Source organism: Suricata suricatta, chromosome 8 (genome assembly GCF_006229205.1).
Source record: "Suricata suricatta isolate VVHF042 chromosome 8, meerkat_22Aug2017_6uvM2_HiC, whole genome shotgun sequence".
NCBI lineage: Eukaryota > Metazoa > Chordata > Mammalia > Carnivora > Herpestidae > Suricata > Suricata suricatta.
Window position 1 is genome coordinate 106,074,876 of NC_043707.1, and position 70,063 is coordinate 106,144,938.

Genomic DNA, 70,063 nt, shown 5'->3' on the forward strand with positions numbered 1-70,063 from the left:
TCTGTGTCCCCTTCTCTCTCTGCCCCTCCCCCTTTCATGCTCTGTCTCTCTCTCTCTATCAAAAATAAATAAAACATTAAAGAAAATTAAAAAAAAAGAAATGTCCCCTGTAAAATTTCAGCTTTGCTGTGTTTGTAATTTTAATGAGCTGTTTGAAAATATCAGATTACATACAACAAATGCAATCCCACCATTTTTAAAGGTATTTGTGAGATTATATATCCCCATGATATGATTTCTAAGTCAGAAATGGCTGGGAAATGCTGGCCATCCCTGTAGCTAGGATAACATATTGCAAGAGCTTCTTGGTTCAAGTGGCCCTTTGCCCCACTTTTGCAAACATAATCCTTCAGATTCTCAGAAGCTCCACTGCCATATTTTCATCTATGAAGCTTTCTGCAATCTTGCTGGGTATACTGAATATCAATTACTTCTGAAGCACAAGGTACTCATTTTTGCCACAGTCCACTTTCTATCCATATATAACTATTTGCATATAGTCTTTTTCATATGCAACCAGAGGTTGCAAACTAGTGAGCCAAAGCCAGCTCACAGATGTGTTTCATTTGGCCTAATGCTTTTAAAAACTTATTTGTCTACTTTTAAAAATTGGGAGAATGGGGTGGGAAAAAATAAATAAAAATAAAAATTGGGAGAGTTAACATAAAACTTGGATTTCTGGCTCCTTACCAAGTGGTCTGGCAACACTGGATGCGTATTCCCTCACAGCAACAGCTTATAGTTGGAGCAGCAGTTTTCCAATGTCTACAGTGCCTGCTTCCCTCAGCATTCAGGTGGTGCAATTTGCAACGCCTAGACTTCTGCTGTTCAATATGGTACCCACTAGCCACATGTGGCAATTTGAACATAAATTAATTCAAATTTAATTATAACTAAGTAAATTTGGGGGCAACTAGGTGGCTTAGCTGGTTAAGTGTCTGATTTCAGCTCAGGTCATGATCTCACGGTTCGCGGATTCGAGCCCCGCATCGGGCTCTGGGCTGACAGCTAGCTCAGAGCCTGGAGCCTGCTTTGGATTCTGTGTCTCCCTCTCAGTTCTTCCTCTGCTCCTGCTCTCTCTCTCAAAAATAAATATTAAAAAGAAATTTAAAAAATAATAATTAAATAAATTTTAAGATCTCAATACCTCAACCACATTTCAAGTGTTCAGTAGCCATGTGTGGCTAGCAGCTACCATGCTGGACAATACAGTATAGAACTTCGCCATCATTGCAGAATGTTCTGTTGGACATTGCTGACCTAGTCTGTCTCCCTAGTTGGAACAATGTTTTCCCTATCCTGAGTAAGATAAGTAACTAGCAGTACTGTGGAGGGGAGTACTGTTTTTATGGGAAAATAGGCCAAACTCTAAAACTAGACATGGGCTTGTGGACCACTCACAACACTAGCTCTTAAGTCTCTTCTGCACATTTGGAACTTACTGAAGTTTTTTTCATAATTTCAAACTTTTACATTGATAGGTCATTGCCATCTAATGTTCAGACTCCATCTAAGTCATATTGCCCCAATAATGTCCTTAATAACAAAAGGATCCAGTTTGGAATCACATGTTGCATTCAGTTGTCTCTTTAGTCTCCTTCTATCTGGAGTAGTTCTTTCTTCAGTCTTTCGTTGACTTTTTTTTTTAGTCTTTTCCTTGACACAAGTGAGGATTACTTCATGTGATGTCCAGTTTTATACAATGTCCCTCAGTTCTTTTATCTGGTTAGATTCAGTTTTTTTTTTTTTGGAGGAATCACAGTGATGCTGTGTTCTTTTCACTGCTGCCTATAGCCATGCGTCTCCTTAGTGGGGATGCCAGCTTTCATTTAAGCTACTGTATATACATTCTCCTTTTGTAATAGGTATCACCTTCCTCACCTTTTTTTTGTTGTTGTTCATTTTGAAAGAGCACACACATGCAAATCAGGGAAGGGCAGAGAATCCCAGGCAGGCTGTTTGGCTCATGGCCTGAGCCAAAGTCACTTAACTGTCTGAGCCACCCAAATGCCCCTTTCACCAAACCTTTAATTGATTTATTTATATTAGTATGGATTCATTATTTTATTCAATGAGTTGCAGTCCAGTACTATCATATATTTTGATGCTTGAATTGTTCCAGATTTGGCTAGTTGTTTTTGTGTACTTCTGACATGTCCCGATCATTCTTTGAGCATTCCCTTCTTTCTGGAACAAACAACAAAATGTCCCAGGGTTATCTTGTACTTTCCCAGCTCTGGAGTCACCCATTCCTCCGAAGAACCCTGGTTCCTTTCATCAGAAAATGAAGCCCTCTTTGTGGGCTGAGCTAAAGAAATATATATTCCCTACATATATAGACACAGGCATCTGTATTTACTTACATTGAAATCTGTATTTATTTAGATCATAAATACCTCAACACTGCTCAGTTCCCTTCTGATTTTTTCCTATTTGTAACTCCATTTTCTGCTAGTACTTATTACCTTCAATATACTTACTAGATGTCTTCCCCCCATATGTATGTAACCAATCTTCCATTGCCTACTACCCAGGTGCTCTTCTTAGAATCCAGTACCCCTCCCCTCACAAACCTATTATCTCCTCACTCCTTTCCTAAATATGTATATATGTATGTTCTTTTTAAAAAAAATTTTAACATTTATTTATATTTTTGATAGACACAGAATGTGAGTGGGGGAGGGGCAAAGAGAGAGGGAGACACAGAATCTGAAGCAGGCTCCAAGTTGTCAGCACAGAGCCCAACGCGGGGCTTCAACCCACGAACTGTGAGATCATGACATGAGTCCGCCACCCAACTGACTGAGCCACCCAGGCGCCCCTGTATGTTGTTTCTAAGTAGGCTCCATGTTCCGTGTGAAGCCCAATGCAGGCCTTGAACTCACAATCCTGAGATCAAGACCACAGTTGAGATCAAGAATTGGATGCCTAACTAAGCCACCCAGGTACCCCAAAAATATGTCTATTTTTAAAAAGCAACTTGCTGGACATTAAGACCAAAAACTGTCAAAAGATGCTTTTGAGAGAAGAGAAACTTTCATATGGATTTGGCATTCAATGAAATTAAGCCATCCTTGTTCATTTTAACTGTGTTAATTAATGGCATCAAGGTAAATTTTGTATCATTAAGAGATGCATACTTGCTAGGTGATGAGTACACAGGAGTTGGTTATTGTTCTACCTAGTCTTATGTTTGAAATTTTCAAATTAAATAAATAAATAAATAAAGGACAGAGGCAGGTCTGCAGATCAGTGGCCTTTATTAAGAGGAATCATTGCTAATCACATAGAAGCTACCTGCCTAGCTAAAATCCATGAGGTTCACATTAACTCACAGTTACACAAATAAACAAATGGCATGGTCAAAATCATAAGGAAATATCCTGATGCCCAGGTGATGAAGGCTGGGGTGAAGTCTGCACATTTATTTCAAGCTGTTAAAGAGTTTGTGGGCCACCTATAGGGGGAAAGAAAATGTTATCATCAACTGGCAGCTTTAATATCATGGCTTACAAGGTCCTTCATGACCCGGAACAGTACTGCCTCTTGCCTCTCCACAGTATTCCATACACCCTTACCCTTCTTGAGCCCTAGTTACTTGAATACTATCTCCCTTCTACCTGGAATTCTTTCCCACTTTTTTCATCCTTTATTTTTCCTTTAGAACTTAAGTTTACATGTCTTTTCTTGTAGGCCTTCTCTAAACAAACTCCTATCCCCACACAAATGTGTCTCTCCTGTCTTCCCCACAGACACTTATACCTCCCATATCACAGTGTTTACTAACTCAACAAATATTTACACAATGTCTGCTATACACCAGGTATTGTTCTAGGTGCTGAGTAAGCTACAATGGTAAACCAGGTAATACCTCTGTCTCTTAAGAAACTTACAGAATGACAGAATTATACAATACACATAAGGTTAACTTCTGACAGTGATGAATCCTCTGAGGAAAATAAAAGAGAGGGCTAGCAGCTTTAAACAGGAGGGTCAGTAAAGGCCATCCTGAGAAGGCTACACTCAAGAGTTTGTTACTCTACTTGTGTTCTATGCTGGCTCAATTCAGTGAAGGAAAGGACCATGCCTATCTCATCCCTAGATCTCAACCCAGTGCTTGGCTCATAAAAGCATTTATATAACATAAAATTTACCATTTTAACTATTTTTTAAAAAGTAAGCTCTCTGACAAACATGGGGCTTGAAATCACAACCCCGAGATCAAGAGTTGCACACTCCACTGAGCCAGCCAAGCACCCCCATTTTAACGATTTTTAACTCTACATTTCTGTGGCGTTAAGTAATTTACTGTCTAGCAATTATTAATCTCCAGAATCTTTTTTAACTTCCCAAACTGACAACCACCATTCTACTTTCTATGAATTTGACTATTCTAGGTACCTCGTAAATGGAATAATTTGTGATTTGTCTTTTTGTGATAGGTTTATTTTACTTAGCATGTCTTCAAGGCTCATACATGTGGTAGTTTGTCAGTTTCTTTCCTTTTTAAGACTGAACAACATTTCATTATATGTATATACTACAATGGACATTTGGGTTGCATCCACCTTTTAGCTATTAATCAGAAGTGGAACTGCTGGATCATATGGTAGAATTTAATTTTTTAAGTACACGATTTTATTGCCAAATAATATCCCATTATGCAGATATATTACATTTTATTTAACCATGTACCAATTGATGCATATTTATGTTGTTTCTACTTTCTGCCTATTATGAATGCTTCTGTAAATACAGGAGTAGAATTACTGAGTCAGTCATATGTTAACTAACTTTCTGAAGAACTGCCAGACTATCTATTTGGCTATACCAATCTACATCCCCATTAGTAGTATATGAGGTTTCCAATTTCTCCACATTTCACCAACACTGATCTGTTTTTTTTTAATGATATGGAGAGTTCTAGATGCATATTTTGTATGTAAATTTTCCTTCTTTCCACTAAAATTATGTTGAAAAAGGAATATAATACCTCTATTCATTTTATATGTAAATGTATCTATGATTCGATTTTTATTTAAAAATGATAGTATATATAAGAAAACATGGTTATCTCTCGCAGTAGGATTTCAGTTAGATTTTTCTATCTTTATACAATACCTTCCTTGATTGTCATAATTGTTTAATGCGGTACATGTGTGCATTTGTGTATTTCCACTATATATGACAGAATTAAAACACATATATTGGGATTGTTGAAGCATAAATAAACTTGGTTGAATGGAGATCATTAACTTTTTTCAAGGGGGAAAATGTCATTTATTTTTTCCTTTTTGACCCCTTCACCCATTTCTTCCTATCTTTTTGATTATAGCGTCTGAGTAGGTATGAACTGGTATCTCATTATGGTTTTGATCTGTATTTCTCTGAGGGTTAAAGGTGTTAAGCACCTTTTTATATGCTTATTAACCAATCAGTTTTAATATAACCAATCATATTAAACTTCTGCCTACTCTGTAATTTATTTAAAATACCTTACTCTTATATGTAAAAGAGTCAAATACAAATTTACTTTAAAAGGGGGGGGGGCACCTAGAAAGCTCAGTCTGTTGAGTGTGCCTGATTCTTGATTTTGGCTCAAATCATGATCTCATGCCTCGCATCAAGTTCAGCACAGAGTGCAGAGCCTGCCTGAGATTCTCTGTTTACCTCTCTCTCTGCCCTTCCCCTTTCTCTCTCTCTCTGAAAATAAATAAACTTAAAAATAAACAAATAAAAAGAAAGAAAACATTTTGGACAAACTGCTATGTAGAAGAGATTTTGAAGGATATAAATTATTATTTTTTAAATGTTTAAATGCTTTTTTAAAGCACGTGCACGGGTGGGGGAGGGGCAAAGAGAGAAAGGGACAGAGAATCGGAAGTAGGCTCTGTGCCAACAGCAGATAGCCCGATGTGGGGCTCAAACTCACAAACCATGAGATCATTACCTGAGCCAAAGTTGGAACACTTAACTGATTGAGTTACCCAGGTGTCCCAAGGATATTATTTCAAAATAGCCTGTTACTTAAAGGTAAAATATCCAACTTTCCCTCTGGATTCCCAGTTCAAGTTGGGACATCATTTCTCTTCTTTAACCCTCAGTTTCTCATCTATCAAATGGAAATGACAACCCCTTATTTCCAGTGAAAATAGTAGAATTAGATAAGACTATTTACGTAAAGTGCTCAGAACTGGACCAGACATATACTGGGCCAATATATAAATGCTTATCGATGGATCTATCCTAGGATGGAAAGGCTGTCAGCACCAAGTCCGCCTGGCCACTCTAAGTTTTCACCTTCCTGACTTTAGGCTGACTTACACAATGGTCCCTTGCATGCAGGAAGTCAAAGAGCTCCTCTGTGCAGTCCTCCTCTGTCTGTGACCTGGAGGATACACGCTGGTCACAGAGCTCTAGCCGCTCCCGAGCCTTTACACATTTCTCCAGCTGCTCGCATTGCTCTCTCACTGTTGTTAGGGGATCCTGAAGGAGAAACATAGAAAACAGCCAAAATGGGGTTATAGGAGGACACCCACAAACCATCTGCTTTGATTAATACAACCACCAAACCAAGGTGCTGCCTCTCAATTACCGTGCAGAAGGCCAGCTGGCAGAGCCACACTGCCGCCAGAAATGGCAGAATGGGGTCTCCCATTCAATTCTGATGCTAAGTAGTAGGGGAAAGTTTCACATTCCTGCCTTCCAAGGTTGCCAGTATGCACTGAAAGCCTCAGTCCTATCTGAAAAACAAGGTGGTAAAGGAAACCTAGCCAAACCTTGAAGTAGATCTACAGGAGGCCTTACTTGTTAACACAGCATTCTGGGATATGTAATGTCTGTGAATTTGAATTCTCCTCATCTGATAGCCAGGCCTATGCACCTCAGCTGTCCAGCTAGAAAGGCAATGTTAACATGGAGAAGGACTTTATAAGAAAGGTTCCTTCCCGAATTCTTTATTAAACCACTAATAGCAGATAATTAAGTATCAGGTCCTCAAGATGCTGCTCTGCTCCCTGACACCATGATCAAAGAAGCCTCAAACCCAGAAAAGACTCAGCTTCCCAGGCCCACACCCCCAAACACTCCACAGCACAGGAAGGAAGTATTAAATGTCTTTCCCAATTCCATTGTTTTCCAAGGTGTCAAGTAAAGACTCCTTAAAATGCCCTTAAGAGTTTCACGAAGCTCAAACTTCCTTTTACTGAGATGGTCCCAAATCTGAGACGGCTCTTACCACTAATTCCTCCTCCTCCTCTTCCTCCTAAAAAAGGAAAACAAAATTAATGTCAGCAGGAATTTAGAAAATATATATTCCCAATCATACTGATGTTGTAATTACTGAAGATCAGCATTGTAGTCATCGTGGTTCTTTTTAAAATTTTCTGTATTTTATGATGCTTTGACATTTTAGGACATTTGTTAATCCAGGAGAGAAAGCCCCAGCTAGGGCTGGCTATTTTCTAGAGCTGGGCAACAACTTGCCCGGGAACACAATCTTCCATATGTAAACCAACCAATCCCAAACCCTTATCACCAACCACCTCCTTTATCTAACTCTCCTACACTAAACCATTATTAGGGCCAAGTACCAAACAACTGGAGACCACCTCGATAGCCCAGAACCCACAGAAATTATTCAAACTACCCAATCCTAAACTTGCCAGAGCTTGCCTATCCTGCCTCACTCATTCTTTCCCTCAGAAACCAAGAGTCTGGTTTCCCTTGCTCTCTCAGCTGGTCCAGGCATTTTCACATGTGGCCCAGGGTGGTGTGGCCTTCCCTCCTTCTCTTGGAACCCGTATGTAATGAACTCTTCTTTCAAAAACATTGTCTCCATGCCTGTAACCTTACCGTACCTAATTAAAACGTACCTAATTAAAACAAACCGTGAGTACACTGCAACAAGGACACACTATCTCACTTTCATTAGCAACAACCTAAAATGTGTAGGACACTCTAAAGTTTACAAAGTATTTATCTGTAATTTATTTAATCACAACAGCCCCTGTAAGGGGTCCCAGTTTAAAATAACAAACACTAATTAGACATTTTTTTTAAGAGAGCTCGACACCCAGTGGGGCTTGAACTCACCACCCGAAGATAAAAAAAATTCACACGCTCTACAGACTGAACTAGTCAGGCACCCCTAATTAGACATTTTCTGCTATAGATTCAAGCTGATGTTCACATGGAACATATATAACTTAAGGTATTTTGTTTGAAATTCTGGTAGGTCCTACTATTACCAGAAATAGCTTAATTTCGTCCTTACATCCCAAATGAAATTAGGAGAAAAACTGACTTTTTTCTAGACACTGAACTTGAACTGGGAATATGAAAATGGGCAAACCTAAACTATTCTTTAGCCAGTGCTTTCCAGTTACTGCATTTGGCTTGCTGAACCCTCAGGACTCTAAGTAAACTCTCAGTGTTCAGTGCATCAAAAGTCTAGGGTAGTCCATTCACAAACTTGGAACCATACCCTACCTATTCACTTCTGATTCAGAAGTAAACCTCAAACTTAGTGTCCTTTCTTCTAAGGAGAAGAGTGTAAAAGATTCCCTGTGAGAGCATCAGCATAGGCCTAAATCTCAGGCAAGGCAGAGTCTGATCAGTGTCTCAACCTGTCAAAAGTAAGGTGTTTGCCTTCCTGTGCACGCACATGTCCACATTTGGGGAAGGGAAAGAAAAAGTATATATAGGGCGAGGGGCGGGGAGGGAGAAAAAACTAGCTCCGCAATCCCTCATTATGTTTTCAAACTTCCAACACAATCTACTTCATCCTCATGAAAGCTGGGACAGGTAAGGCAGGTTCAACCCCGGCTATTTATTCTCACAATTAGCAAAGGTCTCTCCTAAACATAAAGATGATTTTTAGGATGTCAAATTCCAGGTTTTCATTAAGGTTTCTTAATCTTGCTCTTTAAAACAAACAAACAAAAAAACCTCATACTGAAAAAATATTTCAGGGGCACCTGGGTGACTCAGTAGGTTGAGTGTCCAACTCTTGGTTTCAGCTTAGGTCGTGACCTCACTGTTCCTGACTGAGCCTCATGACAGGCTCTGTGCTGACAGTACAGAGCCTGCTTGCGATTTTCTTTCTTCCTCTTTCTCTGCCCCTGCCCAGCTCACTCGCTCTCTCTCAAAACAAAAACAAAAAAATAAAAAAAAATTATCCCCCCAAAATTGAAATCCTAACCTGCCCAAGTTAAAACCTGAAATTTGTATCCTAGAAGCAAAATCTTTGTATCTTTTCCCTATGGGAAAGCTACTACATTGATCATTTTGATAATTTTGTGTCAAAAGTATCACTGCATGTTTTGGAAAAACAAATCCAAATACAAGTCTGAAAATGGACTACTTCATGTAAAATTTCCAGTCAATGACAAAAACCAAGGTCACACTAAATAAAAAGATTTAATGTCCAAAATGTATAGGTTCTTTACAAAAGACCTCAGTGTTCTAGATTTTAAAAAACTGACTACTGTCTTTTTCTCATCTGCTGCTGTGGTGAGCCCTACTGAACTTTCTGGTATACTTCTGCTGAACTTCCTGAGGCTGGCTCCATTTCATTCTAGTCCTCTTTCTGAAAATAAGACTAGGAAAAATCATGGAATCAACTAGTTTCCAACTACTCTGAACCCATAAACCAGAACAGCTGCCCAGAAGTGACCACAGTACAAAGGATAGGAAATGTGATTGGAAACCAAAGTCAGGTGACTTCTCTAAAGCTGTGTAGCACTGCTGCTAAGTCTTGGCTCCAGAACCATACCGCATGGGTTCAATTCCTCGCTCCATGATTTCTTAGGTGCGGTCCTGAGAAAAGATATTTAACCCCTCTATGCTAGTTTCCTCATCTGTAAAATGACAACAGTAATAGTACCTAATACTCATCTCATAGGGCTCTGGTGCGGCTTAAATGAATTAGTACATATAACGAACTTGGAAAAGTAAGCAGTCAATACATTATTATTATATTGGATTTCCTCCTTAGGGAAAGAGCTCCCTCTTCCATTCTCACAATTATATTGCATATCCCTACACGGTCCCCAAATATACCTGCCACCCCCACCAGAGAAAAAGAAATCACTTCTTTACAGAAACGGGTATAAGGCCAGATCTCCGGAACCTCAAGAGAAGATGTGGCCGGATTCCTGAGCCACATCCCTCCGAGTGGAGGGAAGCACTAGGGTTGGTCTGCTTGCTTCCTGCACCTGTCAAACCAGGATCTCAGAACACCTGATTTACGAAGAATACAGATCCTATAGTTTAGGACTCACAGCATTTTCACTCTCGTTAAACTGTCACCGCATTCACAGAACGGGGAAACCAAGTCCCAGAGAAAACCTAGTCATTTACGTGCCAAGATGAATCAACGAATTCAGGGATGGGTCGAGGGAACCAGTAATCCAGACCGTGCAAACCCCTAGGGGCGAATCCAAGGCGAACAGGGCCCCGCGTGTATTTTGGCGGGCTTGGTCTTGAACCTCAAGGCAGTGAAGAGGGCCGACTGGGCCGCCTTGCCTTACCTCTTTGGGATCTCCGGAGTCAGTCAGCATCTTTTGCTCGTCCTCCAGCCCCATGTTTCGCTACGGTTCTGAATTCAACACCAGGAGCAACAGCGGCACCTATTCCACTTCAGAATCAAGAAGGACTTGTAAGGGTCACTCAGCGGATATCCGGCGATCTGGCCGGAAGTGCGGCAGACTCGTCGTAGTCGCGAACACACGCTCGGATTGGCATATACTACCGTCCACAGGCAGGAGACAGGGGGAGCTGGTATTCGTGCCTAAAGAGGATTTGTTAAGAAATATCCCCTTAATCACGCCAAAGCCAAATACATTGATATAATGATTTATTTAAAATATTGGCTCCTAAGAAACTTGGGAAGAATGCGGATTTATTCGATGTTCCTTTAGTGTAATTCTAAGTCTTCCCCACATCGCTGATGAAACCGTCCTAACTGCTGACCTCTTCAAGATGGCGGCCCGAGGATGCCACTCTCGGGCTCGCGCACCTCCCCAAGATGGCGGCGCCCGAGGCCTGGCGCGCCCGGAGTTGCTGGTTCTGTGAGGTAGCGGCGGCAACGACCATGGAGGCCACGTCCCGGGAGGCGGCGCCAGCGAAGAGCTCGGCCTCGGGCCCCAGCGCTCCCCCCGCCCTGTTCGAGCTGTGCGGGCGGGCGGTGAGCGCCCATATGGGGGTTCTGGAGAGCGGGGTGTGGGGTAAGTCGCGGGGTGAGGGGCTACCTCTGGCAACGAGCGGAGGCGGCCCAGCGGCCGGGGGGCGCGGGGGGCGAGGCCGGGAGGCCTGGGGCAAGGCCCAGCCCGCGGCACTGGAAGCCGCACCGTCGGGTCGGAACATGAATTCCGTGACTGACGGATTGGGCAGAGTAAAGGCAGGAACCAAATCGGCAGGTGGACCTGCACCGCGGCCTGGCTTGGGGGGCGCGGGGGGCAAGGCCAGGAGGCCCGGTCTGGGGCCAAGCAAGCAGGGCCCCGACGACAGAGGCTGGAGTGACGGGCCGGCCGTGGGCACCGAACTGACGCTCGAGCCGGGCCGGGCTGGGGAGCCTCGGATGTCGAACCGATGGGCAGGGATGGCTCTGCCGCTTGGGGGCGGGGGCCGAAGTTGGGAGGCCCGGCCTAAGGCAAGGAGGCCAGGCCTGGGGCCACTTAACCTGACTGACGCGCGGGGCCTCCGGTATCTGCTTGACAGACCTGGGGTGCCGAGACTCCGGAGGCCAGGCTGATGGGCGAGGGCAGCGCAGTGGATTGGAGAGCGAGGGGCTGGGGGCGAGGCCGAAGGCTTGTGGCGCCGAGGCCTGTCCGACGACCCGGGGCTGAGGGGAGCGCACTGACGACCGCAGCCCCGGGTGCCAAATTGCTTGAGCGCAGGACTGACTGACGGGCAGGGCTGGGAACGCCGGAGGCCACTCGGATTGGCCTGAGCGGAGGAAGGGCCCGAGCGGGTGAAGGGAGGCCGGAGCGGGTCAGCAATCGAGGGAGGCTCGAATGACTGACCGGCGGGAAGGGCCAGCGAGGCCCCAGGCGGCGCGACGGCCCGGGGATCCAGGCTGGGAGGGGGCGCATCGCAGCTAGGAGGCCTTGGGCTGAGTTGGAGCCAAAGGAGGCACAGGGCCGCCCAGGCTGAGCGGCAAAGGCGGGCGGCCCGCGGCCCTGGGCCAGGGGGCCAGGGAGGGCAAGCCGACAGGCCAAGCTGGTGGGCCTGGGAGTAGGGCGGCCCGGCGCGGGCCAGGTAACGCAGGAGAGGAGGCCCGCAGCCGGATGCGCACGCAGAGGCCGGGCTTTGGGGTGGGCCCCGCCGGCCCCAGCCTGGCAGCTGGTGAGACACACTCGGGTCGGCGTGATGAACAGTGATGGTGAGAGTTCTAGAGAACAGCGTGAGGGCTGTGGGGGGTAGGCCTGGCCGCACAGGGTATGAGGGAGGCCTGGGGCCTGACTGGTAGTGTGAGGGGGTGGGGTCCAGAGGACAGGCCGAAGCTGGGTGAAGCGATACAGGCCAGGCCCAGGGCCCTGGGAACCGAGAGGGAGTGGCAGGAGAGGAGGCCCCCCGGCCTTGAGGGGCTGGGGGTGGGGGTGGGGGTGGGGGGGGGTTCTCCAGAAGGCCTCCGGAGAGGTGGTAGTGTCTTTGCCAGGAGGAAGGCCCTGGTAAGGTCAGAAGTGAAGGCTTGAGGCCCTGGGATTCCGGGTTTGAGCTCTACTTTGTGGAGGTGGCTGTAAAGAAAAGAGCCCTGGAGTTTGCCGGATTGGGCCTCCAGGAATAAGGCCCAAGGCTGTGGAGAGTGGTTAAAGAAGGGCCAGGGATGTGGGAAGGCCTTTGGTGAGGTGGGGGTGGGGCACTGAAGAGGCCCAAGTGTCTTCCTGTAGTGGGGAAGACTGTTAGAGTCCTCAAGCTGGTGGGGGGAGGCGTTGTGGAGGCCCTGTGCCAACATCTGAGAGGAGAGGGGTCAGGCTGACCCATGGGGAATCGGTGAAGTCTCAGTGGAGCTGGGCAGGGGGCTCAGAAAAGTCCTGGGGAATGTGAAAGAAGCCAGAGAGAGGATTGGCTGTATCAGCCTGGAGCTTCTAAAATGCTAAACTTGGCTATGAGGGAACAGGGCTGGGTGTAGAGGCCCAGGGTTGGGAAGAGGAAGCATTAAAGGTATAGGCTGGAAAGAAGCAAGGAAGAGCCTGGCTTAAGAAGAATGGAGAAAGGAAGAGAGAAGTTTGTGGATATAGGGGGATGAGAATCCCCCTGGCTGTGAGAGGGGATGGCTAAACAGAGCAGATTGGAGAGATAGAGGAAGAAGAGCTCCTATGGGCCTAGCCTAGGTAAACAGCACAGAAAAAGCTGAATCAGGTTAGGCCTCTTAGGAGGGCCAAGTAAGAGGCCTGTGAAGAAGTACTGCTTGGAGGAAGATCTCAATATGGGCTAACAGCCAAAAAAGGCTTCCCAGAGGCAGCGTCGTTACTTTGTGTAGGGGAGAGAGAAGGGGTAACTGAGTAGAGGCAGCAGGAAAGGATACATAGAATAGGTATGTTATGCCTTGAATGCCAGGATATGGAGCTTGAATCCAATAGAGAACCTACATTAATGTAATAGCTTAGGAAATTAATACTTTCATTCAGCAAGTAGATGGAGTACTATGTACAAAGAATTATCCTAGACTTGTAGACATCAGGATTCATTTATTTCACAAGTAAAGATAAAGGGCTATCCTAGAAGTTTTGAAAGATTTTACTTGAGATATGGTATACTCTAAGATCTTAGACTGTTCTTGGCAGGACAGAGATGGTATTGACATCTGATAAGAATAATAATAGACAACATTTAGTGAGCTTATTATGGCCAGGCATGATCTTAAAAAGATTACAGGTATGATCTTCTTTAATTTTTATAGCAATATAATGAGGTAGTTATTATTACTTACATTTTAAAATTGAGAAAACTGAGTCTTCAAGATGTTAATTTGTCCAAGGATTCATAACTAAGTAATGGAATCAGAATTTCATTCAATTTTGTCCGATTCTAGAGACTACACCATTTAGCCACAATATTATAAGACCTCTTGGATCTAGACATCAGTAAGAGCAAGTTTTGTTCTTATGATGTGTTGAATTTAGAGTTAGGGCCTAATTTTTTCTATTTTTCATAGGAAAGTACTAGTTGAGAGTATAGTAAGAGCCCAAAGGATAGGAATCACCAACCTGGAAGAGTGGAAGAAAATTCAGGAAAGGCTTGATAAAGGGCACATAGTACTTGGAAGATGAGTAGTTGATATGGTGAAAATGGCAAGGACATTCTTAGTAGAGAGCAGGATAACAAAGGCACAGAGACAGAAAACCGTGTAACATGTTAAGTAAATGTAAAAGTAGTTTAGTGTGGCCAAATTATAGGAGGCAAAGCAGGGAGCTGGATAAGTTAGCACAGCCCAGATTATGTTGGGCATTTTTATCACACATACTCAATAGGACTTTTTGTTTATTTTTTATTTTTATCTTTTTTAAAAGTTTATTTATTTTGAGAAAGTGAGAGTGGGGGACAGGTGGAGAGAGAGAATCTCAAGCAGGCTCTACACTGTCAGTGCAGAGCCCAATGCAGGGCTCAAACTCACAAACTACCAGATCATGACCTGAGCTGAAATCAAGAGTTGGACACTTAATCGACTGAACCACCCAGGCACCCCTTTTTATCTCTTTCTTTTTTAAGTTATTTATTTATTTTGAGAGAGCAGAGAAGGGGCAGAGAAAGAGGGAGAGAGAATTCCAAGCAGGCCCTGAGCCGCCAGTGCAAAACTCGATGCAAGGCTCGAACCCACAAACTGTGAGATCGTGACCCTCACTGAAATCAGGAGTCAGGTGCCTAACCAACTGAGTCATGCCAGTGCCCCTCAATACGACCTTTTAAATACAGAATGTTTCATCATGCTTGGGCAGAAGTGAGCTGACCAACTCCTAAATGAGTATATCGGCTTGCTTTATTATCTTACCCTTGAAGATGTGCATGTCCCTGAAATTCCAGCTGCTAACTAAGTGGCAGAAGATAAGTGGATTAGAGTTTGAATTAGACTTAGGTTAGCTTCTAGAGGTTCCATTTGCCAAATGAGAAGTCTGCCCTTCTGTTTTCCTTTCCAATAAGACAAATAATGCTTCAAACTCTGGGGGGGGAAAATAAATTTTGTGTTTTGGTTTTTGTAGCTCTCCCAGGCCCAATACTTCAAAGCATCTTACCTCTGCTCAATATATATTACTTGGAGAGGATTGAGGAAACTGCCCTCAAGAAAGGTGAGTGTCTTTCTCTCTCTTGCTCAGTCACTGATTATAAACCAGTCACCATGATATTCTGGTAAATATTATACCTGATACCTGTGTGGAACTCATGCTTTTCAAAAAGTACTGTTAGACCTGCTTTCTTACCTGATTCCTCACAAATGTCCAGTGAAAAACAAAACAAATAAACAATCCCACTTTTATACTAATAAAAGTGAAACCACAGGCACACCACAGTTAATAGCTAAGCCAGACTAAAACCCAGATCTTCCGAATCTTAGGTTTTCTATTTTACCTTGCTGCCTCCCAAACCACTAATTGGACAGATCTGTTAATAGCTAACATTTATCTAATAAATCTTGATGTGCCAAGCACTGTCCTAGGCACTTTACCTGGAGAAACTCACGTAATCTTTTCAACAACTCTATGAAATAACTATTATTAACTATGTTTTACAGATAAGGAAACTGAGGTACAGAAAAATTAAGTAAACTTGCCCAGAGTTACACAGCTAGAGTGTGGTTTGCTGATATTTAAACCCAGGCAGTCTGTCTTTAGAGCCACTGTTCTTTACTAGTCTACCGTGTTGCTCCTGTGAACCCAGAGAAGGACAACATTAAAGGCTGATATACTTCGCTCATGGTGGACAAAGAGCGGCCAAATAAAGGTGATATTTCTCCCCGCAGGCCTCTCCACTCAAGCCATCTGGCGCCGACTATGGGATGAGCTGATGAAGACAAGGCCTTCCAGTTTGGAAGTAAGTTAGCACTAGGTAGAACTCTGGCCTGACTTTGCACAGTGAAAGCAGGAATAGCTTACAAACACAAGCTGGGTGCTGGTAAAGTGCAGACAAGGGTTAGAATGAATTTGGGAGGAGAGCTCAGATGGATTGTCACAAGGTTCTTTCCATTTGGGATTTGTCACTGGCTTGATTGCTCACCATGTTTGCAGGTAACACAAAACAGAGGAAGGTAGTAATCATAATGGATGGCAGAACCCAAATTCATAGAGGGCTTGACAGGGCTGAAACAGTGGTCAAACTTAACAAGATGAAATTTAACAGAATAAACCCAATTCTTCACTTGAGTCTAAAAAAATTCCAGTTGCATGACCTCAGGGCAAGAGGTCGAGGGTTTAGCAGCAACATGTATAAAAAAGATTACGGGAGGTTTGGTCAACAGTGTACTAAAGCCACTCATATAATGACTATACCCTGAGCTGTATGAATTAATGTAATTATAACACATGCTGAAGGACAAGGGGGATAATAGACCTGCCTGGCTTTACAGTGCTCAGGCTACCCCTGGAGTATGGAGAAAGAAGTCAAGACCACATCATGTGAGTCACACTTGAAACTGGAGATGTTTTTCCTGAAAAAGCGAAGACCTGGGAAACATGAGCTGTCTTGAAATATTTGAATGATTGTCACATAAAAGAGAAATTAATAGACTTGTACTGGTAGAAGCTAAAGGAGGATAAATTTTTGCCAAACTGATCATAGAACTTTTAAACCCTTAGCTTATTATAGGTGATGAAACAAGCTAATTCCAGAGGTTATAAGTTTCCCATCACTAAGTGTTCAAATAGAGTCTAGAGAACTACCTGACACAAGGGTATTGTAGAAGGAATTCAGCATTGCACTTCTATTATGTATAACTCACTGGATTTCTCTTTTAAGCAGATTTTCTTTTGCTGCTCCATAACTAGGTGACAGGACAGATTGAGTTGAGTAAACATTTACTAAAACTTCCCACATGCCAGGTCTTATGTTAGATACTGGAAATACAGACACCATCCTTAATCTTAAAGAACTTCACATTTAGCAGGAAAATCTGCAAACAAATACATTATGCATGGTAGGATAAGTGGTGTGATAGTAACAGGAAGGTTGAGGGAGAAGGGAACATGAAAGTCTTTTTTGGGAAGTAGCATTTGAACTGGGCTTTATGGTGGGTGGGGCCAAGTGATAAGAAAACAAGCTTTTATCAGAAATTGGAGATTTAATTTCTGGGGATGCACTGGGTTCAGTAACATTCAGCTCCATATCCTTCAGCTATCCTACTTCCAGATCTGGATGCAACTCCTCAAGTTCAGTGAGATAATGCTAAGGCCCAACAAAATCTTCAGGTACTATGTACAGGAATTAGGCTTATGAGGAGGAGTAGATGCAAGATTAGAAAACAGTAACAGCTTCCTGAAACCTTTAAAGAAGTATGAGAGTCACTGTGGCCTAGTGTTTCCCAAGCAGTATGGTTGACTAGCAGTTGATGGAGATTGTAATATCTTTCACTTAGAATAAGTTTTTCCCAACATTAGCTCAAGCTTCCTGGTAAAGCATGTGTGTTTGTTATCTTTTCTTGTCTCAGAGCATTTCAAAACATTAAGGAAACCCCAGGCTTGGTGGCCTAACAGTCACCTTGACAGAGGTCCTGACTTGGATCATATCCATTCCAAAGCGTGCCTTTTTTTGTTTCCCAGTTTTGCATGACAGTGACCTTAACTTCATAATTCAGAAACACTTAATGAGTGGCTACTCAATTCCAGGCACTATGCTAGGTTCTAAGCATACAGTGGTGAATAAAATAGATATAACCCCTGAGTGCTTATAAAGAAATAGAATTTCAAATTGTATAGTACTTATGTATATGTGTATTAAGAGATCTGATATTCTGGAGACAAAGCAATGGGGAAATGAAGGATTACTTGGTAAATGATTCTCTAGTCATTGGTTAACTATTTGGAAAAAATCAAGTTAGAGCCTCATTTTACAATATACTCAAATAATTTCTATATGGATTAAAGATTAAACTGTAAAAAGTAAAAGCATAAAACAACTAAAAAAAGAATAAAGGTGACTGGTTATCTAATCTCAGGATGGAGAGTGTTAATTATTAAATGGGCAGAACCAAAAAAGAAAGTATGGACATATTTGGCCATATAAAATGCCAATATAATAAACACAATTTAAAAGGTACATAAACTAGAAAAGAATGTTAGCAACAGTATTTGTAAAACAAGAGGAGACAGAGCATGAGACAAAGACAAGATATTCCAGTAGAATACATAAAGATTGGGACAAATCACAAAATATACAAAAATCTCCAATAAAGTGAAAAATACTCAATCTCAATAATAAGAAATGGGAAAATAAACTGATAACTCTTAAATTAGTGAAGCCTTATTTTGGTTTGTTATAAAATGTAATTCCAGGGTTGGGTGGAACTTGCATTTTAATATGGTATTGGTGGGAGCAAAATTGTTATGCAGCTGTCTTGGTGGGCAGTTTGGTGATGATTGTCAAGAGTCTTTATTAATTCTTGGACTAGAAAGTAATTTCATAGAATTTAAAGTACATAAAAATTGAGTTACTCATGAAGATTCAGGATGTTCATTACAGCAACTTAATATCAAAAACTAGAAATAATTTATTCCATAATGCAGGAATTATTAAATACAGTATATCCATATTTTTAAAGTATTAATAAAGTCATATTCTAAAAACATTTAAATACATGGTGGTAAAAAAATGTAATGACACAGTGGTATGTTTAAGAATTCCAGAATTTGAAAATGTTCAGAATTGTCTCAATGCTATAAAAACAATTATAGCTATTCACATTTACATATACACTCCAAAGAGTTGGTTTACAGATTTTGTTTCTCTTTCCACAAATAATATTTCTGTTATCAGAAAAATAGTGGACAATAATTCATGAACATTTGCTGGCTCTGTTTAGCACAAGAAAATATTTAGCCTTCCCTAGTTTGTACACACACTTCTTCCTCCTCAACCAGTGCCTGAGCCACCAGCCTGTGGATGGGCCAAGGATTGTGTTGGTAGGCAAATGTCATTTTACCTCTTTGGTGGTACCTTATTTCTCTTACTCTTGTCAGAAATAAATAAATGTTATTTTTGAGACACAGAGAATCTGAAGCAGGCTCTGTGCTAATAGTGTGAGGCTCAAATTCATAAACTGTGAGATCATGATCTGAGCTGAAACCAAGAGCCTATCACTTCACCTTGACTGTGCTACCTAGGTGCCCCCAAAAGAATGTGTTTAAATCTTTTATTTTTAAATTTATTTTTTTGAGTTTATTTTGAAAGAGAGAACATGAGCAGGGGAGGTGCAGAGAGAGAGAATCCCAAGCAGGCTCCACACCTCAGCCAAATGCAGAGTTCAAATTCATGAACCATGAGATCATGACCTGAGCCATAATCAAGAGTCCCACACTTAACCTACTGAACCAATCAGGCACCTTAATTTTTTTTTTTTTTCTTAATAGACTGTGTGTGCACACTTTCAAGTGGTGGGGAAGTAGGGCAGGGGGAGAGGGAGAAAGAATCTTAAGTAGGCTCCACAACCCGCACAAAACCCAATGCAGGGCTTGATCCCACAACCTTGAGATCATGACCTGAGCTATAACCAAGTGTTGGAAACTTAACCAACTGAGCCACCCAGGCACCCCCAAAAGAATGTGTTTAAATCATTTTGCATTCCCTCAGTGATAGTGTACAAGTCCACAAAATGAATGGCTTGAACTAGACCTCTTAGCTATTTTTCAACTTTGAAATTAAAAATTTTTGTTAATTTGATTTAAAAAAAATTTTTTTTTTAATTTATTTTTAAGAGACAGAGAGAGATAGCATGAGCTGGGGAGGGTCAGAGAGAGAGGGAGACACAGAATCCAAAACAGGCTTCAGGCCCTGAACTAGCTGTCAGCATAGAGCCTGACGCAGGGCTCGAACCCATGAACTGTGAGATCATGACCTGAGCCGAAGCCGGACGCTTAACCAACTGAGCCACCCAGGCGCCCCTGATGTTTATTTTTGAGAGAGAGAGAGAGAGAGAGAAAGAGAGAGAGCACAAGCATGGAGGGGCAGAGAGACAGGGAGACACAGAATCCGAAGCAGGCTCCAGGCTCTGAGCTGTCAGCACAGAGCCCGACTTGGGGCTTGAACTCACAAACCAGGAGATTATGACCTGAGCTGAAGTCAAAGCTTAACTGACTGAGCCACCCAGGCACCCCTTAATGTTTATTTTTGAGAAAGTGAACAGGAGGGGGGGAGAGAGGGAGAGAGAGAGGGAGAGAGAGGGGGAGAGAGAGAGAGAGAGAGAGAGAGAGAGAGAGAGAGAGAGGGAGGGGGGGGGGGGGGGGGAGGGAGAAAGGGAGAGTGAGAGAGAGGGAGAGGGAGAGAGGGAGAGAGAATGAATGAGAATCAAAAGCAGTCTCCAGGCTTTGAGCTGCCATCACAGAGCCCAATGCTGGACTTGAATCTATGAACTATGAGATAGTGACCTGAACTGAAGTCAGATGCTTAACCGACTAAGCCACCCGGGCACCCCTCAGCTTTAAAATTTTGGTAGAGATTCTTCTAAAAGGTGCTGATGGAATAAAATGCAGTGAACTGCTCTCTGCTCGTAATTGAGATAATTGTCATAACTAACTTTACTCATCTAATCCTCACAACTCTATGATGAAAGTAGGCTTAGTTATCTTCTTCACTTTATAGATGATGAAACTGAGTCAGAAAGAGGTGAAGTTACTTGTCTGAGGTTATAGTTAGTGAATGGCAGACCCAGGATTCAAGTTGAGGCAGTTTGGCTCTGGAGCACCTATTCCTGTCATGCTGTTTTCAACAGCAGTCACCACGTGTCTGGTGTGTTCCAGTTTCTCTCCCATTGTCTTCATCAACCAATAAAATGTGTGAGGGGGAAAAAACACTAATATTTAGTTATGAAAACTACATATTCCACATACCTCATGGTCAGAAATAGCCACAATATTTTGGTTCACATTTTTGTCTGCATTTTAGGCCTAGACTCTCTCACTTGTAAGGTTGAAGCCTTGCTAGGTTACCTGCAGGTGTTTTCCAAGGCTATGAGCATGGGCCAGCAAATGTGTAGGAGTTAGTATTCACGAATACCTGCTCTGCTTCTACTCCAGGCTGAGTGATTTGGTTGCCAAGTATTTTTTTTCTCGTCCCATAATACCCCCACATGGGTGCTGATGAGAGAGGTCCTTTCCCCTTGTTGTGCCATGCAGTTAGCTCAAACATGAAGAGTCATTCCCAATTATTACCACAGCAGGCAATGTCATAGGGAATGGCCAGGGCAAAGGTAATGACACTTTTGCCTAAGAATAGGGGCCTAACTCCTGCCAAGAACCCCAGATAGAAGTTGAGGGTCACTGTGGAATGAGCGAATGCATAGAGGCAGGGCAAGTACCAAAGAGAAGTGCCTTTTAGTCTTGGGGAACCTCAGGCCCCTACTACCTTTGCTTCAGGCTAAATAAAAGGACAGCTTACTTAACAGGCTCTGCCTCCATCAAGTTCATTTCACTTTGCCCAACTGGGCTATTATCATTAGCAGTAACAGAAATGACATTTTGTGATTTACAGTTTATAAAGTGCTTTGACTTGCATGGTCTCATTTGATCTTCACAACAAACCTGTGAAGCAAGTGATATTATCTTTTTACAGATGAAGAAATTCAAGAGGTCCAGAGTATAGTGGCAAAGATAACACCTGTATCAGAGTCAGCAGACTTTCTGTTGCACCTTAGGAGAGAATGGGGACTTAAAAAAGGCTACATATCTTTTTAGGGGTGGGAAGGGTAGGTAGCAATAAATGCTAACCTCATATATATCAGAATCATCTGGGGGAGGTTTAAAAAATAAAGATTCATAGGCCTTGGTGGCTCAGTCGGTTAAGCATCTGACTTCAGCTTAGGTCATGATCTCACGGTTTATGAGTCTGAGCCCTGCGTCAGGCTCTGTACTGAGCCTGGAACCTGCTTTGGATTCTGTGTCTCCTTCCCTCTCAAAAATATTTTTTTTTAAATTGTACGGACCTAACCACAGATATAATGTAAGACAATCACCAAGTCTGGGTAGCTGACATGAGATTTTGGAAAAACAAAAGCTCCACAGTAAATTTTGATGTGCACCAAAGGTTGAGAAACACCCGCATTCAGAGATCTTCTAAATGTACCGTAATGGTCTGATAAAATTTCATGTGCATTCGATGGAGTACTACATGGCAATGAGAGGAAATGACATATGGCCCTTTGTAGGAAAGTGGATGGACCTTGAGGGTGTCATGCTGAGTGAAGTAAGCCAGGCAGAAAAGGACAGAAACCATGTTTGCACTCATAGGTCTAGCAGGAAAACAAGAGAGACCTAATGGAGAACCAGGGGGAACGGAGGAGAGAGAGAGTTGGGGAGAGAGAGGGATGCAAAACTTGAGAGACTATTGAATGCTGAGAATGAACTGAGGGTTGAGGGGGAAGGGGGAGGGGGGAAAAGAGGTGGTGGTGATGGTGGAGGGCACTTAAGGGGAAGAGCATTGGGTGTTGTATGGAAAACAATTTGACAATAAAATATTATGGAGAAAAAAATTATTTCATGTGCATTAAAGCCAGGAACTATTGACTTGGAGAAACCAAATCTGAGATTTGGGCCTTGATCTCCAGGAGTTTCTCATCTGGTTGGGATAAAACATGTGAAATGTTGAGACATGAGACAGGTTTACCAACATCTAAGACCTGAGTAGTCAGAGTATCAGAAGAGTCCCACAAGAAAAGCGGGGGGAGGTGTAAAAGGGGGCACACAGAGACACTGAGACAAACAGCCCTAACAAGAGTGAAATACTGTCGCACCTGGGTGGCTCAGTTAAGCATTCGACTTTGGCTCAAGTCATGATCTCATGGTCCTCAGGTTCAAGCCCTGCATTGGGCTCTGCTGACAGCTCAGAGCCTGAAGCCTGCTTCAGCTTCTGTGTCTCCCTCTCTGCCCCTCTCCCACTCACTGTCTCTCAAAAATAAATACTTAAAAACTTATTTTTTAAAAAGAGTGAAATGTTAATAGGTCCTCTCAGGAAACCTATTTGGTCTGGCAATGAAGAGCATTTCTGCCAGATGTAGGAAAAGGACATAGAAAGCGGGTTTGGTCAATGAGGTGATCAGTTTATCCAGAGCAAAGCATTCACCTGAGCAAGATGTAGGAGATAAATCTTCTCCGAGGCCGTATTGTACAGGGCTTTCCCTGCCAGGCCAAGGAACATCAGACTGACTCTCAGCAGTGGAGAGATTGTGAGGGTTTTAAAGCAGAATGTAGTCAGTCATGTTTTAAAAGATGAATCCAGTGGACTTGTGTATAAAAATTTGAGATGGGGGAGAAATCAGGAAGCTGATGGTCAGATGTGAGGTGATAAAGGTCTGAACAAAGGTGGTAGTGGTAATGGAAAGTTGGATCAGGTTCTAGAAATAAACAGAAGAAACCACAGCAGTGAATGTTTCACTTGGATAGCAGGCACTATAAAAAATAATCTCTGGAACCACATTTCCCAGGGTTCAAATCTTGATTCTACAATTTACCTGTGTAACCACAGGGAGTAACAATTTTTGTGCCTTGTTTTTCCTACTTGTAAAATTGGGGTAATATATGTACCTCAAAGATGTGAAGATTAAACGAATTTGCATAAATTTAGAATGTTGCCTTACTCATCAAATAGCTATTGGAATGGAGGAACCTGGGTAATGATGGTTCAGTGGGTAGCCCTTCACATGACAGCTATCTGGCATGTTCTCTGCTTTCAGAGTGTGACCTGTTGGCGAGCCAAGTTTATGGAGGCCTTTTTTTCCCATGTTCTACGTGGGACCATTGATGTATCTTCTGACAGACGTCTCTGTGACCAGCGCTTCTCACCTCTTCTGCATAGCTCCCGCCATGTCCGGCAGCTGACCATCTGCAATATGCTGCAGGGTGCGACTGAGCTGGTGGCTGAGCCCAACCGCAGGGTTCTGGAGACCCTGGCCAGTTCCCTGCACACCCTCAAGTTCCGCCACCTGCTGTTCTCTGATGTGGCTGCTCAGCAGTCACTTAGGCAGCTGTTGCATCAGCTTATTCACCATGGGGCTGTCAGCCAGGTGTCACTGTACTCCTGGCCTGTGCCTGAGTCAGCCCTTTTCATCCTTATTCTCACCATGAGTGCTGGCTTCTGGCAGCCAGGCCCTGGTGGTCCACCTTGTCGCCTCTGTGGAGAGGCCTCCCGAGGCCGGGCCCCATCCCGAGATGAAGGGTCCCTCCTGCTGGGCTCGCGCCGGCCTCGCAGGGATGCTGCTGAGCGATGTGCAGCAGCCCTGATGGCCTCCAGGCGGAAGAGTGAAGCCAAGCAGACGGCCAGAGCTGCACCTGCTACCCGGGTAACACGCCGGAGCACACAGGAGAGCCTGATAGCAGGTGGGACAGACCCTAAGAGGGATCTGCACCCTCCGGCAACCTCCTACGAGGCTCCTGGCACCAACCGGCCGCCCTCTGCTCCAGCCACCACCTCCTCTGCCTCTGCCTCCTCTTCCACATCCTCATCCAAACGGGCTCCAGCTAGTGCAGCCCCACAGCCTAAGCCCCTAAAGCGTTTTAAGCGAGCTGCAGGGAAGAAGGGTGCTCGCACCCGTCAGGGGTCTGGTGCGGAGTCTGAAGACCTGTATGACTTTGTTTTCATTGTGGCTGGTGAGAAAGAGGATGGGGAAGAGATGGAGATTGGGGAAGTGGCTTGTGGAGCTTTGGATGGATCAGATCCCAGCTGCCTGGGGCTTCCAGCACTGGAGGCCTCCCAGCGATTTCGAAGCATTTCCACCTTGGAGCTCTTCACAGTTCCGCTCTCCACAGAGGCAGCTCTGACACTGTGCCACCTGCTGAGCTCCTGGGTGTCTCTGGAGAGCCTCACACTCTCCTATAATGGTGAGTGCCCTGCAGGGGCAGAGATGGGTCACACAGCTGTGTGCCCAGTCCTCCTGAGGGGAATAGGGAGTGCAATCAAGGAGCTGGAGATGCAGCCCTGCCTGCCTCAGAGATGGGCAGAAGGTACACACATGAAACAATGGCAGACTTTTAGTGCCGGGGAAGAACATGAAGTCTATAGGCTTGATTTAGAGTTGGGAGCAGGGGTTTGTGAGAAGCAGTGAGAACCTTAAGAATGGGTTCATCTTAGATATGGTAGGCAATCTACAGCCAGGTGGGAACAGTATAGTATATGCAGGCCCAGCCCGGGCCAAGGTTGGGTCCCACCATTCCTATCAAAGTAGCTATATGGACAAGGTGTAGACCACATTTTTATCAGACCAGCAACCTGCAAAGCAGCCCTCAGTTCTTACCTACCTGGCTGTGCCCAGCTAGCCAAACTTCACCTCCAGGTAAATCCATCAATCTACTTAGGTTGCTGAGCACTGATGGAGAAAATCACACAACTGTGCAGACTGGTGCTACTGTACATTCAGTCATTATCCTATGAATCCTGTGTTTGCAACATTAGCTCCCATTACTTCCAAATCCTCCCTTTTCCTTTCTTAGCAGACGACTTTGCTTCCTACTTTAGAGAAAATAGAAGCCATCACACCTGGACTTCAACTTATTGTTAATCAACCTATAAACTCTCCTGCATCAGCACCCATCCTTTCCTCCTTCACCACAATGGAAGAGATGGCCATCCTATCTAAGGCTAACTCTTTTGCTTGTGCTCTGGATCCATAGCTTCTTGCCAACTTAGGAAAGCTTGTTTTTCAAATGCCTTAGTAATAAGAACTTTTATATATTGCTTAGCATGTATCTGGCATAATTTAAGCATTATTATATGAATTGAATCCTTACAAGAACCCTATGAGGTCAAGCAGCTTGCTCAGGAAAACCTCACTAATATATTGTAGAGCCAGGATCCAAATCCAGGCAACCTGATTACAGAATCCAAGGTTTTCACCAGTCCTTTATGCTGCCTTCCTTTTCCAAGTTCCTCCCTGTTGCTAAGTCCAACACATACGTTTTAGTCCTCCTCTTATATTAATTCTTGGCGGGGTTTGCTGCTCTGAAGTAGTCTTCATCAAAAACTCTTATTTCCACTACCTCAAAGTTTACTTTTCTCCCTCTCTGGATATTCTCCTATCTTTTAACATTCAGAGTTCCTCAGAGCTCTGCCACTTTATACATGCCTCCTGAACAATTCTGTCCATTCTTGCAGTTTGAAAGGCCAGCTCTGCTGAAGATTCCCCAATCTATGACACTGGCCCAGATCCTTCTCCTAAATTCCAGTCTATTCAGCTGGCCAACTACTAAATATCACTTCATAACCCACAAGCCCTGCAACCTGAATGCATCTTCTCCCCTCCATGCTGATCCTCCTCCTCCTGTCCTGTCAGTGACCTCACAGCTGACTCGGCTGCCCAAAAGAAAGCTGGGTTCTTTCTTTTGTACCACATATCTTTGTGATCTCTCAAATCCACTAATTTCTCTATCTCCATACATCTGAGCTACCATTACTTAACCCAGATTCATCATTTCAACAGTTCCTCCTGACTTCATACTCAACATACAATTCACAACAACCCAAGTTTTGTTTTACAAAAAGTCATTCATTTAAAATCCCTTCAAAGGTTTCCTGTCACCATACTTACTACAGGTCATTTGTCTTCTCACTCCTGCTTACCTTCATAGTGGCATCTTGGACATTCCCCCCACATACTTTACACACCAGCCACATTAAATTTTTCAGTTCTTGGAGCCTGCCACTCTTCCTCCTTCAGGCCTTTATATATGCACAGTCCTCCCTGCCAGTCATTCTTGTCCCTCCTTTTAGCCTGTCTCCTTTTTAAGGCTCAACTGTAAAGTTTTTACTGAGGGAAGCTGGGTTGAGTGCTAAGTACCTACCCTTTGTGCTTCTACAATACTCAGCTTCCCCAATTCCCCTCACACACATTTTTGTTGTTAATCAGGCTACAAAGGCAGGAGCAAGATCTGTTGCTGGCTGCTGTCTAGCAAAAAAACATTTTCTAGGTGCTGGGTGAGGTTTAGTTGAAGGAATGCATCAATAGGGGCCTTCTCAGTCCAAGGGGAGACGGGGGCCCAAGAAATTATTTGCTTTGTGGTATTAAGCATCTGCTCTAACCCTTCTGGATCCTGTTCCCTTTTGTGGGATGTGGTTATCCTTTTCTGCTCTATTCCCACCTAATTATCCTTTAAAATCCCCTATTGAGTCATTGCCATTCCCCTGCTTAGATTTCAAATGTTCCACATGACCTATAAGAAAAGTCCAGAGACTTCTGGTGGCCTCTGGGCCCATCATTCAGCTGGCAGCACAATATACCCGACCACATCCTTCTATTTTGTGACTGCCCTAACTGATGCTTGAGGGCATGACCCAGTACAGTAGACATCAGTTTGCTGGTTACCTGAGGGAAAAAGCAAGACAATGGATCAATAGTTGAGACAAATGATTTTAAATAATCTGATCTGAAGCTCAAGGGAATTGATAGTCATCAACAGAAATATCTGGAGTGGTCTCTGAATGTTATTCTTGCTGACACTCCCACATGACTGACCTAACCTCTCTCCTGCCATAGGCCTGGGCTCTAACATCTTCCGCCTGCTGGACAGTCTGCGAGCCCTGTCAGGCCAGGCTGGATGCCGCCTCCGTGCCCTGCATCTCAGTGATCTGTTCTCACCACTGCCCATCCTGGAGCTGACACGTGCCATTGTGCGAGCCCTGCCCCTGCTGCGGGTCCTCTCTATTCGTGTTGACCACCCCAGCCAGAGGGACAACCCTGCCGTGCCAGGGAATGCTGGGCCCCCTACCCACATAATTGGGGAGGAGGAGATACCAGGTGAAGCACTGTGCGTGTGTGCGTGTGTGTGCATATGTTCACACAAGTGTGCAGGTGCATTTGTGTAGAAAAGGTGGGAAGACCCAATCGATGCCTAGCAACACTCATTCCTGGCTTATCTGAAATCCATTCCCTCTTTAGACTTGCTGTTCTTAAAGATAACTATGGGCTGGACAGGGCCCAGACCACTACAAGCCCAATAGAAAGGGACCATGGCAGAAGAGTCTCCAGAAAAGGGGTCAAGGACACTTCTGTATGTCCCCTTGGATCCTGTATGTTTCCTATCTCACCACTCTGCACTCCTATTTGCTTGTCTAGTCTAGTCTTCCTGGACTAAAAGCTCCAGAAGGACAAGGACTAAGTCTCCTAGTGCTCTTTTCTCAGAACCTAGCAGAGTATCTAGTATGTAGCAGGTACTCAGTGACAAGTAGATGAACAAGATTTTTCAGTGAATGTCTAAAGGACAGGATGGGACCTGCTATGAGATGGCCCACTGGAATCTTTTCTCCCTATCATATCCAGAAAACTGCCTGGAACAGCTGGAGATGGGATTTCCACGGGGAGCCCAACCAGCCCCACTGCTCTGCTCTGTACTGAAGGCCTCAGGTTCTCTGCAGCAGCTGTCTCTGGATAGTGCTACCTTTGCCTCTCCCCAAGATTTTGGGCTTGTGTTACAGACACTGAAAGGTAGGACCCAGCTAGAATGGTAAAGGGAGGGTAGGAAACCCTGTTATCATTCTTTGGGAAAGCTAAGGCCTGTGGCCTCCACCCCCATGCAGAGTACAACCTGGCCTTGAAGAGGCTGAGCTTCCATGACATGAACCTAGCTGACTGTCAGAGCGAGGTGCTCTTTTTGCTACAGAATCTGACTCTTCAAGGTAAATTTATCATTCAGAACCTGGGGCATTGATGGGTCCTCATTGTGCCCGTTTTTCTTGGCCTGATATCCTCAACTACAAAATGGCTACAGACCCCGCATGATCTTCCTTCTAAAAGGTTCCAAACTTGACTCCTCCTATACTAAACATGGGAAAATCACTCAAGTTGTTCTTTCAGTGGCTGACAGAAATAATGGTGGTGGGGAAGGATAGAGATGCTGTTGTCAGGTTCCCCTCATAGACTTGTCCCTGATTCCCTCCCCTGCCTAGAGGGCAGGCAGTGGACACAGGGAAAAGAAGTGACTGTAGAGCTGTCCACACAACCTCCCTACGGTGAACCTCTGGGCTGTCTCTTGTTTAAATCTGATTTAGTGCCAGTCTTGCTTGGGGTCTTCGACAAATTCCTTTTTCTTTCTGGGCCTCTATAAAATGTTCATACCCCTTGCTAAGGCCAACTGGGGCAGGGAGGCAGCACTAAGCCTTAATGTTAGCCATCAGAATTTATTCTAATTTCTCTTGACAGAGATTACCTTCTCCTTCTGCCGTCTGTTTGAGAAGCGCCCGGCCCAGTTTCTCCCTGAGATGGTTGCTGCTATGAAGGGCAACTCCACACTGAAGGGCCTCCGGCTGCCAGGGAACCGCCTGGGTGGGGGCAGGGCCCTGGGAAGGGACTGGGGTGAAGGAGCTAGTCCTTTGACCTTGAAACTCAGTGGAGGAAGGCATAGGCCACTCCACTAGGAACATGGGGGTTGGAATATAGTTGTGTGCTGGGGCTTCAGGACGCTGGGCTTCTCCCCACCAGAAAAGGGTTGGAACACCTTTGTTCTCAGGTGATTAGACACTTCTCCCCTTCTCCCCAGGGAATGCTGGCCTGTTGGCCCTGGCAGATGTTTTCTCAGAGGATTCATCCTCCTCTCTGTGTCAGCTGGACATCAGGTATATAGGGAGGAGGAGGGGACAAGGGATGGAGCTGCAGGGATATAGACAGGGAGTTTCCTGGGTGTCTAATCCATCTCACCCCTACCAGTTCCAACTGCATCAAGCCAGATGGTCTTCTGGAGTTCGCCAAGCGGCTGGAGCGCTGGGGCCGTGGAGCCTTTGGTCACCTGCGTCTCTTCCAGAACTGGCTGGACCAGGATGCAGTCACAGCCAGGGAAGCCATTCGGCGGCTCCGGGCCACTTGTCACGTGGTTAGCGACTCGTGGGACTCATCCCAGGCCTTCGCAGATTATGTCAGCACCATGTGATGAGGCTCACGCTTCACAGGCCCATGCTCAGTACCATCAGCTTGCAGGGGCTGAGACATGGGCTGTGACATGGGCTGCCCAGAACTCCCAAACACCCAATTCTGTCTTTCTCTTTCTGCCACCTTTTTTCTCTTTTTCCTTCTTCCCCTTGCACTGAGGTCCTGGAAATCTTGATGGGCTCAGCAAAGGCACTCTCACAACTGGGTTTAGAGCCTTTGGGTCCCTTACCCACTACTCTCAGAACCCTGGGCCAGGTTACAGTGCTCGTCAGTCACTGAGGACAGCCCCCCTGCCCCCCCCCCCCCCCCCCCCCCCCCCCCCCCCCCCCCCCCCCCCCCCCCCCGCCTGAGGTTCCTGCTTTCTCTCAAGCAGGTCCCCAGGCTTTAGAAAAGTATAGGAGTGTCCACTACCAGGCCTCTTCTCTGCTGGGCTCGCCATGCTGTTCCCAGGACTCAGTCCCTTTCATACCTTTATTCCTTTCTTTTTTTTAACCAAAAAAGTTTTTCTTATAAAATAAACTTTGGGCAAACATCATGCAGCCCTCCTTGATGATTTTTGTCCCAGAGAACAAAATTCAGTAGGGTCCTATGCAGCAAGGAACCCCCTTTCCCTGTCTCCTTCCTCCAACAGCTACACCCAGACCAACTGGTTATCAGCGGAGACCCCGCTGCTCCTCATGAGACTGTTGGTGGAAGACGAACGTGATGGCCGTGGAGGCAGCATCCCAGGCAGCCTGGAGTACCTCATCCTTGAGCCCCCGTTTATCAGTGTTATGGTGCCACTGAGCCAGGTCTGAGGTGCAGTCAGAACCATCAGTGGGTGGCCGGACCTGGTGGTTGTTGACACAGCGGCGGCAGCGCAACCTGGGGGCAGAGGACAGAGCTGTGGTAACTAGAAAGCCCATCTCCATGCTGTGCAGGGAGTTCAGAGGTAATGGCCTGCAAGGGCACCCCACCCACCTGTCATGTGTGTCACTGAGGCTAGCCTCGTCCAGGGTAAACAGCTCCTTCAATTCGCCGAGAGAGAAGTGCCGCTCCACATCCTGCTCCTCACCCACCACACAGCTGCTCAGTGCCTTCTTGTGGCTCTGGCGCTGAAAGATCTTCTCCTCAATGGTTCCTGCCTGGGGTGGGGGCGCGCCCAAAGATGTACAGTGAAATCATTCCCAGACATAGCGGGTGGGAAAACCCAGGGGTAGAAACTATGGCCACCCAAGAGAAGGGGAAAGGAATGAAAAGTAAAAGTCCTATAGCAACACATCTGCTCAGCTGAGCCCATTTTCCCAACCTGTCTCTTGTGAACATGACTTGTACATGTCTGCTCACCCAGGATATTTTCTCTACCAATGGAGGGTTTCATGTCCTGGCTAAATTCCCTCAGAGTGAACTGAGGTTTGCAGCAGCTTCACCAGACCTCCACGCCAGGCCCAGGCCTCTCACACTCAATAAATATCATTTAGGTATCCTATGCCAGGCCCTGTGCCAACACTAGGATACAAAGAAGAATCAAATATAATCCTATTTCTGAGCTCCTAAGCTACTGGGAGAGACACATAAACTAATTGGTACAATAACAGAAACCTGTATAGGATTCCCAAAAGCCCACAAGAGGGGTGGTAGAGGGGAAAAGTATTGAAAAGCTTGAAGTAACGATTATCCTTGAGTTGAATCTTAAAAAATGAATAGATGGTTTACAATAGAAGAGAGAAGGGAAAGCTCATGGGCCCCACATAGGAACAAAAGCATAAGCCTGGCCTACTAGATGACTGAGGAGTTGAGCCTGTCTTGAGGATGGTGGAAGTGTAGTAAGAGCTGGGACTGAGTAAGTCAGCAGAGGCCTTACTGGAGAAATGTGGATGCCAGGCTTGGCATATGTCCTGCAAGTGATGAAAAGCAAAATCAGAATTTTTGGAAAGTTCATTCTGGAAGCAATATATGATGAACCGATTAAGACCAAAGGTAAAGCATTAGGAAGCTGCTGTGATATCCAAGTGAAACAGGACTGTGATCTAGCATGAGGCAAAGAGGAAGGTTAGATGAGGAAGTTTTCAGAAGACAGTGATTTGTTGTTACAAGACAGAGAATGGTCCAGCAGGATGATACCTAGATTTGGGTTGGTTGGATAATGGAGCCATTAAATGACATAATTTTGAAAGGAAATGAATTTATTCACCATGCATTTAATGCGTTCATAAGATATACAAGTGGAAATGTAAAATAGGTGATGGAAATATGGGTGTAGAACTCGGGTTAAGAGATCTTGGCTAAACATTTAGAGATTTGTCAGTATAATGAGTTTGTAATCACAGAGGCAGGAAAACCAGAGTGAAATTTCCAAAGAGAATAGAATTTTATTTTTTTAATGCTTACTCATTTTTGCGTGAGAGAGAGAGAGAGAGAGCGTGCGCACGCGTGCGCGTGAGCAAGCAAGCTAGTGCCAGAGGGGCAGAGAGAGAGGGAGACATAGAATCTGAGGCAGGCTCCAGGCTATGAGCTGTTAGCACAGAGCCCATCATGGGGCTCGAACTCACGAACTGCAAGATCATGACCTGAGCCAAAGTCTGTGGTTAACCAACTAAGCCACTCAGGTGCCCCGAGAATAGAATTTTAAAGACTAGTAGTCAACAGTGTCAGATACACAGAAGAAAAACCAAGAGTTTCTTGTTTTGGCAAGTAGAAAGCCAATAGTACATTCAAAAGCAGGTTCAAATGTAGTCATAAGGGACACCTGGGTGGCTCAGTCAGCTGAGTGTCTGACTGCAGCTCAGGTCATGATCTCACCATTCATGGGTTTGAGCCCCGCATCAGGTTCTGTGCTGACAGCTCAGAGCCTGGAACCTGTTTCAGATTCTGTGTCTCCCTCTGTCTCTCTCTGCCCCTTCCTGACTCATGCTCTGTCTCTATCTCAAAAATAAACTATTAAAAAAAAAGTGTTAAAAAAGCAGTCGGATGAGTGAATAGAAGATGAGGAAGTGAAGTTAATCTGTAGGCTTTGGAGAAATGTGACAGTGTGAATGCATGGAAAGTAACCCAAGGTAGTGGCTACAATAGGACAGAGTTAGGGGCGCCTGGGTGGCTCAGTCGGTTAAGCGTCCGGCTTCGGCTCAGGTCGGATCTCACGGTTCGTGGGTTTGAGCCCCGTGTCGGGGGCTCTGTGCCGACAGCTGGCTCAGAGCCTGGAGCCTGTTTCGGATTCTGTGTCTCCCTCTCTCTCTGACCCTCCCCTGCTCCAGCTGTCTCTCTCTGTCTCTCAAAAATAAAATAAAAAGCAATAAAAAAAAATTAAAAAAAAATAGGACAGAGTTAAATTGGTTTAAGGTGAGAGCTTCCTCAGCATGTTTATAGGCTTGGGGAAATTAAGGAGACCTTAATCAACTAAGAAAGAAGGAAAACAATCCAGGGCAGAGCTGGAATGATGAGCCTCAAACAAAGAAGGAAATTATCTTCCTCTGAGATGGGAAGGGAAGAGCAGGTCTAGAGATTTACAAAAAGGTGAGAGAATTCAAGCCTGGTGGCCTATATTTTTTCTGTGAAGCAAAAGATAAGGTCTCCGCAAAAAGAATGACAGACAGGGTTAAGTAAAAACCTTGAGAAAAGTGGTCAAGGCTTGAAGGGGCTACTGAAAGAAACGAGATACAGCCCAGCCCAAATGGAATATGTGAATCTGTGGTAGTGCTGATCTACATCCACAGATTTTATCTGGTGCAGAAGCTGAGAACATCTGTTGTGATCCAAGTGGATTAGGTATTACAGAAAGAGTGGGTAAAACGATGCACAGTAGGAATCAGGCCGAACAAAGGGAAATGAAGCCAGACTAGGGGAAAGGTGAGGTACTACGGAGATTAAGCTAAAGCAGATATAGGAGATCTAAGAAAGCTGAAGGACAGGAAATTGAGAATAGAATGATAGCTGTTAAAGTTTTGGGTGCTGTGTATAGTTTTGGTATTACTAAAGTCCAGAGTGTGGCCCTGGGAGTAATTAAATGGGAAATTGAACTTGTCATTAGAGATGAAGTCAAGGAAACATGGAAGCCGGATGAAGCCTGAAACATGGATGGTGGATAACTAAATGGCCCTTAAAGTCAAGATGATAACTGAATTTGGGGAAGAAATGAAGCTAGGCTGGTATGCAAAGTCATCAATGAATCAGGAAAGTAGCATAGGGTAGATGACAGTAACAAGGAAGAAAAGAGAGTAGTCAAGTCAGAGAATACAGCTTTAAAAGAGAACTATAGGATGGATGGTCTGTATGACTGATCACTCAGAACTTGGAGAATGTCAATTCTACTTATTAGTTCCATGGGACACATGGAGTATGAGAAGATTACAAGGCCAAGTGCATAGAAATCAGGCAGAAATCAGGTACGAGGGAAAGCAGATGCCCTGTGAAGAGATGAGGCCACAGGGGGTTTGTCAACCACTGAACAGGTATCCAGAAGGCGCAGTAAGGTTTGCTAAACCCATAGCTTGGCCAGTGCTAGAGGCAGAGGGAACAAACAGGTACTGAGAAACAACCCAAGATGGTCCTAAAGGTCTTTTTCATGACCCACCCCTACTGTAACCACTGTCCCCATCCTTACAGACAGCAGGCGATAGATATAGCAGGTCTTCTTTTGACCATCACGCCAGACCCGGGCCATGGCTTGGTCATCATTAGCTGGGTTCCAGTCAGGGTCAAACATGACCAGTCGGTTTGCCCCAATGAGATTGAGGCCACAACCCCCAGCTTTGCTGCTCAGCATGAAGACAAAGTCAGGGCTCTGGAAAGAAAGGAAGCAGGGGAAAAGAACCTCTTGCAGCCTAAACTGGAATCCTATTCAGCTCAGCCAACTGTTCTCTCTCATATATCTGTACTCATGCTGTGAGGACCACCAATTTGTCTGCCTACCAATTTCCCAGCCCATCCATCACCAACCAGCCTAACCCCACCACACCCCCAAGCTAAAGCAGAACACCCTTCTAATTTCTCTATCAACTGTTGATTCTGATGTTACTGCATTGGTAGCATGGGAACAAGGGCTGTACATTTACCAAAGGATTGTTGAAGCGCTCTACAACCTTGGCTCGCTTCTTAATGGACATTGTGCCATCCAAGCGGACATACAAGTACCTAAAGGGGAATCCAGACATCAAAACCCAAGAAGGAAGCAGAGGCTCCCTACCGAAGGACTGAACTAACCAGGCTTGAGGCTGTTCATGTACAGCCTGAGGGCCTAAACTCCCAAAGGGAAAGGCAGGGGACTGAGGGCCAGGACTCTGTCCTCTGGAAGTACCTGAAGGACCAGGGGCTATTCTGCTTGGAGACGGAGCTGGGATCATCATAGAAGAGAAGAGGTATTTTCTGGGAAGTACCCCCCTGCACCCACATCTTTTGGCCCATATTCACCAATCAGAACAACTACCACCTACTCTTCCAAGGGGGACAGTAAGGGAGACACTCCTTTGGCAAACTGATTTGGCTCTTCCCTACCTTCGGGCCCGGCAAAGCTTCTCAAAGAGGTCCAATGTCTGAGTGTAATTGGACACCAGCACTACTTTGTCACTGCTTCGGCTTCGGGTCACTGCCAGAATGTAATCAAGGACCAGCATCTTACCTGGGGAAATCATCAACCATTAGCCCCCAGTAGGCCATCCCCATGGCCCAGGATTCTTACTCTTGATATCATGCCTCGAGGCAAGGGTACATCTAGCACAAAGAGACAATTTCCCACCCCTTCTCCCAGAGAAGCACAAAGACTGACTCACCTGACATCTGGGGCTCTAGAGCCTTGGAGCTATAACCAGGAGGGAATATTTCCAAGGCACCTTCAAAGCCACCCTCCTCTTCCACACATTTGTCATAGATTAGAGCTGGATCTGAAAACAACAATAAAAACAAAACCTAAAATGCCAGCTACAATGCTTTCCGAAGTTTCCACTTCAGTGCTCATTGTAACCTCCTCTAGAAGCCTACCCAACAGACCTTCCTCAGCACCAGACTTGCTTGGACCCCAATCCCAGTCTGCAGTCAGTTCCATCTGGGACCACCTTGCTTACTAGTGTGTTCTCCCAACAAGAAGGGAACTATACCACAAAGGGCAAGATTTACTCTTCCTCCTGTCCAACATTTTATATGCACATGTGTGTGCACATATACACAGTCCCATATATCCCAAGCATGGGCTGGGCAAAGGATAAGTAAAATTTTCCAAAGCAAAGGGTCTGGTTTACAGGATATACAATGCAGGGTTCATGCCTTGGGGAGGGCTGCAATCACATGTGGCCTTTATGAGGACTCTAGACAAGTTTTGGTGAAGGCAGTTGGACTTACAGGTGCCCACCCTTCCTTGTTCCCTCTCTCAATGGACCCCAGAACATGGACCTAACTCACGATTACAAAGCTTCTTTAGTGAGGTGATGGAAGAAAGGGAAGACACACTTATCTTGCCCTCACGCAACTCTTCTGTGGGCTTGGCCTGTCTCAGAAACTTCTTGTACAACTCAGTCTGAAGGGGTGTCAGCCTGAAAAAAGGACAGCTGGGTTAGTGGGAAAGGCTGGATGATGCTTCTGCCCTGAGGACACTGAGAGCCCAAGGGCTGAGCTTTTTCACACCCTACACCCCTCAGTTGAGTTCAGTACCTACAACAAACCACCTGCTCAATTTTCACAGGCAGATATTTAGAAAGGATATCAGAGGTCCTCCTTATCAGGCACCTGGGGAGAAAGGATAAAAAGGCAAAAAGCTGGTAAAAACGCCCTGATAATTCTACTAGAATAAAAGCTACCACCCAAGGAACCCAAAAAAATGTCTCTCTTTTGTAGAATCAAATGTCAGAGACACATCAGCCCTACAGCAAAGAAATCTTTATCAGGGCAGGGTCTCAGTCATGGGAACAGAGACCCTTTCAAACAGTCTAGCTTACACTGATACTCTTTCTCTTCCTTTTCAGAAGTTTAGCTGATCTTCTAAAGGCCAAGATCTCCCACTGAGCCTAGTGCTCAGATAGGGAAAGCAAGCTGCAAACCACTAAGTCCTTAGAGGAGTTTCTACTTGCCCAAATACCACATGGCCCAAGGTGCAATGACATTAAGCCCATACCTCCTGGCAGACCAGGAAGGACAGGGATCAGGTACCTAAGGAGCAGCTCCTAAGAATACAGTGACTCTCCTTCTTGCTATCTAAAATTGGGAGAGAGGGAGAGAGAGAGAGAGAGAGAGAGAGAGAGAGAGAGAGAGAGAGCGAGAGCGAGCGAGAGCGAGCGAGCGAGCGAGCGAGCGAGCAGGATGCCAGGATGGAAATCATCAAGTGTATTACTTACAACAAGGAATCTAGAATGTACTTGCTCTCTGGATTATGTGGACCCTATAGAAAAGCCCTCTTAGTCTGGGAGCCACACCCATTTCTACCTGTCAGATCTGAGAAGGGGAGCCTGGTGCTGTTGGTCTAAGATTGACTGACAGGATGCTGAAGTACTAACAATGCTCCAAGGGATATTCTGTTCAGGAAGACCAGCATCAGAGAAGAGCCTCCTCAGCAGGATGCTAAGCAGCCCAAAATCAGACCACAGGGCCCAGGCCAGGAAGAAGGCAGGAACTTGGCTTACATGTAAGACATCTCCATTCATTCAGTGGCTATAGTCAGGGCACAGATCCCATTCCCTTCCCAGCATCCCAGTCCTCATAGGCCAAGGCCCCAAAAGATTGGACTCGGATGATTTAGGAGGCAACTCTGATGACCTCACTTAGGGGAAAATCCCAAAGAAAGGTGCTGCTGAGGCACCTTTGGCTCAGTTGGTTAAGCGTCTGACTCTTGATTTCAACTCAGGTCCTGATCTCACGGTTCATGAGTCTGAGCCCCCCATTGGGCTTTGCACTGACAGTGCAGAGCCTTCCTGGGATTCTGTCTCTCCCTCTCTCTCTCTCAAAATAAACATTAAAAAAAAAGGGGGGGTGCCTGGGTGGCTCAGTCGGTTAAGTGTTGGACTTTCACTGAGGTCATGATCTCACAGTCTGTGAGTTCAAGCCCCATATCAGGCTTTGTGCTGACAATTCAGAGCCCAGAGCCTGCTTCAGATTCTGTGTCTCCCTCTCTATTTGCCCCTCCCCAACCCATACTCTCTCTCAAAAATAAAGATCAAAAAATTAAAAATTAAAAAAAAAAATGCTGCTGCCTAGCCCAGCCCCTGCCCTGCCATTACCGATTCACAATGCTGGTGAGCTCCCGCAGCCGCTCTTCTCCTAGCTGCCTGTCGGCATCACTGGCAGCTGCATCTCGACTCTTCAAAATTGGCAACTCAAAATGCTTCTTGAACTCATGGGCAGTTCCTAAGACAAGAGACAAGGGAAAAATAAAGCATTAAAGAAAGTTAAAAAAAAAAAAAAAAAAAGAGGGGGAGTCTCACTCTTTTCAATCCTCACTTCTAGCCACTTGCTCTTTTGGCCATGTGTTCCCCTGTGCCCCTCCTAGCCATGCCTTACAAAATTGAAGAAATCAAGGACTTTTTACTCACAGCCAAATGAAAGGATGCCAAATTTGTCAAGATCAAGAAACATAAGGGCACCTGGGGGGCTCAGTCGTTAAGCATCTGACTTCAGCTCTAGTCATGATCTCACAGTTTGTGAGTTCGAGGCCCATGTCAAGTGAGCTTGAGCCCCGCTTTGGGTGAGCTCAAGCCCTGCTTCTCCCCTCTCTCTGCCCTTCATGGGATGTTCTTTCTCAAAAAAAAAAAAAAAAAAAAAAAAAAAAAACGGAGGGGGGTACGCCTGGGTGGCTCAGTTGGTTAAGCTTTCAATTTCGTCTCAGGTCATGATCTCATGGTTTGTGGGTTTGAGACCTGCATGGGGCTCTATGCTGACAGCTCAGAGCCTGGAGCCTGCTTTGGATTCTGTGCCTCCCTGTCTCTGCCCCTCTGGCACTCTCTCTCAAAAATTATTTAAAAAAAAACACCTATAAACTTCCTTTTTAAAAAAAAGAAAACATAAGGATAATGTCAAGTTAAAGTTTGATGCAGGTTGGTCATCACAACAAGAAGGCGGAGAAACTGAAGCAATCCCTGCCCCCAGGTCTGGCAATGAAGGAGCTGAAATGAAACTGGCACACTGATTAGAACTGTATTAAAATTTTAATTAAAAAAAAGTAATATAAAAAAAGGAATGATTATCCCACTGCCAATAATGGCAGACTACTTTGTTACAGACCACCTTCCTGCCAAGAACAAAGCTGAACAAATTATAGGCAATTTCTGTTTGAATGGATCAGAGAGCTAACCAAAGGAGTGGAGACTTGAGAGGCCAACAGGTTAAAACTCAAATATATAACTAAGTGCATTATATATAAATGGACCAAATAATCCAATTAAAAGACCATACAATTGTCAGACTGGATTTTTAAAAAACCCATCTAAAGAGATGAAGTAGCATGTATGATACATGCTACATTGTGGCTGAAATATTATACTAAGTAAAAGAAACCAACACAAAAGGTCACATATCATAGGATACCATTTATATGAACTGTCCAGAACAGGCAAATCCATAGGGATAGAAAGAAGATGCCAGAGTTTGCGGGTAAGGAGAGATAGGGAGTAATTACTTAATGGGTATAGGGTTTTCTTTTGGCCAGGAATAAAAAGGGCAGGTATCTCACAGAGGAGGATCTCTTAATGGCAGATAAACATATTAATAGGTATTTAACTTTATTCAACAATAGGTAAACTCAATGAGGTATCACTAAACACCTACCAGAATGACTAAAATTTTAAAAAATTGTTTTTGAAAAAACCCCAAATCTTTAATTTTTCTCCTTGCCTGATGCAGCCCAGGCTCGAGAGACACCTGAGCTTCACAAACAGGAGACAAATGTCAGCCCCCAGGGCCCTCATCAGGTTAAATGCAGGCAGGAGGCCTCTCCCCTCAGAGTGCATCACAGACTGGCCCCCATGTGGCCCTGAAGTTCAGCCCATCAGCGCCCTGACAAGTCCATGGGCTGTTGGGCAGGGAGGGCAGAAAAAAAAAATTTAAGATAAATATTAGTCATGGTATAGAGCAGAGGTCAGCAAACTACAGCCATGGGTCAGCCACATGCTTCTGTAAATAAAGTTTTATTAGAACACAACCAAGCCCATTAATGTATACTTTATGGCTGCTTATATACTACAGTAGCAGAGCTGAGTAGTTAAAACAGAGACAGTATGGCCTACAAACCTAAAATACTATGTATCCCTTTAAGAAAAGTTTGCTGACCCCTGATGTAGAGACACTGCAATTCTCATACACTGCCGGCACAATGACTTTGGAGAACCAGATTATCTACTAGAGCTGAACACATACGTACCCTTGTATGTACTTGTAGGACCGAGAATTACACTTGTAGGACAGAGAATGCATATTTACACGACAGAAATGCATACTATGCTCAGGTAAAGACATATACAAGAATGTTCACGGCATCATTATTCAAAAGAATTTTTTAAAAAAATGGAAACTGTCTATCAACAGAACAGATAAATTCTGGTATATTCATGAAAAGGGAATAGTATATAAACAAGAAAACAAACTACTGTACAAGCAACAACATGGATTAATCTCATAAACATAATAAAAGAAACTAGATGCCAAGGAATATATACTGTATTATTCCATTTACAAAAGTTCAAAAATAGGCAAAAACCAATCTTGAGTGTCAGAAGGGCATTTACTTCTGGGGAAAAAGGTGAGAATAATGATTAGAAGGGGTTGCTGCTGAGATGGTGGCAGTAATTGATTTGACAGTGGTTACACAAATGTGTTCACTCCATGAAAACCTTACTGCTTAGTTGGTTCTTGCCTAAAGCCATCTTCCTGAGCACCAGCAAGCTGAGGTGGCACTAAGACATCCTTGGCCACAGATATTTAAGTGCAAGAACTGTCCACCTGTAGTTCCCAGAGACTAGAGCCAGGGGCGGGGTGGAGAATGGGACATGGGGAGGTTATTATTTAATGGGTAGAGTTTCAGTTCTGCAAGATGAAAAAAGTTCTAGAGATGGATGGTGGTGATAGTTGCACAACAATGTAAGTGTATTTAATGACACTGAATTGTACACTCAAAAGGAGCTTAAAACAAAACAGCCCAAGACAGTCTGCTCTGAGGCCAAAGCTCTTGTGAGGCAGCTAGGATGCGATGAGCAAAAATGCCTGCGGGTAGTGTTTCCACCCCCAGCTAATAGTGACACCATACTATGCATAGATCCTGCCATCTTTGTAGTGGAAAAATGGCTAGAGTGGGCCTTGCTGAGTGGCTCAGCAGAAACAAGGGCTCCCAATGGCTTTGCTACTCCCTGACAAGAGCAGCCTTCCTACAAGAGTAACTGACTAACCACATATAACTAGCATTCATTCTCTCCTTTCTCTCTTCAGCTAGAGTTATACTCCCAAGGCCAAGGCAAGGCTCCTCCCCAATGTAGCAGACAAGGCTGGATTCTTACCTAGAATGCCCGAATTTACAAAATGTACCAAGCTGAAATACTCAAGGAGATCATTCTGGATGGGGGTCCCGGAGATAAGCACCCGCCGGCTGGTGTTCAAGCTGTTCAGGGCCTGGTAAGTCTGATTCTCAGAGTTCTTAAGTCTGTGTCCCTGCGAGGAAATTAATTCTCACTTAGGCCTGGGCATGATAAGGCATCCCTAATGATAGAAAAGTCTTGTGTAGACAGGCAAAGAGGAAAGAGGAATCTTAAACATTACAGGTTCTGGGGCCTTAGGAACTGGGCAGGGCACAGCAAGAATGAGAATTTACCTGCTTGCTTAGGGAGAAATGTCAGGTTCAAGAGACAGATCTTCAGTTTCCAGACCACCAGTGCTACATCCATCCATAAAACAAGGATTCCCTGGATTTCATTACCTCCCCTGCTTTCCCTGCCATAACCTCCAGAGCCTTAGCAGCCTGCCTATCCTCTTCAGAGACATTCAGCCACATTAGTGGCCCATGCTTTCAAGGAATCCTCCCTCCCAATAGCCCAACCAACTTAGAACATCATGAAGCAGATGTTTCTGGATTGGTTAACAGGCCATGTCTGGGCTGTCAGAGCCCAAGTCCCTTTAGATTTGGCCCAGGTTCCTCCCTCCCTCTCCCTGTAGAATCCTAAAGAAAGAGCCTCTCTTCCTCCCTTTGTATCTCTTCCTCAATCCCTGTCACCCACCCTTCATACACACCACTGTTACTTCTCTCTTCTAAGCCCTTCTCTCTTCTAAGCCCTTTTCAAGGAAGACCCTATTATCTTTCCTCTTTCCCCCAAGAACAATGCGGGCAAGATCAAGACTGTGCCTATTCTATCCACAGTCCCCATTACAGCCCCAAATGCAACCACCAGTGAAAGAATGAACAAACAAGTATATGTGGCTCCCTCTGGCCAGCCTTGTATGATGCAATTAAACACAAACCCTCTACTGACCCTCCTATCTCTAGGATCAAGTCCAAACTCATTAGTTTAGCACTTCTCAGTAAGACCCTAGCTAACTTCTCTGACAATCTCCACAGTTTGTCTTACTCCAGGAAGCCATAACTCCTCCCCACTCTTAATGTTGGATTTCCTTAGGTCTCTTTGCGCATGCTATTCCTCTGCCCAGAATTCCCTCCCACAAGCAAATTCCTCAAATGTCACCTCCTATGTAAAGCCTTCCTCAATGACTCCAGGCTATTGGTGTCTCCCACTTTCATGCTCCTGTGACACTCTGTACATAATAGCTATTTTTTTTATGTTTATTATTGATACAGAGAGAAGGAACATGAGTGGGGGAGGGGCAGAGAGAGGAGACACAGCATCTGAAACAGGTTCCAGGCTCTGAGCGGTCTGCACAGAGCCCGACATGGGGCTCAAACTCACAAACCATGAGAATATGACCTGAGCTGAAATTGGATGCTTAACCGACTGAGCCGCCCAGGTGCCCCTGTACATAATAGCTATTTATTAAATCTTTTCAAAGTGCCAGGTACTGGACAAATAAGAAGCACTTCTATATTCTCTTCTATAATCCAGATAACAATCAGATGAGTGGGAATTGTAATACCTGTTTTAGAGAAAGTGGAATACAGAGAAGTGAACACACCAAAATCACACCAGTAGAAAGTAGCAGGACTAGAATTTGACTCAAGTCTGTGTGATTCCAAAATCTGGGCACTGTACTACTCTCTCTCTCATCTACTGCTATATAGAGTACTAATCATACTCTACTGTACTCAATCTCGTCACCTAGACAGGAACTTCTTAAAACAGAGACCATGTCAGATTTGCCTTTATATAACTTGGTGCACATGGTTCCCCACAGAGAACTGCTCAGTAAATGTTTATTAAATGAAAGAATAACCAACGTTGCTATTAAAAAATTAGACATAGAATTTTAATCTTTAAAAATGACTGGATGTTGTATACCTAAGACTAATACAATGTCATGTCAATTACATTTCAATTAAAGAAATCTTAAGACACCCAAAACAAAAAATAAAAAAACAATTAGATGCTCCAAGCACTAGTCCTAAGATAGAAGGCTGAGATTTTGTAGTCAAAGAGGGAAATAAAACTTGAAACTTGTAAGGAGATTCCCCAAAAGACCCAAGGAAGGGCACTTGGGTCAGTTAGTTAAGGGTCTGACTTCGGCCTTAGGTCATGATCTCACAGTTCATAGGTTTGAGCCCCATGTTGGGCTCTGTGCTGACAGCTCAGAGCCTGGAGCCTGTCTTCTGATTCTGTGTCTCCCTCTCTCTCTGACCCTCCCCTACTCACACTGTTTCTCTGTCTCAAAAATAAATAAAAAATTTAAAAGAAAAAAAAAATTTTTTTTTTTACAACAAAAAACCCAAAAAATATTCTAGGGAAATACAGGTCAACAACTGGGTCCCTCTAAACTGAGGCTCCCCGAGGGCAGGCATCAATGGGATTACCAGGGTCTAATGCATAATGGGCACTTAATAAATAAATAATCCAAAAAATGAACTGGGCTGACACACTACTTCTGTGGATCTCTGTGAAAGGGAAAGCCAATCCCAGCTCCCCACTATGGGAACACCCCAGCTCCAGACCCAACTCCTGCCACCATCACCCAGAGATTTAAAACCCAAACTCTCTGGGGTGCCTGGCTGGCTCAGTCAGAAGAGTATGCTACTCTTGATCTCAGGGTTGTGAGTTTGAGTCCCACATTAGTATAGAAATTGCTTGGGGTGCCTGGGTGGTTCAGTCGGTTAAGCATCCGGCTTCGGCTCAGGTCATGATCTCACGGTTTGTGGGTTCGAGCCCCGCATCGGGCTCTGTGCTGACAGCTAGCTTAGAGCCTGGAGCCTGCTTCAGATTCTGTGTCTCCCTCTCTCTCTGACCCTCCCCTGCTCATGCTGTTTCTCTCTCCCTCTCTCTAAAATAAATAAAGACAGTAAAAAAAAAATTGCTTAAAAAATAAATTCTTAAAAAAAAATTAAACTAAGACCCAAACTGTAGCATCTCAGCAAATCCAGTGTTTGGCCAAATGAAAAGCTGTCAGAGCTCTTATTAATAAGCTGCTGCTGAATTTCTGTTCTGGCAGAGTTCTCCAGTTATCCTTTTTAAAAACAAAATCCTGGAAAGAGTCTAAATGTCCATCACCTGATGAATGGATCAAGAAGATGTGGTATATATACAATGGAGTATTACATGGCAATGAGAAAGAATGAAATATGGCCATTTGTTGAAAAGTGGATGGACCTCGAGGGTGTCATGCTAAGCGAAATAAGTCAGGTGGAGAAGGACAGATACTATATGTTTGCGCTCATAGGTCTAACAGGAGAAACCTAACAGAGGACCATAGGGAGGGGAAGGGGGAAAAGAGAACTGGGGAGAGTGAGGAACACAAATCATGAGAGACTATTGAATACTGAAAACGAACCATGGGCTGAAGGGGGAGGGGGGAAGAGGGTGATGGTCATGGTGGGGGGCACTTGTGGGGAGAAGCACTGGGTGTTACATGGAAACCAATTGAAAATAAACTATTAAAAAAAATTTTTTAAATAAAAATAAAAACAAAAGGGCCAGTCCTTCCATACCTAAGCCAAGCTTCCTGCACCAAGTTTTAGTTTAGATAAAAGGCAGTACGGGATAAGAGCCCAATCTTAAAACCCCAGACTTGGATTCAAGTCCCAGCTCACTAGGTCCTCAAAGGGGGAACTCAGGCAAGTCACTGCACTCCTAAACTCTAAAATGGAGATGATGATGAGGAGGAGGAGGAGGAGGAGGATTTCAATCCCTCATCTAGTCATACATTTTCCAGAATGCATCCGTAGATGATCTCTCTTGATCAGGATCCGGTCCCTTTCAGGTTTACCCTGTGCCATCCACTGTACAGAAGTCATTGAGTCTCTGGACAGTCTCATCTACACAGTGTGCTTACAAGTGGCAAAGCCAAGGCTGACCCCATGTCTTCTGACTCTCCCTGCCTAGCTCAGATGACTGTGAGGATCAAAGATTTTGTACACAGAGTTATTTTCAGCACTTCTGTATTCAGAAAGAAGCATCAACCAAAAGTAAGCACTGTGGGTCTGAACAGAACTGCTGACAAATAAAAGGTGGATGAGTTAAAAGGCAGGCCAGGATACTGCACTATGAAAAGAAGCAGCCTGGTCCCTTCTGCCCTGCAGAGTCAGCTCAGGAAACAGGAGAGAATGAGAACGAAAAGAAACTCTAGAGAGCAAAAGAAACTCCAGATGGGCCAGGGCCCTGAGCTTCATAGGGTTTATCACACACATACCCTACCTCAAACTCCTAAATCATTTATTCTTACAAGAACAGCCCATCATGGAAGTAAACGTTGGCACACATACCCAGTAATGACTAACTCTTTATTTAGGACAAAAGTCCAATTGGGAAAGAACTTATAACTAGAAAGCACAGTAACCCAAAAATAAGCCTTTCTTCTCTGTCCCCTTCCAAAAGTCCCTCAGATAAGGAGCTAATAACCTACAGTTCCCAGACCACAATCAAAGTTCCCAATGTTGACAAATGGGGGCCAACATCAGCCACATCTCCACTAATGTCCCAGGAGTGTGCAAAGTGGCCTTAATTCTTCCCAAGGAGTACAAATAATGAGAACAGCCTCAGGGTAGCCAAGCACCCTGAAAACCTGGAAAATTCATTGTTTTTAAACCTTACGTATTTTGAGACCTTGAAAGCATGAGGAGGGAGAGACACAGAGAGACGGAGGGAGAGAGAGAATCTCAAGAAGGCTCCACACCGTCAGTGCAGAGCCCAACATGGGGCTTAAAACCATGAACCAGGAGATCATGACCCAAGCAGTAAACAAAAGTCAGACACTTAACTGACTGAGCCACCCAGGTGCCTCTGGAAAATTCTTTATACTGTGAAGCTCCCACCACCCTTATTCCTTTCTAAGTAGTAGCATCATTGCCAATATTCATGCATAGTGGTGGAAAAGGCTAGTAAGTAATTACTGCCATATTTCCCTGTCCCCGAGAGTCAATACAGACCGGTATAAGGTGTATGGACTGTCCACACTGACTTTACCACCTCTGTGCCTCTGTTCATGTGCATTCCCACAGCCCTAAAATAAAAAAGCCATAGTCCTTGACCTTTATCAAAGTTGTAGGACATACCAGGCACATTTAATCCTCACAATATCCCATGAAACAAATATTATTAGTCCATTTTACTGATGTGGAAACAGAGGCTTGGGTGGTTAAGTAACTTATCCAAGGTCATTTTACTGATAAGTAGAAGAGCCAGAGTTTGGAGGAAAAAAAAAAAAAAAAAAGTCTGACTCTTGGGGGTGCCTGGGTGGCTCAGTCAGTTAAGCATCCAACTTTGGCTCAGGTTATGCTCTCCCAGCTAGGGATTGGAGCCCCACATCAGGCTCTGTGCTGACACCTCAGAGTCTGGAGCCCGTTTCAGATTCTGTCTCTGTCTCTGTCTCTCTCCCTCTCCCCCACTCACACTCTGTCTCTCTCTCAAAAATAAACAAACAAACAAAAAGATTAAAAAAAAAAAAAGTCTCTGACTCTAGAACCTGTTCTTTTAAACACTATACAGTCTCTCTCTTCCCATCCAAATCCCTCTCATCTTTCAAAGTCCATCGTTGGTCTAAGAATACTGTCTGGAAGCAACCAAACAGCCCACAGTACCTCACCCTCCTCAAGCTCCAAGCACTGCTTAATCCCTTGTGGCAGGCTGGTATCGAAGGCTCTCCCTCTCACTTGTATCCTCTAAGGCAACAAGCCCTGTCCTTAATACTCCCTGGCACAGCTTTTGGATGGCAGTTCTTAGGAGATTTCAACACTTTCTCCTACCACCCAGACTGCTGAGAGTCAGTACCTCGTCACAGATGACCAGTCCAACACTCCCTTTCTGGAGGATTCCAACATGAAGGCGAAATGTCTCATAGGAAATGATGAGGATGGGAGAAGGCACTCGGGCTCCACGCTGGTTCATGAATCCTTCTACAACAGAAAACGGGTCAAGGGAACAAATCTGAGAATATGTTACAGAAAAAAAGTTTGATGGTTCTTTAATTTAGCCTGAAACTATTTCAACTATTTTCCATGGGAATTCTCTTCCACCCCCTCAGTGCCCTCAACCTGCCATCAGTGAGCATAAACACAAGAAGGGAGCAAGTTGTATACAAGAGTTGAGGCTCCATACCCAGTTTTTGGTCTATCTCATCCTTAGAGCCTCCATCAATGGCCAGAGGTTGGATCCTCCCTCCAAGCCATTTCCCAACTTCATTGTACCAGTTCTTCACTAGGCTGGAGGGTGACACCACCACTGCCTTGTCAATTTCTGGTTTGCACTCTGGACTCTGGCGCAAAAGTGTCCACATCAACGTGATGCACTGCAGCGTCTTGCCCAGACCCATCTCATCAGCCATGATGCAGCCGTGGCTGCCAGGGATGCGCCGACTGGTGACACACTCCCACAGGAACTTTACTCCCTAGGGAATAACAGCACTCAGGCCACTTCAATCCACACTGCTGCAGTCCCAGGGAAGACAGCCTCCCAGCCCATACCTCTTTACCCCAGCTCCCCTTACCTCCCTCTGATGAGGCCGTAAGACTTTACTGAGAATGGGATCAACAACCACATGGACAGGGAGCTTTTCCCTGAGAAAACACAGCAAAGAAAACATGGTACTCAGACACGTGCAAGGCCACACCCTCAGGAAGTTGTGTCCTGCTGATCCAGAGGTGGCTGCCTAAGAGAAGACCTTCTTGGCTGATAATCAAATCATAGCGAATTTTTGCTCCAGGAGTTAGAAGGTGAGGAGAGGATTCCCTGTGACATCAATCCCTCCTGCTCCTCTGAGCAAGCTTGGCAGGAAGGGTGAGGAACCCCCACCAACTGGACATGCCCACCTTTCCCCCCCCACACTCTCCCTCCCCACCTACCTACTCTCTGGATGATGCAGTGGTCATGACAGCACTCTGAAAGCATGCCAATCCCAAGGGGGGGGGATCACACCAAAATGTCCTCTGCCCTCCCAGGTATATGCACTTAACAGAAAACCAAACCTGTTCAAGAAATACCAATGCACGTACTTGTCAAGCTTCAGCTGGTCATGGGCGCTCAGCAGGGGAGGCTCGAACAGAACCAAGGCACCTTCTTCCAAGGGGTCATGGAGGGCTCGGCGGATCCCAGCCCTTTTGAGGCCCAATGCCCGAGAGCCCAGAGGACCTAGAAACCAACAATCTGTCACCTGGGACTCTACAGAGAGATCAGCAGGCCCAGCTTAAATGCCTATCTTTCATATGACCTTTAGGCTTGCATATGACCTTCTCTCTCCCAGACCTCTCCAAACCCTGCTGGGCACCTTGACCTGACCATTATCCCAGTCTGCTTCAGACCAGTTTTTCCCATTTTATTTCTCCCATTTAACTATAAACTTCTGGAGGACTGGGTCTTGTTCATCTCAAATCAATCCTAGAAAGGTGTGGAACCCAAAGGGCCTTTCAAGATGGAGAGCTCTTAAAAGGTAGCCTTCTACCCTTTCAGCACAATAATATGCTCTACAAAGAACAGGGAAAACTCTGTAGAACCTAGGTCTCAGACAGAGCCAGCCTCAGAGACAAGATGCTACCAAACTCACTCGGACTGAATGAAGCCTGGGCCCATTAGCCACCAGGGCCCACCAGGAGCTTCCTGAGCACTGGCACATCCCAACCAAGAAGACGGGGGGGGGGGGGGGGGGGGGGGGGGGGGGGGGGGGGGGGGGGGGGGGGTAATCAGGTGTGGCAGCCCCGCTGAATCTATCACATACAGCCTTCATGCAAGCCTCTGGAGAGCCACCCCATACACAGTCACCCCTGGGCTGACACCGTCAATTCCAAGGTAAGCACGCATTACCGAAGCAGAGGTTTTCGTCTATTCAGATACATTCGCATGTGATTGATTCAAAAGATAGGAAGTCTCCGTGCTTACCTTGATAATTTGGAATGGGGATTTTAAAAGGCTTAGACAAAATGCTTCGAATAAAGGCTTCCTAAAAAAAAAAAACACAGGGATTCAGGATTGATCAGGATTGATTGGAGAGGTTATGGGATAATCTCTACAAATGCAGTCTAAAATTTAAAGATAATAAATACATTCAAAGCATTATATTTTGATTGCAGCTCACTCAGAAGCATTTAGAATATAAGGAGGGGCACTTGGGTGGCTCAGTTGGTTAAGTATCTTTTCTTGTTTTAATGTTTATTTATTTTTGAGATAGAGCATGAGTGAGGGAGGGGCAAAGAGAAAGGGAGACACAGAATCCAAAGCAGACTCCAGGTTCTGAGCTGTCAGGACAGAGCCTGATTCGGGGCTCAAAGGACCCCCGTGAGATCATGACCTAAGTTGAAGTCAGAAGCTTAGCCAACTGAGTCACCCAAGCGTCCCTAAGCATCTAACTCAATTTCAGCTCAGGTCATGATCTCATGTCATGGTGCATAAGACTGAGCCACCCCCCACCCCATCCTAGCCTCACCCTATCCCCAGTCAGCACAGAGCCTGCTTGGAATTCTGTCTGCCTCTACCCAGATTATATACATGTGCTCTCTCTCAAAATAAATAAAAGCTTAAAAAAAAAAAAAAAGAACACAAGAACACTTGCTCCTTATTATGAGGTTTTATACAACAGTTTTCATCTTTGAGAATTTACATAATATTTCACAAATACTCAGGGAGAGGGTGCCACCAGCAAGTAACCAGCCTCAGTCAGCCACCAAGGCTTAGACCCATTCTTTCATGAAAGGCCATGTCAGTGAGGACAACTAAATATTCCCTAGGGTGCAGCACGTTAAGAAGAAAGCACTGGAGGGGCGCCTGGGTGGCTCAGTTGGTTAAGCATCCAAGTTTTGGTTTAGGCTGAAGTCATGGTCTCACAGTTCATGAGTTCAAGCCCCACATCAGGCTGGGGCAGGAGAGGAGGCAGGGGAGTCCATAGCACCAGCTCCTGAGTGAACTCTGACAACTCCCATTAAAGTTCTGGTCTCAGTCGGTCAGTGTCGGTGGGTGGGTGTGTCTGTCTGTCTCTCTCTGTCTGTCTCTCTCTCTCTCTCTCTCTCTCTCTCTCTCTCTCTCTCTCTCTCTCCTCGAGCCCTCTAGGGAATTACAATGGCCTGTGAACCTCAAAAAAACAAGAGCTAAAACCCAAGATAGCAAAGAGAAAATAAGAATAGAACCCCTAACAGTAGTTGTAATGGGAATACATTAGTGGAAAAAGACATAATGAAAAATACTCCCCTCAAGCAAAAAGGTAGTTTAATAGGGAAAAAAGCAAACCTGTCTTGCCCTGAAAATTTATACCTTTTAATTCTGACCCATTGCTATACAGATCATAAATTCCTAGAAACTCAGTGTACTTTAAATAGGAAAAACATAATGAATACATTTGACAATCTACTGGAAGATAAAAAAAGAATGTGAAGAACTGAACTTCATCACATTAAATAACACAATAAAGGGAAGGTTGGAGGAAGGCCTAAATTCTTTATTTGCATATTCTTTGCAGCTGAATATTTTAATTACTACACTTATTATAAATATGGATAACAATGATAATGAGAAACATACATGAACAATGCTAACAAAAAGCTACTCTTCAGTCAAAAGACAGAATTTGGCTTCAACTCTAAAACTGAAATTTTTTAAAGATTTAAAAAAATTTTTAATGTTTATTCATTTTTCAGAGACAGAACATGAGTGGGGAAGGAAGGGCCAGCAAGAGAGGGAGACAATCTGAAGCAGACTCCAGGCTGTGAGCAGTCAGCACGGAGCCTGATGCGGGGCTCGAACTCACAAACCACAAGATCATGACCTGAGCTGAAGTAGGATGCTAAACTGACAGAGCCACCCCAGGTCCCCCTAAGATTTTTTTTTTTAATTAAGGGACCTGGCTGGGCTGGCTCAGTTGTTAAGCATCTGACTTTGCCTCATGTCATAGTCTCACGATTTGTGATTTTTGATCCCAACTTTGGGTGAGCAAAAGTTCTGCCTCTGTCTCTCTCTCAAAAAAAAATTTTTTTTTACTTAATCTCTACACCCAATGTCCCATGGAGCATGAACCTACAATCCCAAGATCAAGATTCTCACACTTCACTGAGCAAGCCAAGCACCCCCAGAAAACTGAAATCTTCTTTTCAAGATGGTCAATACAGGGGTGCCTGGGTAGCTCAGTCAGTTAAGCCTCTGACTTCGGCTCAGGTCATGATCTCATGTTTGTGGGTTCGAGCCCCGCATCAGGCTCTCTGCTGACCACTCAGAGTCTGGAGCCTGCTTCCGATTCTGTCTCCCTCTCTCCCTCTCTCTGCCCCTCCCCACTCATGCTCTGTCTGTCTCAAAAATAAATAAAACATTAAAAAAAAAAAAGGTGGTCAATACAGAAGGCTAGATTTGAGGCTCAGAGTAGCCAAAAACTTGTGCCCAGACTTAAAAAAGCAAGACTTTCAATAAAACCCAGTAACCACAGCATCTGCAGGGAGAACTGCAAGTTCGTACAATTAGCGTGGGAGTGAGTATCCCTGGCCAAAAACACAAGGGCACAGCCTGTAAGAATTGCAATGGCCAGTTTTAGGAAATCTGTTCTGATAAGACTGACAGAGACAGGGGAGAGAGCATGCTCTCACTTTAGTTACTGAAAAGTCATACCATCCCTTCCTTCTGATAGAAAAATATCATCCCTCCTCCCCATCAAGGTCAAAGCTTCCCTCTACCAGAGAGATTCACTCAATCAGTTCCGTTTGATCATTCCCGTATCTCAGCCTCTCCCTCTCTACCAGCTCTTTCCCACCAGCATTCAAAACATACTTGACTCTCTCCTATCTTAAAAACAAAAACTTCTTTGACCTCTTATCTCCTCCCCTTCAAACTGATACAAAGAATTGTCTGTCTCCCTTTTCTAATCTTCCTCTCCTCCTATCCTCCCCCTTTCTACTCCTCTGAAATGACTGGCCAAGATCACCAATGGCCTACATGACCTTAATTCCAGTGGACATGTTTCCATCCTTACCTTGCTAGACAAAGCCAGCCACTCTTTCTTCTCAAATATTCTCTGCCTTTCACTTCCATGACACACCTCTCCTACTATCCTAGGACCTCATGCTCAGTCCCCTAATAAGCTCCTTTTGTCTGCTTAACCCCCTTAAAAGTCAGTGTTCCTCAGGGATCAGGGCTTGCCCCTCAGCTCTGCTGACCGCACTCACCCTGACACTCCAATAGACTTTGGAGGGATCAATTATCTCTATGCTAAGGATCCCCAATCTATTTCCAGTCCCTGCTGGCCTCCTAAGCTCCACACCTGCCTATACTTACAACAATCCCCCATCAGGCTTCAAACTCATCACATCTAAGACCAAGTGCTCAAAGGTTTGCACTACAGAATTTTTCTGGGCCTGAGGCACTCTGCCTTTAGAACACCATCTAGAACACCCCCACTCTCTTTACCTGGCTGACTCCACATATCCTTGATGGCTTAACCTAATCAGCACACGCCTCAGATTCAAGTCTTCACCAACCCCCAGGGGGTTAGACCCCTGTTGTATACTCCCACTACACCTGCACTTAAGGCATATACTTACATAGGACAACTTGAACAAATCCTGAATGAAGAGAGTCCCAGAGGAAGAGAAGGAAAAATAAGATAAAAACAGAGAGGGAGGCAAACCATTAAGAGTCGCTTATATACAGAGAACAAACAGAGTTGCTGGCAGGGTGCCGAGCAACTAAATAGACTAAATGGGTGATGCGTATTAAAGAGGGCACTTGTTAGGACGAGCACTGGATGAGGTATGAGGAGGAAACCAATACTACACTATATTTACTAACTTGAATCTAAATTTAAAAAAAATTTTTAATTTTTTTAAATTAAAGAAAAAAAAAATCCCAGAGAATTACACGCCAGTTTTAAAGGCTCAGTAAACCATTAAACAATGTATTACTTAGTGAATTATACACATATAATTCAACTATCACAAAAGCAAGGGATGATGAAGATAATTCAGGATAGTGGTTACCTCTCAGGATAGGAAAAAGGATTATGACTTTAATGATGTTTTAGGGCAAGATGGCAGGTTCACAGTGCTTTATCTCACATGTTATATACGTATTCCTTTGTATTTATCAAATATTATATAAAAATGTTTTAAAATGTTTGCTGAATGCACAAATAACTAATGTCCATTACATATTCCCATTTTTCCTTCAAAATGTCCCTGTAAAGGAAAAACACACTCCTGTATGTCTGCCCTGCTCTACCACAGTCCTTCATCAGATGTGTGTGTTTTTTATACACAATTATTCAGCACCACTTGGGTGTCCTACAATTTAACTCATTTCTGACACTACCTAAGGTTAGGGGCTCAGTCTCTCAAGACTGCCTACCCCCCACCACCACTTCAGACCGCAATCTGAAATCCAGGTTGCTCCCTGACCAACAGGCTCTAAATCAGAGGGTCCCAACCCCCTCCTGGGGCTTAATTAATTTTCTAGAGTGGCTCACAGAACTCAAGAACTAAGTTTACCCATTAGATTACCAGTGTATCACAAGCACTATTAAAGGGTATGTATGAACAGGGGCACCTGGGTGGCTCAGTTGGTTAAGCGTCCGACTTCTGCTCAGGTTACAATCTCACAGTCCATGAGTTTAAGCCCTGAAACAGGCTCACAGCCTGGAGCCTGCTTTGGATTGTGTCTACCTCTCTCTCCCTGCCCATCGCCCACCGCCCACCCCGCCACGTGTGCACATGCTCTCTCTCTCAAAAATAAACATTAGGGGCGCCTGGGTGGCTCAGTCGGTTAAGCCTCCGGCTTCGGCTCAGGTCAGATCTCACGTTCGTGGGTTCGAGCCCCGCGTCGGGCTCTGTGCTGACGGCTAGCTCAGAGCCTGGAGCCTGCTTCCGGTTCTGTGTCTCCCTCTCTCTCTGACCCTCCCCCTCTCATACTCTGTCTCTCTCTGTATCAAAAATAAATAAAACATTAAAAAAAAATTTAAAAAAACATTAAAAAAATTTTTTTAATAAAATAAAGGATATGAACAGCCAGAAGAGATACACAGAGCAAGGTCTGGAAGGGTCGTGCATACAGGGGCTTCTATCTCTCTGCAGTTTCTGGTGTGCCACTTCCGGGCACATGGATGAGTTCCTGTTCACCTCTTCATAAGCTCTCCAAACCCTGACGGTTTGGGATTTTTATGGAGGCTTCATTACACAGGCTTGATTGATTAAACATTGGCCACCGGTGGGTTGGTTCCCTAGCAACCAGCCATCACGGTCAGGCACTTTACAACGGAAATCTCATTAACAGAAACTCAGGTGTGGCTGAAAGGGTTTTTTATGAATAATAAAAGACACCTTGCGGCTTTATCACTTAAGAAATTCCTAGGGTTTTTGAAGGTTAGGGCCAGAGCTCAATACAACAGTCCTCAGAAAGTTTGGTGGAAAAAGCTTTGGTGAAACTAAGCAGATCTTGACTATTCTATAAATGTAATTTGGGGCAAATTACTTAATCCCTTTGAGACTCAGCTTCCGCATCTTAAAAAGTGAGTAACATGAGATAATGTCCAGAACATGCCCATTGTAAAGATTGTTTGAGTTTACTATAGGAAACAGGTGAAACCTGTAAGTTAGGCTGAGTGAGAGACTGAGCTGGCATGAGAATCCTGGTTCCAATACCCTGCCGTGGCCTTCTGATACACTCATGTCCTCAGGAATCTGAGCCACCTGAGACCTGGTGCCCCAATAGCCACAAACAAGGGGGATTCCCAGTCAGACACACATCTCAGAAGGCAAGAGGCCAGGCCTCTTCCAGGCCCTCGAGGCTGTGGACAGACCCAAAGCCTACACCAAATCTGTCTACTGGCTACTCTGTAGAGCACTGAAGGAGTCTTCAGGAGTAGAAGCCTCCCTAGACAAAGCAAGAAAGACACACACATTTACCAGCAGGTTGCAATTTTGACTTACATGTTGACTACTGTCCAGATAAGGTGGTCGATTCGTTAGCTGAGTCAAAGGTTTCCGAAAAGGCGACAGGAAACACTCTTTGCTTTGGGTCCCACTGCTGGATTTCTGTTTCTTGGGAGTCTAGAAGAGTATTGGGAAGGGTGAAGTCTGGAAGACCGTAGAGTTTGTCTTCAACTAACATATAAAACACTTATTAAATACCAGGTACTGTGCTAAACTCTTTACATGTATTATCGTGTATCATCTTCACAGCGATCCTTTGATATTATACTCATTTAGCAGGTGAGAAAGCCAGAGGTTAATGAGGTTACAGAACTTGTCCAATCTGAAGTAGAGTACTGGACGAGGTGAATGAAGTGAGCCAGTCAGCCCACACCACGGCAGTGAGGACACTAGCACGAAAGCATTTTTAGGACCAAACAGCAGCAAACAGCACCATTTATGACCCAACTGCCCAAAGAGCCGCCCCAAGTTCAAGTCTGAGACCCATGTGAGTAGCAAGAGGCAGCCTTATCCCTCACAGGTAGAGGAGCCTGTTGCACATTAGCAATGGTCTGACTACAGAGCAAGACCCTATGGAACCATCAGAAAAGCCTGTAGCAGCTTGCCAAGGTACTAGAAGCCTCAATGATCCTACAAAACACACCTGAAACAAACACCGGTCCCTTCCCCTCTTACATACAGCTCCTGCCCAAAACGGCCTTCTATTCCTTCCTTAGCTAATCCCTTCCTCCAAAGTTCCAGTGGCTAAACCCTACCTGAACTCCTCTCTACCTCGGAAGTACATACATGCTACATAATCCTATTGATTTTTATTTCTATAGGTCTTGCCCACAGCCAGCCCCAGAAAGCCTCGAAAGGAGGCAGCAGAGCACAGGACGCAGACCAGAGTCAAACATACTGTACTTGAGTGTTACGAGGGACTAGGATACCACTCCTCTGATCTAAGCTCAAGTGAGCTCAGGACCCTAAGGTAGGCCCTACTCTACTGTTCTGTGATATTGGGCAGGGGATGAAGAGAAAAAGAGCAGGCAGCTGGTTGCTATTGGGGAGCCATTTTTTTCCACCCAAAGAAGCCAAAAGGCCCAACCCAATCAGTTAAACTAAGGCTATATTAGCTTTTAGTAAGCACCTTGAGGACAAAGATCTTATCCTGTTCAATACCTGATGATGCATAGTAAGCACTCACTAAAAGTTTACTGAAGGGCGCCTGGGTGGCTCAGTCAGTTGAATGTCCGACTTCGGCTCAGGTCATTATCTCACGGTTCATGGGTTCGAGCCCTGCTTTGGGCTCTGTGCTGACCACTAGCTCAGAGCCTGGAGCCTGCTTCAGATTCTGTGTTTCTTTCTCTCTCTGCCCCCCCTCCCCATTCATGCTCTGTGTCTGTCTCTCAAAAATAAATGTAAAAAAATATTTTTAAAAAAAGTTTACTGAAAAGGTTCTGGAGGTGACCAGGTTCATTCCATGTAACCCCAGAAATTAAGTCCAGGATTCCTTTCTATCCAAAGAGCCCTGCATCCCACCTGTCCTATACCCCTGGGGGTAGAGTACTCACCACTATCCTAGGCTGCCAGTCTTCATCCTCACCAGTTCCGCCTTCCGGTTTTCTTTTGGCCAGCTGGCTAGGAGCTAAGCTTTTCCTCTATATGGGGAGAATGCAAACTGAGCACCTCCAGAGACCCTGCAGCCTGAGACCATTAGGCCCAGACACAAGGCTCCCCACAGTCTCCCTTATGTCCATACTTACCATCCTGGGCTTAGGATCATAAAATGTCAAGTACCCATCAGCCAAAGATCAAAGGTACCCAGCAGCTGAGAATGCAGAACCAGGGCGGATTAAAGCAGGCTGCTGTATTATTGAAAGCATGGGCTAAAGAGGGCGCATGGATGGAGGGAATCCAGCTAGGGGCTGGAGTTTGAGCCCAGACTGTGAGAGTGTCGGTAGCCAGTTAGCCAAAGCGAGAGAACAGACCAAAGCGGAAGTATCCAAGCAAAGGTGAGTAAAGGTTTGGGATAGAGGGAGGAGGCAGATGGAGTGCCAGCTTCGGCAGAATAGAGGTGGGATAATGGTCCAGGTGGACGTGATGACGGGGGGCGGGGGGGGAGGTAAGTAATTACAGGCCTGGGGAGAAGGGCTGGGGTGAAAAGCTGAGGCCTGGGGAGGGCGAGGCGCTAGAGTCCGGAGGGGTTTTTCCCAGGTCTGGGGCGCGGAAGCCAGGCCCGGACTGGGGGAGGTCGAGCAGGGGTCCCGGCAGAACAAGTAAAACACCCAGGCTTGGGAGGAGAATCCCAGAAAGAGCTGGAAAGTGCCGCAGAAGTGAATCCGAGCCGCGATACTCCCGCTTAACCTTCCTCTTCCCAAAGCGCGCGTTAACAGCCACCAGGACTCAGTGGACCCGCCAGGCCCAGTGAATCGAACCTCCCGCGGTGCCGCCGTCGCATCACCCATTGGCTGCGTTCGAGGCGTTCGGCGCTCGCGGCCCCAGGAAGGGGGTGGGCTTAGTGCTGCGGTCACCACTGGGCAGACGCTCCGGAGAGTAGACTAAACGGACCTGCTAGGAGGAGGGAGTTAGGATAATGGGCGGGGTTAACAGTGCAGAGCGCCGTTGGGCGTGGTGGGCGGAGCAAGCGGGGTCCGCTTGCAACTAAAGTGATGTTTGCATCAGACTGGGCTGTCGAGGAGTTGCCCCTTTTCTGCAGAAGGCTGGGGATTCTGTAAGAAGGCATATGTCTGCACTTTCCCTGTGCTGGACCTGGAGTTTTGGTCCAGGGTCGGAGTCAGATCTCGCCTACAGTCTGGGTGGGGATAGTCATTCGGCCGGGACTACCTACCACCAGTTCCCCCCCCCCCCCGCCCCGTGATTAGAGCCCTCGGGGGAAGTGATTTGTTTGGTCCAGGGTTTCTTGAAGGAAGCTATCTTTCTTTGCTAGGCAAAGTCTTGTCGGTGGAAATGTGATTCTTGGAATCAGGCCTGATCCCAGAGAGTTAATAATTCAATCTCTCAAAACTTCAGTTTCTTCATGTCAAAAATGTGCATTCTATTAGCACCTTCCCCACAAGACTCTTCTGAGAATTAAGTAAATTAGTGTTTAAAGTACTCAACATAGAGGGCGCCTGGCTGGTTCAATTGGTGGAGTGTGCAACTTGATCTCCGGGTTCAGTTCGATCCCCACGTTGGGTGTGGAGCCTATTTAAAAAAAAAAATAGGGACCCCTAGGTGGCTCAGTCAGTTAAGTTTCTTCGGCTCAGGTCATGATCTCACAATTCGTGAGTTCGAGCCCTGCACAGTTCCTGAGTTCGAGCCTTGCGTCAGACTCTGTGCTGACAGCTCAGAGCTTGGAACCTGCTTCAAATTCTGTGTCTCCTCCTCTCTCTCTGCCCCTCTGGCGCTCGCTCGCTCGCGCTCTCTCTCTCTCTCAAAAATGAATAAGCATGTATAAAAATAAAATAACATATTTAAAAATAAATAAAACACTCAACACAGTACCAGGCACAACCTAGGTGCTCACTATAATAAAGGTATACATAACATTTATTAAATTCACTTCCAAGCTTCTTACATATAATTCATTTAGTACTCACACCTATGAGGTAGGTTTATTATTGCCCCCATTTTATAGGTAAAGAAAACAGGAGTAGAGAAACCAGTAACTTATCTAAAGCCACATACCTAGTGTGTGGCTTCAGAGTCCTTGTTCTTAGCCACCATGCTAAGGAGGGTCAGAGCCAGGCTTTGTAAGGCCTGAAGCTTTTGTAAGTACTTGTTGAGTCCCTCTAAAATTAGGCACATGTTAAAATTAGGTAACACATTAATATTTACTGAGAATAAAGGAAAAAATACCTAATTGTTGAATCTTGGAAATGCAGGCCCCTTTCTTCTGAAACCTCTTCAGGCAATTTATTAGAAATGCTTTGGGGTGCCTGGATGGCTCAGTCGGTTAGGCGGCCAACTTCCTCTTGGCTCATGATTGCACAGTCCATGGGTTTGAGCCCCACATGGGCCTCTGTGCTGACAGCTCAGAGCTCGGAGCCTGCTTCAGATTCTGTGTCTCCCTCTCTCTCTGCCCCTCCCCCACTCACTCTTCTCTCTTTCTCTCTCAAAATAAAATAAAGACATAAAACAAAAATTTTAAAAAAGAAAAGAAATGCTTCCTGTTGCAATCTGGCTTCTTCCCAGTTAGAACACTGGTTACAAATCTCTAGTAACTTCCAGCACTCCCAAGGGTCTATGCAGATGGGCCCTGAAGCTTACCCTTAGCTTCATGATAAATCTGCCTCTGATGATAACTATTACTATTTGGGCATTGAACGGCAATAACGTTTTACTTATTGATTTTTTTAAGTTTATTTATATTGAGAGAGTGTGTACTCAGCCAGAGGCGCAGAGAGAGAGAGAGAGGGAGAAAGAAAGAATCCCAAGAAGACTCTGCACCGTCAGCTCAGAGCCTAATCTGGGGTTTGAACCCATAAACCGGGAGATCATAGCCCCAGCAGAAGAGTTGGAAGCTCAACCAAGTGAGCCACCCAGGCACCCCTTTACTGATTTGTTTTAAATGTATTTATTTTGAGAGAGAAAGAATCCCAAGATCCCAAGCAGGTTCCACACTGTCAGCACAGAGCCCCATGAGGGGCTCAAACCCACCAACCATGAGATCATGACCTGAACCAAAATCAAGAGTGGGTGGTTAAGCGACTGAGCCACCCAAGCACCCTGTTATTATTTTTTACTTTAGCTATTCTGATAGATGTGAAGTAACATCTCCTGATTTTAACTTGTATTTCCCTAATTGCTCATGACATTGAACATCTTTGCATGGGCTTATTTGACATCCGTATATCCTCTTCAGTGAAATATCTCATATCTTTTGCCCATTTTCTAATTAAACTCTTTATTTTTTACTACAGAGTTTTGAACATGTTTTATATATTCTAGTCCTTTGTTTTGTCTGTGGTTTGCAAGTATTTTCTTCCATTCCGTAGTGTTATGCCGAGATTGTGGATTCCCCCAAATACCACCAGGAGTCGGAGTCACGTATTCAAAAGCAAAGGGCGTTTATTCGGGCTTAAGCTAGGTCTCTCAGACCTCACCAACACAGTGGATCCGAGCTGAGAGCCCCGACCATCAATCGAGCAGGAATTTTATTACTGTCGGGAGCGAGTGATAGGGTGAGGGGCTGGGATTACAAGATGATTGGGCGGCACATCGGCAGAGGTTGGCGTGCTGCAGGGTGATTGGCTAATTTAAAACCAAGCGGGTTCAGTAAAACAGCAGGAACAGGCCTTTAATGATTGGCTCATATCTGCTTGGGCAACAGGTGGGTTGTTTTTCTTTCTGTTGCTGCTGAGTCACACCTAGGGAAACAGAAGCTTAGGCCTTCTAGTTTCTGAGGCTTATGTGAAGCCTGTCATGGAGTCAGTCTGGTCCTTCAGTAGCTTGCTTTTTTATCCTCTTAACAGAGTCTATCAAGAACAAGCATTTTTAACTTTGACAAAGTATAATTTATCAGTTTTTCCTTTTATGGATCATGATTTTGGTGTTAATCTAAGAACATTTTGTCTAACCCCAGATCCCAAAGATTTTCTTGTATGTTTTTCCTAAATGTTTTATAGTTTTACATTTTACATTCAAATATGTAATCCACTTTGAATTACTTTTTTATAACGTGACATTTAGGTACAAATCCATTGTTTTGCCTATGGATGTTCAATTGCTCCAGTACAATGTTAAAAAAATGATTAAAGAAGACAGTTTAGGTGATACAAACAAACTTTATTTAATATTTCATGAAGTGGACAGTCTCCATTTGGAGAACTGTGAAATGAGACAGAAGGCAGGAAGCTTTTATAGGATAAAGAATAAAGAACAAGGAAGAGAAAAATAGAAAATATTTGGCTGGGGCAACATAGTGAATCTTGTTTGGGGGGAGAAGGAACAAGGAAATAGAGCCCAGAGTTGGCTTGGTGTTTGGAGATTAGCTGAGTGGATGTACTGTGTTTCTGGCCAAGCAGAGCATTTACGGGGACATGACAGGGTCGGATTGACTCCAACTTAGGCCTAGAAATTTACTTCAATAACCATTTGTTGAAAGGTCTGTTTGGGGCACCTGGGTGGCTCAGTCAGTTGAGCGCCTGACTTCAGCTCCCATCATGGTCTGTGATTCGTGAGTTCACGCCCCATGTTGGGCTCTGTGCAGATGGCTCGGAGCCTGGAGCCTGCTTCAAATTCTGTGTCTCCCTCTCTCTGCCCTCCCCTGCTCATGCTTTCTTTCTCAAAAATAAGTAATCATTTTTAAAAAACCATTTAAAAAAAAAAGAAAGTCTATATTTCCTCCACTGAATTGCTTTTACACCTTTGCCAAAAATCAATTGTACATATTTGTGTGGGTATATTTCTGGGATCTGTATTCCATTCCATTGATCTATGTATCTAACCCTTCACCAATACTATACAGTCTTCATTCCTATATGTAAGTCTCGAAATTGAGTAGATTGATTCCTTCCATTTTATTTTATTTTTCAAAGTTATGTAGGCTATTCTAGTTCCTTTGCCTTTCCATATAAATTTGAAAATAATCTTGTTGATGTTTACCCAAAAAATCTTGCTATGATTTTGATAGGAATTTCATTAAATCCATATATCAGTTTGGGGAGAATTGACATCTTTACTGGGTTAAAGCTACCAATCCATGAACAAAGTATATCTCTCCATTTATATAGATTTATTATTTCATTCATCAACATTGTATCATTTTCAGTATACACACCTTGTACATGTTTTTTTTCACTTTTATACCTAAGTATTTCTTTTTTCTTTTGATTGTAAATAGTATTACATTTTTATTTTCAGTAGCCATGTGGTCATTGCTAGTATATTTTTTCTTTCTTTTTTTTTTTTTTTTAGGATGAATGTGGCTGCTTTATTATTTTTTTTAATGTTTTATTTATTTTTGATACAGAGAGAGACGGAGCATGAGAGGGGGAGGCGCAGAGAGAGAAGGAGACACAGAACCAGAAGCAGGCTCCAGGCTCTGAACTGTCAGCACAGAGCCCAGCCCGACGTGGGGCTCGAACCCACGAACGTGAGATCTGACCTGAGCCGAAGTCGGAGGCTTAACCGACTGAGCCACCCAGGCGCCCCTCTTTCTTTTTTTTTAAGTAGGCTCCATGCCCAGCATGGGCTTGAACTCATGACTCAGAGATCAAGAACTGAGTTGAGATCCAGAGTCAAACACTCAACCAACTGAGCCACCCTAGGCACCCTAACTTTTTAAAAAGTAATCTCTGCATCTAATGTGGGGCTCAAACTCACAACCCCAAATCAAGAGTTACATGTTCTACCAATTGAGCCAGCCAGGTGCCCCAAAATGCAAATGGTTTTTTTATGTTTATTTTATATTCTGTCACCTTGATGAACGTACTTGTTCTATAAGGTTGTTTATAGATTCCTTGGGATTCTCACATAGACAATCTTGTCATGTACACATTGAGACAGTTTTATTTCTCTTTCTAGTGTGTATGCCTTTTATTTCCTTTTCTTGCCTGATTGCCTTGGCTTAGAACTTCCAGCACCATGTTGAATAAGAGTGGTAAAAGGATTCATCCTTATCATGTTCCCAACTTAGGAGTAAAACATTCAGTCTTCTACCATTATGTGTAATGTTAACTGTAGGGTTTTTGTCCATGCTTTTTAACAAGTTGAAGAGTACTACTCTATTCCTATTTTAGGCTTCATAATGAATGATTTGAATTTTGTCAAGTTCTTTTTCTGTGTTAATTAATACAATCAAGTGATTTTTCTTTTTAAACTGTTAATATGGTCGATTACACTGATTGGTTTTCAAATACTGAGCTGGGCTTGCATCCCTGAAATCAACTCTATTTGTCATAATGTAAAATCCTTTTTATATATTATTGAATTCTATTTGCTAATATTTTCTTAAGGACTTTTGCATCTACTTTCACAAAGGATATTAGTCTGTAGTTTATTTTTTGTATTGTTTTTGTCTGGTTTTGGTATTAGGGTAATACTAAAATTTATAAAATTTATAAAATGAATTGGGAAGTGTTCCCTCCAATTTTGTAGAAGAAATTGTGTAGAATTGGTGTTAATTCTTCTTTAAATGTTTGGCAGAATTCTTCAATGAAACCATCTATACCTGGAAATTTATTTTATGGGAGTTTTAAAATTATGAATTAAATTTCCTTAATAGTTATGGGACTACTCAATTAATTTTTTTAATGTTTATTTTTGAGAAAGAGTATGTGAGCATGGGAGGGGCAGAAAGAGAGATACACAGAGACTCTGAAGCAGGCTCCATACTGTCCATGCAAAACCCAATGTGGGGCTTGAACCCATGAACTGTGAGATCATGACCTGAGCCGAAGTCAGATGCTCAACCGGCTGAGGCACCCAGGCGTGCCAGGAAATATTCAAATTCTCTATTTTATATTGGAAAAGTTATGGTAGTTTCTGTTTTTCGAGGAATTGGTCACTTTTGTTTAAGTTGTTGAGTTTATGTGCATAGAGTTGTTTGTAGTATACCCTTACTATGTTTTTGATCTGTAGTGATATTCCCTGTTTCATCCCTATTAGTAATTTGCATCCTGTCTTTTTATTCTTCATAAGTCTTGCTGGAGATTTTTTAGTTTTATTGATATTTTCAAAGAACCAACTCTTTGTTTAATTGATTTTCTCTATTTCTGTTTTTGTTCTGTGTTAACTTAGATTCTGCATTTGTTTACTTGGCACTTGTTAATCACAGGGCCAAACTAATGACCAAAGTTTATATCTCGTCTGCAATCTAGCTTTCACAGGCATGTGAAAATCATATCAAATCACAAACCCTTCAACTAATCCCAAGTCTGTACCCCCAATAACTTCCTTTATTTAACCACACATCAAGCCAATATTTGCCCTACCCTAAGTCAACCAGGGCCAGATACCAAACAACCAGAGGCGGCCCTTATGCCCCAGAGCCCACCAGAATTTTTCAGATTAACCAATCCTTAACTATTTACCCTAACTGGTCCTACATTTCCATGGAAACGCCAGTAAAGACTGTGGCCTATTCCTTCCCTTTGTTCCTGTCTGCCTCTGAATGGCACTGGTGCTTCCCCCATGGTCCTGCATGGTAAGCTGTGCTTCTTGTTCTAGGGGAATTATGAGTAGTAACATTAAACTTTTCTTTTAGTGGCATTGACTTCTCTGTATTCTCAGTCTTTGTAAATTAAGACCTGTTAATCAGTTTTCAACTTCACTGATTTCTGTTCTTGTCTTTATTATTTCTTACTTCTGCCTTCATTGGATTATTTTGCTCTTCTTTTTCTAAATACTTCCGGTAGAAGTTTAAGTTATTGATTTGAGATTTTCCCTCTTTTCTAATGTATCCAGGGGTGCCTGGATGGCTCAGTCAGTAAAGCATGTCACTCTTGATCTAAAGGTGATGAGTTCAGGGCCCCCATTGAGCATGGAGCCTACTTAAAAAAAATTAACATACACCATAAATTTCCCTCTCCATGCTGCTGTAGCTGTGTCCCACAAATTTTGATATTTTGTATTTTCGTTTTCATTCAGTTCAATATACTTTTTACTTGAAACTTCCTCTTTGATCAATAGATTATTTAGAAATGTATTTAGTTCCAAGTATTAATAACTATTGTTATCTTTGTTATTGATTTCTAGTGATTCCACTGTGGCTAGAGAATACACTATATGTATGATTTCTTTTTTTGTTGTTGTTATTTAAATTTGTTTTATAGCCCAGGCTATGTCTTGGTATATGTTCAGTGTGTGCCCTAAAATAATGTTGATTTCAATGTTGTTTGGTGGAGAGTTATGCAATGTCCATTAGATCCTGTTAGTTGACAGTGTTATTATTTCTAATATTTTTGCCCATTATCTGTCCTGTCGTTCTATTAGAGAATGGTGTTAAAGTCTCCAACTCCATAGACATACCTCATTTTATTGAGCTTCACGTTATTACACTTGGTAGATATTGAAGTTTTTACAAATTGAAGGCTTCTTGCAATCCTGTGTCAAGCAATCAGTGCCACTTTCCAACAGCATTTGCTCACTTTTGTGTCTGTCACATTTTTTAATTCTCTCAACATTTCAGACTAGATGAGGATTTCAGCTTTTGTCCACTCCTGTAGAAAAAATCTGGAGTCAAAGTCTAGCCAAGTTAGCTTCCTGCTGAAACAAAAACCATTTTTCAAAGGAACATAACAGAATTCAGAATTCCAAAACATATCATTCTTAATGTCCAGCATCCAACAAAAAGTAGTAGATAAATGAAGAAATGTGATTCATATAAGTCAGTTAATAAAAACCTCCCCAGGTGGCGCCTGGGTGGTTCAGTCAGTTAAGCGTCTAACTCTGGATTTTGGCTCAGGATCTCATGGTTTATGAGTTCAAGCCCCACATCAGGCTCCAAGTTGACAGTGCGGAGCCTGCTTGGGATTCTTTCTCTCCACTCTCTCTCCCCCTCCCCCAGTTGCAAGCACACATATGTGCTCTCTCTCTCTCCAAATAAATAAACTTAAAAAAATAAAAAATAAAAATCTCTCCCCAAATAACACGGGTGTTAAAATTAGCAGACATGAATTTTAATGCAGCAGTTATTAATAGTTTCAAAGACAAGAAGGAAAATGTATACACATTAGATATCTCTACATACCCATTAAAATAGCTCAAATTCAAAAGGCTGACAATATTAAGGGTTGGTGAGGATGCAGAGTAACTGGGACTCACATACATTGCTTTTTGGAATATAAGATGGTACAAGCACTTTGGGGAAAGAGTTGGCAGTGTCTTACAAATTTATACTTGCCATATAACTTATCCATTACACTCCCAGGTATTTATCCAAGAGAGATATTTATTCAAGAAACAAATGTTTTTTAAAAAAAAGGTGACAAAAAGACTTGTACATGAATGTTCACAGAGTCTTAATTCAGAGCAAAAATACTGGAAACAACTAAAATATCCATCAAAGGTGAATGGATTAACAAATAGTGGTATATTCATACAATGGAATACTTCTCAGCAGTAACAAGTAACAAACTCTTGATAAATACAACATGTATGAATCTTAAAAACATGATGCTGAACAACAACAAAAAAGGCAGACATAAAAGATTACAAATTGTATTATTCTACCTATATGAAATTTTGAAGCAAGAAGAAACTAATCTTGATTGACACAAAGCAGATCTGTGGTTGCTTGGAGCCAAGGCAGGAGAGAGCCTAACTGCAAAGGGGCAGGTGGTACATTTTTGAAATGATAAAAATGTTCTATGTATTGATTGTAATAATAATTACATGAGTGTATACATTGTCAAAATTCATCAAACTATATACTTAAAGTAGGTTCATTTTCTTATATGTAAATTATATCTCAATAAATTTTATTTTAATTTTTTAAAAATAAAATGAGAGCAAAAGAAATACAAGTTCAGATCAACAAAAACAGAGAATCATCACCACCAGACTTGTACTGCAAAAAAAAATGCTAAAGAAACTTCTTTAGACTAAAGGAAAATGACACCAAATAATCTAGGAAGAAATGAAGATCACCAGAAATGATAAATAGGTGGGTGTGGTAAGAAGAATAAAGTCCCATCAAAGATGTCCTTGGCTTAATCTCCAGAATCTGTGAATATGATAGGTTACCTGGCAAAGGACAATTAAGGTTGCAGAGGGAATTAAGGTTGCTAATCAGATGACCTTGAAATGGAGAGATCATCTGGATTATTTGGTCCAGAGAAATCACAATTATCCTTATAAATGGAAGCGGGAGGCAGAAGAGTCAATGTCAAAGAGCAGATGACCTCTAGAACCTGGAAAAGGGAAGGAAACAGGTTCTCCCCTAGAGCCTCCAGAAAGAACGCAACCTGACTGGCACTTTGATTTTAGCCTCAGACTTATTTCATACTTCTGACCTCCAAAACTGTTTGAGCCCCCGAACTGTAAAGTAGTAAGTCCACATTGTTTTACACCACTAAATTTATTGTAATTTGTTACAGCAGACATAGGAAACTAATACTGTGGTTTAATATGAAAGTCTGGCTTAAATTTTTTTCTTCTGTTAATCTCTTTAAAATCCTTATTATATGTTAAAAAAAAAAAGCACTATAAACTAGATCCTGCAGTTAACAACACATGAACATGTAGTACCTCTGACTTCAGTTGTTCCAAAGACTGGGCCAAAGTTGGAAAATGGACCTACAGTGCTGCAAGATTTCTATGCTTTATGTAAAGTAGTAGAATACTTATTCTATCAATCAGTGAGGGAGGGGTGTTAAAATCTCCAAATAGGGGAGCACCTGGCTGGCTCAGTCAGAAGAGCATGTGAATCTTGATCTCAGAGTTATAAGATTAAGCCCCACGTTGGGGGTAGAGATTACTTACAAATAAGTAAATAAATAAACAAATAAACTTAAAAAACAAAACTCCAATTAGGATTGTGAATTTGGTTTTTCTCCGTTTAGTTCTGCTGATTCTTTTCTTCACATAATTTGCAAGCTCTTTTATTAGGTGCATACATGACTTACATGTGAACCACATATGTATTGATCTTTTAATCATTATGAGATGTCTCTCTCTTTCTCTAGTAATTCTCCTTATCTTAAAGTTTATTTTGCCTTATATTTCCTTGGATCAGCATTGGCATGGGATATTTTTTCCCCAAGTTTTACTTTCAACTTATTTATATCTTTGTATTTTAAGTACATCTCTTGTAGATAGCATATAGTTGGATGTTGCTTTTTTATTCAGACTTCTAGTCTCTGTTTTTTAATTGCAGTGCAATTGTAAGTGCACTTACATTGTAAGACTGCCATTTTTTATTTGTTTTCTATTTGTCCAATCTGTTGATAGAACAAGCAAATAAAAATTCATCAAGGATATACTAAACCAATACTGTCAAATACTTTGACCTAATTGACATTTACATAACATCATACACAACAACTGCAAAATGCACAATTTTTTCAGGGGATATGGAAATTCGCCCGGAAAGGTCATATTCTGGACCACAAAAAAGTCCCAATAATTTTTGGAAAATTGATACTTTACAGAGTATATTTTCTGGATTTAAATTAGAAATCAATAACAATAGCTTTCTAAGAAGTCTCAAGTATTTGGTAAGCATTATACTTCCAATTAACTCATGGGCCAAAGAAGAAATAAAGGAAATCATGAAACATTTTTAACTGAATGGTAATAAAATATATTTAAAAATGCATGATATGTAAGTAAATTGGTACTTAGAGAGAAATTTCTACCTTGTATTATAAAACAGAGGTTTAAAAAATCAATTATCGGGGCACCTGGGTGGCTCAGTCGGTTAAGCGTCCGGCTTCGGCTCAGGTCATGATCTCACAGTTCGTGTGTTCAAGCCCCACGTCGGGCTCTGTGCTGACAGCTCAGAGCCTGGAGCCTGCTTCAGATTCTGTGTCTCCCTCTCTCTCTGACCATCCCCTGCTCGTGCTGTCTCTCTCTGTCTCTCAAAAATAAATAAAAAACATTTAAAAAAAATCAATTATCTAAGTTTTTACCTAAGAAATTAGAGAAAGATGATCAAACTAAACCTAAAATAAAATAAAGGAAATAAAGATTAGAGTAAAATTCAATGAAATACAAAACAAACAATAGAGAAAATTAACAAAGCCAAAAGTTGTTAATATTAATAAATGGGTATAAAAATATTAATAAAATGGGTAAATGCCAACCAAGATTGATCAAGGATAAAATAGAGTAGCACAAATTATTTATATCAAGAAGGAAAAGGGGTGCCTGGGTGGCTCAGTCGGTTAAGCATCCGACTTCGGCTCAGGTCATGATCTCACGGTTCATGGGTTCGAGCCCCACATCGGGCTCTGTGCTGACAGCTAGCTCAGAGCCTGGAGCCTGCTTCAGATTCTGTGTCTCCCTCTCTCTCTGACCCTCCCCTGTTCATGCTGTCTCTCTCTGTCTCTCAAAAATAAATTAAAAAAAAAAGAAAAAATTAAAAAAAAAAAAGAAGGAAAAAGAGGATGTGACTACCGATTTTACAGACATCAAAGGATAATATGGAGAGGATTCTGGGAAGATGATGGCAATGGTAACAGCATAGTTTTTCTTCCTCTTCAGATCCCCACATAAAAACTGACGCAGGGACTGGAAAGTAAAATTAGAAAGAAAAAAACATCGACAACATTTACAACAAAATTTGGTGACTGAGCTATTTCCACAGCTCCCAAATACAAGCAAGTAGGAACAAACTACCAACAGTCACCAGACCTGCACAGGAACAGCATCTGTAAGAGAAGGAAGAAATAAAGGAATGGCCTCTGACAGAATAAGGACCGAAGAACCCGAACAAGCCTACAGGTAGTCACTGGAATCAAAACAGGTCATTTGAGAACAGTGAGTGAAATGAGGAGGAATCTGCTGTCTAAAATACAGGTGAGTGCAAAGGGCCTGCAGTGAGGTCTAACTGACCCACCAAGGCTGCCTTCTAGGACCATGCCCCACACTGAGAAGCTGCTTATATGTCCCCATTAGGATGGGGACAACACTCACGTGCGCTCTCTAAACAAGCAAATAAATAAGTAAAT

The 70,063-nt window shown here is 43.8% G+C and overlaps 4 protein-coding genes across 9 annotated transcripts in view; 1 reads left to right on the plus strand and 3 right to left on the minus strand.

Annotated features, from left to right (window-relative positions):
* Positions 1-3,243: 3,243 nt before the first annotated feature.
* Positions 3,244-10,713, minus strand: LOC115298325 (cytochrome b-c1 complex subunit 6, mitochondrial). Of its 2 annotated transcripts, XM_029946977.1 has the most exons (5): positions 10,533-10,713; positions 7,238-7,264; positions 6,596-6,743; positions 6,325-6,486; positions 3,244-3,457 (listed from the first exon to the last, which is right to left on the minus strand). In XM_029946977.1, exons 3-5 carry the CDS (start codon positions 6,656-6,658, stop codon positions 3,425-3,427), a joined length of 258 nt encoding a protein of 85 aa, XP_029802837.1. In that variant the 5' UTR covers positions 6,659-6,743; positions 7,238-7,264; positions 10,533-10,713; the 3' UTR covers positions 3,244-3,424. The 2 variants fall into 2 exon arrangements, with proteins under 2 accessions (XP_029802837.1, XP_029802836.1); XM_029946976.1 differs by lacking the exon at positions 6,596-6,743 and having other exon boundaries at positions 10,533-10,695.
* A 269-nt stretch (positions 10,714-10,982) lies between these two features.
* LRRC41 (leucine rich repeat containing 41) lies at positions 10,983-30,354 on the plus strand. Of its 2 annotated transcripts, none has more exons than XM_029946973.1 (10): positions 10,983-11,228; positions 15,204-15,290; positions 15,962-16,032; positions 23,873-25,016; positions 27,665-27,925; positions 28,448-28,612; positions 28,705-28,803; positions 29,327-29,449; positions 29,664-29,739; positions 29,831-30,354. In XM_029946973.1, the coding sequence occupies exons 1-10, from the start codon at positions 11,030-11,032 to the stop codon at positions 30,048-30,050; spliced, it is 2,445 nt and encodes an 814-aa protein (XP_029802833.1). In that variant the 5' UTR covers positions 10,983-11,029; the 3' UTR covers positions 30,051-30,354. The 2 variants fall into 2 exon arrangements, with proteins under 2 accessions (XP_029802833.1, XP_029802834.1); XM_029946974.1 differs by lacking the exon at positions 10,983-11,228 and adding an exon at positions 11,584-12,385.
* A 133-nt stretch (positions 30,355-30,487) lies between these two features.
* Positions 30,488-58,006, minus strand: RAD54L (RAD54 like). 3 transcript variants are annotated; one of them, XM_029949168.1, is made up of 18 exons: positions 57,884-58,006; positions 57,020-57,106; positions 55,464-55,583; positions 49,450-49,510; positions 48,570-48,705; positions 48,065-48,134; positions 47,677-47,965; positions 47,350-47,474; positions 41,491-41,641; positions 38,227-38,353; positions 36,668-36,742; positions 36,419-36,549; positions 35,794-35,904; positions 35,519-35,642; positions 35,080-35,158; positions 34,629-34,808; positions 31,010-31,173; positions 30,488-30,913 (listed from the first exon to the last, which is right to left on the minus strand). In XM_029949168.1, exons 1-18 carry the CDS (start codon positions 57,911-57,913, stop codon positions 30,703-30,705), a joined length of 2,271 nt encoding a protein of 756 aa, XP_029805028.1. In that variant the 5' UTR covers positions 57,914-58,006; the 3' UTR covers positions 30,488-30,702. The 3 variants fall into 3 exon arrangements, with proteins under 3 accessions (XP_029805028.1, XP_029805029.1, XP_029805030.1); XM_029949169.1 differs by lacking the exon at positions 57,884-58,006 and adding an exon at positions 57,212-57,867; XM_029949170.1 differs by lacking the exon at positions 36,668-36,742.
* Positions 58,007-65,407: 7,401 nt separating this feature from the next.
* Positions 65,408-70,063, minus strand: part of LURAP1 (leucine rich adaptor protein 1) — a 21,724-nt gene continuing 17,068 nt past the window's right edge. For both annotated transcript variants that reach the window (XR_003911839.1, XM_029947795.1), the window contains one exon: positions 65,408-65,611. The gene's annotated coding sequence lies outside the window, so the exon portion shown is untranslated. The remainder of the gene's footprint in view (positions 65,612-70,063) is intronic.

Excerpts from the sequence above, each read along its gene's own strand:
- LOC115298325 (XM_029946976.1), bottom strand. The coding sequence starts at position 10,586 with ATGGGGCTGGAGGACGAGCAAAAGATGCTGACTGACTCCGGAGATCCC. Across the intron at positions 7,265-10,532 it reads ACTCCGGAGATCCCAAAGAG|GAGGAAGAGGAGGAGGAGGA; the intron begins GTAAGGCAAGGC and ends TTCCTTTTTTAG. Across the intron at positions 3,458-6,324 it reads TGCATGCAAGGGACCATTGT|GTGGCCCACAAACTCTTTAA; the intron begins GTAAGTCAGCCT and ends TTCCCCCTATAG.
- RAD54L (XM_029949168.1), bottom strand. The coding sequence starts at position 57,913 with ATGGGTGATGCGACGGCGGCACCGCGGGAG. Across the intron at positions 49,511-55,463 it reads ATCTGGACAGTAGTCAACAT|GAAGCCTTTATTCGAAGCAT; the intron begins GTAAGTCAAAAT and ends TTTTTTTTTTAG. Across the intron at positions 38,354-41,490 it reads TGTAAATTCGGGCATTCTAG|GAACTGCCCATGAGTTCAAG; the intron begins GTAAGAATCCAG and ends CTCTTGTCTTAG.
- LRRC41 (XM_029946973.1), top strand. The coding sequence starts at position 11,030 with ATGGCGGCGCCCGAGGCCTGGCGCGCCCGGAGTTGCTGGTTCTGTGAG. Across the intron at positions 11,229-15,203 it reads TCTGGAGAGCGGGGTGTGGG|CTCTCCCAGGCCCAATACTT; the intron begins GTAAGTCGCGGG and ends TGGTTTTTGTAG. Across the intron at positions 27,926-28,447 it reads TGGGGAGGAGGAGATACCAG|AAAACTGCCTGGAACAGCTG; the intron begins GTGAAGCACTGT and ends TATCATATCCAG.